Below are 60,948 nucleotides of genomic sequence, written 5' to 3'. Positions count from 1 at the left end.
ATTTCACTTGCTTTGGGAGTAATGTGAGTGTAGTGTTTATTGTCCATTTCACTTGCTTTGGGAGTAATGTGAGTGTAGTGTTTATTATCCATTTCACTTGCTTTGGGAGTAATGTGAGTGTAGTGTTTATTATCCATTTCACTTGCTTTGGGAGTAATGTGAGTGTAGTGTTTATTGTTAATTGTTTATTGTAGGAATCAGGGATCTGTTACACACACACACACACACACACACACACACACACACACACACACAGACATACACAGACATACAGATGACATGAGAATATGAAGGGAGAAGAAACATTGAATTGAATTAGAACAGAGAATCGTGTGTGTGTGTGTGTGTGTGTGTGTGTGTGTATGTGTGTGTGATATTGCTCCTCTTGAGTGATACTGCTGTTGAGCCTCGGGTGATCTGATTTCATTTCACATGTCTAATATTCAACTGTAACCAACACACACACACACACACACACACACACACAGTAACTGACTCATGATAGGAATTCCAGAAGGAACGCGTGAGAAAGGAGCGATAGAGAAGAAAAAGAGCCTCATGACCTGGTTAGTGTGTGTGTGTGTGTGTGTGTGTGTGTGTGTGTGTGTGTGTGTGTGTGTGTGTGTGTGTGTGTGTCTGTGTCTGTGTGTGTGTGTGTGTGTGTGTGTGTGTGTGTGTGTGTGTGTGTGTGTGTGTGCATTGCTGAGTGTCATATGGTTCTTAGTTAATGTCTTTCTTTACGTTCTGGTGGCGGGGGGGGTCTCACCTTGTGGTCAACTAACGGTCAGCTATAATAAACCTCGTGGTCAACTAACGGTCAGCTATAATAAACCTTGTGGTCAACTCACGGTCATCTATAATAAACCTCGTGGTCAACTAACGGTCAGCTATAATAAAACTCGTGGTCAACTCACGGTCAGCTATAATAAACCTCGTGGTCAACTAACGGTCAGCTATAATAAACCTCGTGGTCAACTCACGGTCAGCTATAATAAACCTCGTGGTCAACTAACGGTCAGCTATAATAAACCTCGTGGTCAACTAACGGTCAGCTATAATAAACCTCGTGGTCACGTCTCTCATCTCATCTCAGGCAGGCAGGACGGAAAAATAAACTTTGCTTTGAGCAACTTCCCTCTCTGCCTTGTATAGCAGTCTGCCAACACTAACATTGTTGAGTGGTTTACTATGTGTGTGTGTGTGTGTGTGTGTGTGTGTGTGTGTGTGTGTGTGTGTGTGTGTGTGTGTGTGTGTGTGTGTGTGTGTGTGTGTGTGTGTGAGTGTGTGCGGTTTTACTTTAATGAGCTTCTGTGACAACAGTACACTGAGAAAGGGTCACACTTTGTAAAGGCAGGCGAAGGGTTACACACACACAGAAACACACACACACACACACACACACACACACACACACACACACACACACACACACACACACACACTGAGGTCCGAAGTACCAGTCTCGCCTATTTCGCAAACAAAGCTTTCTTCACTCATGCTGCCAAACATACCCTTGTAAAACTGACTATCCTTGACTTTGGCGATGTCATTTACAAAATAGCCTCCAACACTCTACTCAGCAAATTGGATACAGTCTATCACAGTGCCATCCGTTTTGTCACCAAAGCACCATATTCTACCCACCACTGCGACCTGTATTCTCTCATTGGCTGGCCCTCGCTTCATATTCATCGCCAAACCCACTGGTTCCAGGTCATCTATAAGTCTTTGCTAGGTAAAGCCCCGCCTTATCTCAGCTCACTAGTCACCATAACAACACCCACCCGTAGCACACGCTCCAGCAGGTATATCTCACTGGTCATCCCCAAAGCCAATTCTTCCTTTGGCCGCCTTTCCTTCCAGTTCTCTGCTGCCAATGACTGGAATGAATTGCAAAGGTCACTGAAACAGGAGACTCATATCTCTCTCACAAACTTTAAGTATCAGCTGTCAGAGCAGCTCACAGATCACTGCACCTGTACATAGCCCATCTGTAAATAGCCCACCCAACTACCTCATTCCCATACTGTATTTATTTATTTTGCTCCTTTGCACCCCAGTATCTCTACTTGCACATTCATCTTCTGCACACCTATTACTCCAGTGTTAATTGCTAAATTGTAATTACTTTGCCACTATGGTCTATTTATTGCCTTACCTCCCTTATCTTACCTCATTTGCACACACTGTATACAGATTTTTTCTATTGTATTATTGACTGTACGTTTGTTTATTCTATGTGTAACTCTGTGTTGTTTGTGTCGCACTGCTTTGCTTTATCTTGGCCAGGTCGCAGTTGTAAATGAGAACTTGTTCTCAACTGGCCTACCTTGTTTAATAAAGGTGAAATAAAAATTCAATATATATTGCACATAAATATATTTCACTACAATAGTCATCATGGTCAAGAAACTTAATGTTATTTACCAAACACATTTATTTATATTTCATATATATTTAGTATTTACAATATTTACATTACAGGAAAGGTGTACACACAATGTGCAAAGAGACAATATATAAATATATCTGTATAATACCACATGTAACACATTGTTCAGACAGTTTGTTTCGCTGTCAAGTGGCGACGATGATCTCTTCTTTAGGAGTATTTCATAGACTAAGATTTAAACTGAGATCCCAAATGACACTCTATTCTCTACTGTTCCCCATCCACATGTAGATATAACCTCATTGGGCTCTGGTAACCTGGTAACCTCGTAGGACTCTGGTAACCCTGTAGGACTCTGGTAACCTGGTAACCTCGTAGGACTCTGGTAACCTGGTAACCTCATAGGGCTCTGGTAACCTGGTAACCACATAGAGCTCTGGTAACCTGGTAAACCCACATAGAGCTCTGGTATCCTGGTAACCATATAGGGCTCTGGTAACCTGGTAACCACATAGAGCACTGGTAACCTGGTAACCACATAGAGCTCTGGTAACCTGGTAACCACATAGAGCTCTGGTAACCTGGTAACCACATAGAGCTCTGGTAACCAGGTAACCACATAGAGCTCTGGTAACCTGGTAACCACATAGGGCTCTGGTAACCTGGTAAACCCACATAGGGCTCTGGTAACCTGGTAACCACATAGGGCTCTGGTAACCTGGTAACCACATAGGGCTCTGGTAACCTGGTAAACCCACATAGGGCTCTGGTAACCTCATAGGGCTCTGGTAAGTGAAGTATAGGGAATAGGCTGTGATGTCAGATTGGTCCTCATTGGGTTGCAAAATTCCGGTAACTTTCCCCAAATTCCTAGGTTTTCCATAACTCCTGAAGCAGTGTGGCATACTCCTCCTCCTGCAGTAGGGAGTCCTGATGCAGATCACCAGCCTACCAGTCAGGCATTCCATCAGGAATTATATTACTACCAGGCTACCAATCAGGTCATTCCATCAGGAATTATATTACTACCAGGCTACCAATCAGGTCATTCCATCAGAGATTAGTTCACTTCTGTGGTTCTCTGCATCTGAGTAATGTAGCTGAAGAACATATCAGGATGTCTGTCTGTCTGTCTGTCTGTCTGTCTGTCTGTCTGTCTGTCTGTCTGTCTGTCTGTCTGTCTGTCTGTCTGTCAATCCGTGTGTCTGTCTGTCCGTGTGTCTGTCTGGTTGTCCGTCCGTGTGTCTGTCTATCTGTCCGTGTGTCTGTCTGGTTGTCCGTCCGTGTGTCTGTCTGTCTGTCCGTGTGTCCGCCTGTCTGTCTTTGTCTGTCTGTCAGTCTGTCTGTCTGTCTGTCTGTCTGTCTACAACCACAGCTCAGAGACCACCAACCAAACTCCAACCAAATGTTGTTGTTCTAACCCATGAAGGCATGTCAATGAATACAGAAGCACTCCCGCATAGTGTCATGATATAATCCAAGTGTCGTAAAATAACTTCCACGTGTCGTCATGGTTTTTTGGCAGCTGAACTCGGAGATTGTCCGAATGTAGAATTGAGTAAAGTAGAGTAGAGTAGAGTATGTGTGAGCTTCTATGAACGTCCTAACATAACTAACGTTCCCCATGACACATATAGATAGTACTAGCAGTCTGTCTGTTCATCTTCCAAGGCACTTCTCTCTTTCATGGGCTCTGTTGAGAGAGCGAGACAGAGAGACAGAGACACAGACAGAGAGAGAGAGAGAGACACACATTTAGTGAACTTTGTACTTGGCTGCATGTGGAATTTCTTCCTAGAGAAAGTGGCCTGAGAAGGCTTCAGTGGTATTAATAACATATAGAGACATGACAGACTAATGATATATCTGGAGAGACAGAGAGGGGGAGAGACAAAGAGAGAGAGAGAGAGAGAGAGAGAGAGGGGAGAGACAGAGAGAGAGAGAGAGAGAGAGAGGGGAGAGACAGAGAGAGAGAGAGCGGGGAGAGAGACAGAGAGAGAGAGAGAGGGGAGAGACAGAGAGAGAGAGGGGGGAGAGACAGAGAGAGAGAGTTGGAGAGAGAGAGAGAGAGAGAGAGGGGGGAGAGACAGAGAGAGAGAGAGAGAGGGGAGAGACAGAGAGAGAGAGAGAGAGGGGGGGGGAGAGACAGCGAGAGAGAGTTGGAGAGAGGGGGAGATACAGAGAGAGAGAGTTGGAGAGAGAGGGAGAGACAGAGAGAGAGAGTTGGAGAGAGGGGGAGAGAGGGAGGGAGGGACGGCGGGCGGGCGGGAGAGAGAGAAAGAAAAGAGCAAAACAGTAATAGCGATGACAGTCTGATGATATATTTGACTGTAATATATATACACACATTTATTTTCACTGTTTCACATGGGTAATATCTACAATAAAAAAACATTATTCTGTTTTCTCCATTTTAATGTCTTTCTGGAATTCTTTTGATTTGACGACGCTACCACTAAATCAACGGCTGCAGAATGACACTGGAATTTACAAACCTACGAACTATTTGTTATTGAATTCAACGACTGAATTATACTGCTATGGAGCTCAGCCCTACAGCACACACACACACACACACACACACACACACACACACACACACACACACACACACACACACACACACACACACACACACACACACACACACCGTCAGCCTAGCATATAATTCACTTTTACTAGCGGGAGGAAACGCATGCTGATTTATATGCTATAAAGATACTCATTATATACGCTCTACCGCTTAAACACTGGGAGAAAGAGGTGACAAGGTAGAGAGAGAGGGAAGGATGAAAGGAGAGAGGAAACGTTAGAAAGAGGGAAGGAGGGAGAGAGAGAGGTGAAGCGATAGAGAGAAAGATGGAAGGAGGGAGAGAGAGGAAGACAGAAGGAGGGAGAGAGAGAGAGGTGAAGCGATAGAGAGAAAGAGAAGGAGGGAGAGAGAGAGGTGAAGTAATAGAGAGAAAGAGGGAAGGAGGGAAGGAGGGAGAGAGAGAGGTGAAGTAATAGAGAGAAAGAGGGAAGGAGAGAGGGAAAGAGAGAAGGAGAGAGAGAGGAAGAGAGAGGGAAAGAGAAAAGGAGGGAGCGAGAGAGAGGAAGAGAGAGGGAAAGAAAGAAGGAGAGAGAGAGAGGAAGAGAGAGGGAAAGAGACAAGGAGGGGAGAGAGAGGAAGAGATGGAGGGTGAGAGAGAGGGAAAGAGAGAAGGAGGGAGAGAGAGGGAAAGAGAGAAGAGGGGAGAGAGAGAGAAGAAGAGATGGAGGGAGAGATAGAGGGAAAGAGAAGGAGGGGGGGAGAGAGAGAGGGAGAGATAGAGGGAAATAGAGAAGGAGGGGGTGAGATAGAGGGAGAGATAGAGGGAAAGTGAGAAGGTGGGGGGAGAGAGAGAGGAAGAGAGAGGGAAAGAGAGAAGAAGGGGTAGAGAGAGAGGAAGAGAGAGAAGGGGAAGAGAGAGGGAAAGAGACAAGGAGGGAGAGAGAGAGGAAGAGAGAGGGAAAGAGAGAAGGAGGGAGAGAGAGAGGAAGAGGGAAAGAGAGGAGGGAGAGAGAGAGGAAGAGGGAAAGAGAGGAGGGAGAGAGAGAGGAAGAGAGAGGGAAAGTGAGAAGGTGGGGGGAGAGAGAGAGGAAGAGAGAGGGAAAGAGAGAAGAAGGGGTAGAGAGAGAGGAAGAGAGAGAAGGGGAAGAGAGAGGGAAAGAGACAAGGAGGGAGAGAGAGAGGAAGAGAGAAGGAGGGAGAGAGAGAGGAAGAGGGAAAGAGAGGAAGAGGGAAAGAGAGGAGGGAGAGAGAGAGGAAGAGAGAGGGAAAGAGAGAAGGAGGGAGAGAGAGAGGAAGAGGGAAAGAGAGGAGGGAGAGAGAGAGGAAGAGAGAGGGAAAGAGAAAAGGAGGGAGTGAGTGAGAGAGAGGAAGAGAGGGAAAGAGACAAGGAGGGGAGAGAGAGGAAATAGAGGGAAGGAGGGTGAGAGAGAGGGAAAGAGAAGGAGAGAGAGAGAGGGAAAGAGACAAGGAGGGGGGAGAGAGGAAATAGAGGGAAGGAGGGTGAGAGAGAGGGAAAGAGAGAAGAGGGGAGAGAGAGAGAAGAAGAGATGGAGGAGGGGGAGAGAGAGAGGGGGAGAGATAGAGGGAAAGAGAGAAGGAGGGGGAGGGGGGAGAGAGAGGGAAAGAGAGAAGAAGGGGGAGAGAGAGGAAGAGAGAGGGAACAAGAGAAGAAGGGGGAGAGAGAGAGGAAGAAAGAGGGAAAGAGAGGAGGGAGCGAGAGAGAGGAAGAGAGAGGGAAAGAGAGAAGGAGGGGGAGAGAGAGAGGAAGAGAGAGGAAGAGATAGAGAAAGTGAGATAATCTTCCATAGTCTTACCAGGGTATTCTACCTCTCTGTACACCTCTGACTGCCTGCCAATCTGGTGAGAAGACGGGCACACCTCTTATAGTCTGAAAAACAAAACACACCACAGGTCAGTCTACAAACAACAATGTTTTGAGTAACTCACACATTGTTAGAGTAAGTCGTTATTGCTGGAATGCATCGTTGTTATAATTTAGAATAATGACATATACACTGAGTGTACAAAACATTAGGAACACCTGCTCTTTCCCTGATGTAGACTGACCAGGTGAATCCAGGCTGCTTTCTCGGGAACGGGCCCAAATCCTCGTCATTTGCGTGAAGAAAAGATGGAGAAAAAGGAGTCGGGGGTCGGGCTTCCTTCGGATAATTCTTAGGCGAGTGAGTACACCTCCACTACCATCCGTTTTATTGGCCAACGTCATTGGAAAACAAAATGGATGATATACGATCAAGACTATCCTACCAACGGGACATTAAAAACTGTAATATCTTATGTTTCACTGAGTCGTGACTGAACGACGACACGGATAATATAAAACTGGCGGGATTATCCATGCATCAGCAGGACAGAGAAGCTACATCTGCTAAAACGAGGAGCGGAGGTGTGTGTCTATTTGTCAATAACAGCTGGTGCCTAATATTAAAGATAAACTGTAGACCACACTATCTACCAAGAGACTTTTCAACTATATTTTTTGTAGCCATCTATTTACCACCACAAACCGATTCTGGCACTAAGACTGCACTCAACGAGCTGTATAAGGCCAAAAGGAAACTCATTTGCTCATCCAGAAGCGGCACACCTAGTGGCCGGGGACTGTAATGCAAGAAAACTTAAATCCGTTTTACCTCTTTTCTACCAGCATGTTAAATGTGCAACCAGAGGGGGAAAAAACTCTAGACCACCTTTACTCCACACAGAGACGCATACAAAGCTCTCCCTCGCCATCCATTTGGCAAATCTGACCAGAATTCTATCCTCCTTATTCCTGATTACAAGCAAAAACTAAAGCAGGAAGTACCAGTGACTCGCTCAATACGGAAGTGGTTAGATGACGCGGATGCTACGCTACAGGACTATTTTGCTAGCACAGACTGGAATATGTTCATGGATTCATCCAATGTCATTGAGCATTATAACCCCTCAGTCATCGGCTTTATCAGTAAGTGCATCGACGACGTCGTCCCCACAGTGACCGTACGTACTTATCCCAACCAGAAGCCATGGATTACAGGCAACACCCACATCGAGCTAAAGTGTAGAGCTGACGCGTTCAAGGAGAGGGACATTAACCTCTCACGGTTCACACTATTCAACAGCCAGTGAAAAATCAGAGCGCCAAATTCAAAACCACAAAATGTCATAATTCAAAGTTCTCAAACATAGGACTATTTTACACCATTTTATAGATACACTTCTTCTGAATCGAACCACGTTGTCCAATTTCAAAAAGGCTTTACAGCGAAAGCAAAACATTAGATTATGTTAGGAGAGTACATAGACACAAATAACCACACAGCCATTTTCCAAGCAACTAGATGCATCACAAATACCCCAAACACAGCTAAATGAAGCACTAACCTTTGACGATCTTCATCAGATGATACTCCTAGGACATCATGTTACACAATACATGCATTTTATGTTCGATCAAGTTCATATTTGTATCCATAAACCCCATTTTACATTGGCTCGTGACGTTCAGAAAATATTTTGCCTCCAATACTCCCGGTGGATCAGCACAACAATTTACAAAAATACTTGTCATAAACGTTGATAAAATATTAAACTGTCATTCAAAGAATTATAGATTAACATCTCCTTTATGCTAACGCTGTGACAGATTTCAAAAAAGCTTCAAGAGGAAAGCACACTTTGCAATAATCTGAGTACTGCGCTCAGAAAAATACACTAGGCAATACAGATACCCGCCATTTTGGAGTCATCTAAAATATTAAATAGCATTAGAAATATTCACTTACCTTTGATGATCTTCATCAGAAGGCACTTTCAGGAATTCCAGCTCCCCAATAAATGTTGCTTTGTTCGATGAAGTCCATAATTTATGTCCAAATAGCTCCTTGTTGTTAGCGCGTTCTGTTAGCTACTCCAAGTGTCGGAAAATGTCACGACGAAAAGTAAAAAAAGTTCTATTTACGTTCGTTCAAACATGTCAAACGTTGTATAGCATCAATCTTTAGGGCCTTTATCACTTAGAACTTCAATAACATTCCAACCAGACGATTCCATTGTCTTGAAAAATGTTTTGGAACACAGCTACCACTCACGTGAAAGCGCGCCAATGAACTGATGTCCTTCCCTGGGTCACCAACTTCCCCACCTTCTTGTTCGCTCTCTGTTCATCATAGACGCCTCAAACAACTTTCTAAAGACTGTTGACATCTAGTGGAAGCCTTAGAAAGTGCAAAATGAACCCTAAGTCACTGTGTGTTCGATAGGCAATGACTTGAAAGGACTACAAGCACCAGAATTCTCACTTCCTGGTTAGATTTGTCTCAGGTTTTTGCCTGCCATATAAGTTCTGTTATACTCACAGACATCATTCAAACAGTTTTAGAAACTTCAGAGTGTTTTCTATCCAAATCTACTAATAATATGCATATTCTGTGAAAATACTGCCGTGAAAATACTGCCCCCTACCCTAGAGTGGTTAATCCGTACGCTTATAAGAAACCCCGCTATGCCCTCAGACGAACCATCAAACAGGCAAAGCATCAATACAGGATTAAGACTGAATCCTACTACACCGGCTCTGACGTTCATCGGAAGTGGCAGGGCTTGAAAACTATTATGGACTAAAAAGGGAAACCCAGCCGTGAGCTGCCCAGTGATGCAAGCCTACCAGACGACCTAAATGTCTTTTATGCTCGTTTCGAGGCAAGCAACACTGAAGCATGCATGAGAGCACCAGCTGTTCCAGACAACTGTGTGATAACGCTCTCGGTAGCCGATGTGAGCAAGACCTTTAAACTGGTCAGAAAGCCGCGGGGCCAGACAGATTACCAGGACGTGTACTCAAAGCATGCACAGACCAACTGGCAAGTGTCTTCACTGACATTTTCAACCTCACCTTGACCGAGTCTGTAATACCTTCATGTTTCTAGAAACCACCATAATCCTTGTGCCCAAGGAAGCGAAGGTAACCTGCCTAAATGATTACCGCCCCGTAGCACTCACTCCGGTAGCCATGAAGGGCTGTGAAAGGCTGGCCATGGCTCACATCAACAGCATCATCCCGGATACCCTAGACCCACTCCAATTTGCATACCACCCCAACAGATCCACAGATCTCCACAGATGACGCAACCTCAATCACACTCCACACTACCCTTTCCCACCTGGACAAAAGGAACACCTATGTCAGAATGCTGTTCATTGACTACAGCTCAGCATTCAACACCATCGCGCCCACAAAGCTCATCACTAAGCTAAGGACCCTGGGACTAAACACCTCCCTCTGCAACTGGATCCTGGACTTCTTGACGGGCCGCCCCCAGATGGTAAGGGTAGACAACAACACATCTGCCACGCTGATCCTCAACACTGGGGCCCCTCAGGGTGCATGCTTAGTCCCCTCCTGTACTCCCTGTTCACCCATGACTGTGTGGCCAAACACGACTCCAACACCATCATTACATTTGTGGATGACACGACAGTGGAAGGTCTGATTACCGATAACGATGAGACAGCCTATAGAGATGAGGTCAGAGACCTGGCTGTGTGGTGCCAGAACAACAACCTCTCCCTCAATGTGAGCAAGACAAAGGAGCTAATCGTGGACAACAGGAAAAGGGGGGCCAAACAGGCCCCCATTAACATTTACAGGGCAGTAGTGGAGCGATTTGAGTGTTTCAAGTTCTATTGTGTCCACATCACAAACAAACTATCATGGTCCAAACACACCAAGACAGTTGTGAAGAGGGCACGGCAACACCTTTCCCCCCTCAGGAGACTGAAAAGATTTGGTATGGGTACCCAGATCCTCTGGGTATGGGTACCCAAAAGTTCTACACCTGCACCATCGAGAGCATCCTGACCGGTTGCATCACAGCCTGGTATGGCAACTGCTCGGCATCTGACCGTAAGGCGCTACAGAGGGTGGTGTGTACGGCCCAGTACATCACTGGGGCCAAGCTTCCTGCCATCCAGGACGTATATACTAGGCGGTGTTAGAGGAAAGGACCCCAAAATTGTCAAAGACTCCAGCCACCCCAAGTCATAGACTGTTCTCTCTGCTACCGCACGGAAAGCAGTACTGGAGCCCCAAGTCTAGGACCAAAAGGCTCCTTAACAGCTTCTATCCCCAAGCCATAAGACTGCTGAACAATTAATAAAATGGCTACCTGGACTATTTATATAGACCCCCCTCCCTGTCCCCCATTTGTTTTTACACTGCTGCTACTCGCTGTTTATTATCTACTCATAGTCACTTCACCCCTACCTACATATACAAATTACCTTGACTAACCTGTACCCCCACACATTGACTCAGTACCGGTACCCCCTGTATATAGCCTCGTTGTTGTGATTTTATTGTGTTACTTTTTACAATTTTTTACTTTAGTTTATTTGGTAAGGTCTACTACACCTGTTGTATTCTTCGCATGTGACAAATAAAGTTTGATTTGATTGGAGTCAACATGGTCCAGCATCCGAGTGGAACGCTTTTGACACCTTGTAGTGTCACGCCCTGACCTTAGAGATCCCCTTTATTCTCTATTTGGTTAGGTCAGGGTGTGACTAGGGTGGGCTATCTATGTTTTCTATTTCTTTGTTGGCCTGGTATGGTTCTCAATCAGAGGCAGCTGTCTATCGTTGTCTCTGATTGGGGATCATACTTAGGCAGCCTTTTTCCACTTTTATTTTGTGGGATCTTGTTTATGCCTTGTGCTGTCTAGCCCTGCAGAACGTTACGTTCGGTTTTGTATTTTGTTGGTGTTCATCTAATAAAGAAAGATGTAAGCTTACCACGCTGCACCTTGGTCCAATGTTTACGACGAGCGTAACATGTAGAGTCCATGCCCTGACGAATTGAGGCTGTTCTGAGGGTGGGGCGGGGGGTGGGGTTCAGGAAAGGTGTTCCTAATGTTTTAAAAACTCAGTGTATATACAATACCAGTCAAAAGTTTGGAAACACCTACTCATTCCAGGGCTTTTCTTTATTTTTACTATTTTATACATAAAATAATAGTGAAGACATCAAAACAATGAAAAAAATAGTTGCTAGTTCTGAACATCACATGCTAATGTAAAAAGCTGTTTTTTGATATAAATATGAACTTGATTGAACAAAATATGCATGTATTGTATAACATAATGTCCTAGGAGTGTCATCTGATGAAGATCATCAAAGGTTAGTGCTGCATTTAGCTGTGTTTTTGTTTTTGTGACATATATGCTTGCTTGCTTGCTTGTGTGGTTATTTCTGGCTATGTACTCTCCTAACATAATCTAATGTTTTGCTTTCGCTGTAAAGCCTTTTTGAAATTGGACAATGTGGTTAGATTAATGAGAGTCTTATCTTTCAAATGGTGTAAAATAGTCCTATGTTTGAGAACTTTGAATTATGACATTTTGTGGTTTTACATTTGGCGCTCTGATGTGTCACTGGCTGTTGAATAGTGCGGGACGATTTCGTCCCACCTACCCTAGAGAGGTTAATGCATTTGAGCCAATCAGATGTGTTGTGACAAGGTAGGGGGGGTGGAGGGTATACAGAAGACAGCCCTATTGGGTAAAATACCAAGTCCATATTATGGCAAGAACAGCTCAAATAAGCAAAGAGAAACGATAGTCCATCATTTCTTTGAGACATGAAGGTCAGTCAATATGGAAAATGAAGAAACTTTAAAAGTTCTTGACAAGTGCAGTCGCAAAAACCATCAAGCGCTATGATGAAACTGGCTCTCATGAGGACCGCCACAGGAATGGAAGAACCAGAGTTACCTTTGCTGCAGAGGATGAGTTCATTAGAGTTACCAGCCTCAGAAATTGCAGCCCAAATAAATGCATCATGGAGTTCAAGTAACAGTCACATCTCAACATCTGCATGAATCAGGCCTTCATGGTCGAATTGCTGCAAAGAAACCACTACTAAAGGACACTAATAAGAAGAACAGACTTGTTTGGGCCAAGAAACATGAGCAATGGACATTAGACCGGTGGAAATCTGATTTTTGGTTCCAACCGCCGTGTCTTTGTGAGACGCAGAGTAGGTGAACGGATGATCTCAGCATGTGTTGTTCCCACCGTGAAGCATGGAGGAGGAGGTGTGATGGTGTGGGGGAGCTTTGTTGGTGACACTGTTAGTGATTTATTTAGAATTCAAGACATACTTAACCAGCATGGCTGCCACAGCATTCTGCAGTGATAAGCCATCCCATCTGGTTTGCGCTTAGTGGGACTATCATTTGTTTTTCAACAGGACAATGACCCAACACACCTCCAGGCTGTGTAAGGGCTATTTGACCGAGAAGGAGAGTGATGGAGTGCTGCATCAGATGACCTGGCCTCCACAATCACCCAATCTCAACCCAATTGAGATGGTTTATAATGAGTTGGACCGCAGAGTGAAGGAAACGCAGACAACTAGTGCTCAGCATATGTGGAAACTCCTTCCAAACTGTTGGAAAAACATTACAAGTGAAGCTGGACGAGATAATGCCAAGAGTGTTCAAAGCTGTCATCAAGGCAAAGGGTGGCTACTTAGAAAAAATCTATAAATCTAAAATACATTTTGATTTGTTTAACACTTTTTTTTGGTTACTACATGAATCCATATGTGTTATTTCATAGTTCTGATGTCTTTCACTATTATTCTGCAATGCAGAACATTTTTTAAATAAAGAAAACCCTTGAATGCGTAGCTGTGTCCAAACCTTGGACTGGTACTGTATATAGTTGCCATTCTGATATCTGTTTAGTCAATGGGCAGACACAAGACATGTCAGAAGATGATATCAGTTGTACAATTCTGGTAACTTTTCAAAAATTCCCAAGTTTTCCAGAAATCCTGGTGGATGGATTCCGGATTTCCTGCTTTTTTCAGGAACCAGGATTTCAAGAAAAAGTTATTTTGCAACTCTATATCAGAAGTATATGAGTGTAATGAAAGAGGCAATACGCTTGGCTGTAGATAAACATCTGGCTTCCCCTTCCTTCTTCCGTGTGTGCGTGTGCGTGTGCGTGTGCGTGTGTGTGTGTGTGTGTGTGTGTGTGTGTGTGTGTGTGTGTGTGTGTGTGTGTGTGTGTGTGTGTGTGTGTGTGTGTGTGGGGATATTTCCACCATTAATACTCACAGGCAGGGATGGTACAGTCTCTGGTGTTGTGGTATAGTCTATAGAAATGTTTCCTACACTTTGGGTTAAAGTATAGTGGACCTGAAACACACACAGAGACACAGACAGAAGTTACACTGGTGAACACACACACATACTCATACTCTTACTCTCACCAACTCACTCTCACACACTCACTCACACTCACACACACACACACACACACACACACACACACACACACACACACACACACACACACACACACACACACACACACACACACACACACACACACACACACACACACACACACACACACACACACACACCGAGACACAGACAGAAGTTACACTGGTGAACACAGACACATACTCATACTCGTACTCTCACCAATACTCTCACACATACTCACACATACTCACACATACTCACACATACTCTCACACACACACACACACACACACACACACACACACACGCACACACACACACACACACACACACACACACACACACACACACACACACACACACACACACACACACACACACACACACACACACACACAGAGACACAGACAGAAGTTACACTGGTGAACACAGACACATACTCATACTCGTACTCTCACCAATACTCTCACACATACTCACACATACTCACACATACTCACACATACTCTCACACACACACACACACACACACACACACACACACACACACACACACACACACACACACACACACACACACACACACACACACGAGACACAGACAGAAGTTACACTGGTGAACACACACACATACTCATACTCGTACTCTCACCAATACTCTCACACACACACACACACACACACACACACACACACACACACACACACACACACACACACACACACACACACACACACACACACACACACACACACACACACACGACAGACAGAGAGAGAGAGAGAAGCAGTAGTGTCTGACCTGTTAGGTGTTTGAGGAACTTCTCCTTTTGCCTCAGGTCTCTGGGGAACACCTCTGCGAGTACAGGAAATAAACACCATTTTGACCACATGAAAGGTGGACTGACGGACAACTTGTGGAAAAAAGTGTGTTTTTGATTGGGTGTTTTTACCAGTGTCAGTCAAACGAGATAGCAGTCACGTGATTACCACATCAAACAAGAGATAGCAGTTACGCTATTACCACATCGAACAAGAGATAGCAGCAACGTGATTACCACATCAACAAAACATGAGCAAGAAGGGGGGGATTGACACAGAAGTTCAATATACAACAATTGAGAGGGAAAATTATACGTATTTATTATTTTTAAAGGGTCAATAGTAGCAGGAATCCAGCTCAACTATAATGTTGTCTCCATGGTGAGATGTGTTACTAATGGTGAATGACTGACCTATGATGTTGTCTCCATGGTGAGATGTGTTACTAATGGTTAATGACTGACCTATGATGTTGTCTCCATGGTGAGATGTGTTACTAATGGTGAATGACTGACCTATAATGTTGTCTCCATGGTGAGATGTGTTACTAATGGTGAATGACTGACCTATGATGTTGTCTCCATGGTGAGATGTGTTACTAATGGTGAATGACTGACCTATGATGTTGTCTCCATGGTGAGATGTGTTACTAATGGTGAATGACTGACCTATGATGTTGTCTCCATGGTGAGATGTGTTACTAATGGTGAATGACTGACCTATGATGTGTTCTCCATGGTGAGACTTGTTCACTTCATTCCTCTCCTTGGTCTCCAAGGTGAACTCCTGTTTTTTGGCGGGGTAGCGCACGTGTACCTCGTCCTGCTGCTGCCGCGTCAGACGCACCTTGTCCATGATGAGCTCCAGGAGGTTGCGTCCGTCTGTGCCCGCCCCTGTGGTCGCCCCCGGGCTCACGTGCACAGAGCTCTGTTTGCAGAATCCAGCGGTCAGCAGGAGGACCAGCAGCGCCAGTAGGACGGGGACACGCAGCGAACTCATCGCTCCTACCCCTGGGACCACGCCTTCCCCGCGTTGAGGCTCCTCACACTACCCTATAAACAAACACAGGCTCAACATTTAGTATAAAGACAAGCTAGTTTGGTGTTACTCCATGAAAAACAGTTCACTTCAGATATCAGAGTTACAGACAGATTTTCTCCTACCTAACACTGTCTCCTACTACCTAACACTGTCCCCTCCTACCTAACACGGTCCCCTCCTACCTAACACTGTCTCCTCCTACCTAACACTGCCTCCTCCTACCTAACACTGTATCCTCCTACCTAACACTGCCTCCTCCTACTTAACAATGTATCCTCCTACCTAACACTGTCCCCTCCTACCTAACACTGCCTCCTCCTACCTAACACTGTCTCCTCCTACCTAACACTGTCTCCTCCTACCTAACACTGTCCCCTCCTACCTAACACTATCTCCTCCTACCTAACACTGTACCTAACACTGCCTCCTCCTACCTAACACTGGCTCCTCCTACCTAACATTGTATCCTCCTACCTAACACAATTTCCTCCTACCTAATATTGTACCTAACACTGCATCCTCCTACCTAACACCGCATCCTCCTACCTAACACTGTCTCCTCCTACCTAACACTGTCTCCTACCTAATATTGTACCTAACACTGTCTCCTCCTACCTAACACTGTCTCCTCCTACCTAACACTGCCTCCTCCTACCTAACACTGCCTCCTCCTACCTAACACTGCCTCCTCCTACCTAACACTGAATCCTCCTACCTAACACTGCATCCTCCTACTTAACACTGTATCCTCCTACCTGACACTGCCTCCTCCTACTTAACAATGTATCCTCCTATCTAACACTGTCCCCTCCTACCTAACACTGCATCCTCCTACCTAAAACTGTATCCTCCTACCTAACACTGCCTCCTCCTACCTAACACTGTACCAAACACTGTCTCCTCCTACCGAACACTGTACCTAACACTGTCTCCTCCTACCTAACACTGTCTCCTCCTACCTAACACTGTCTCCTCCTACCTAACACTGTCCCCTCCTACCTAACACTATCTCCTCCTACCTAACACTGTACCTAACACTGCCTCCTCCTACCTAACACTGGCTCCTCCTACCTAACATTGTATCCTCCTACCTAACACAATTTCATCCTACCTAATATTGTACCTAACACTGCATCCTCCTACCTAACACCGCATCCTCCTACCTAACACTGTCTCCTCCTACCTAACACTGTCTCCTACCTAATATTGTACCTAACACTGTCTCCTCCTACCTAACACTGTCTCCTCCTACCTAAGACTGTCCCCTCCTACCTAACACTATCTCCTCCTACCTTACACTGTACCTAACACTGTCTCCTCCTACCTAACACTGTCCCCTCCTACCTAACACTGTCCCCTCCTACCTAACACTGTACCTAACACTGTCTCCTCCTACCTAACACTGTCCCCTCCTACCTAACACTGTCCCCTCCTATCTAACACTGTCTCCTCCTACCTAGCACTGTACCTAACACTGTCTCCTCCTACCTAACACTGTCCCCTCCTACCTAACACTATCTCCTCCTACCTAACACTGTACCTAACACTGCCTCCTCCTACCTAACACTGGCTCCTCCTACCTAACATTGTATCCTCCTACCTAACACAATTTCCTCCTACCTAATATTGTACCTAACACTGCATCCTCCTACCTAACACCGCATCCTCCTACCTAACACTGTCTCCTCCTACCTAACACTGTCTCCTACCTAATATTGTACCTAACACTGTCTCCTCCTACCTAACACTGTCTCCTCCTACCTAACACTGCCTCCTCCTACCTAACACTGCCTCCTCCTACCTAACACTGAATCCTCCTACCTAACACTGTACCTAACACTGCCTCCTCCTACCTAACACTGGCTCCTCCTACCTAACATTGTATCCTCCTACCTAACACAATTTCCTCCTACCTAATATTGTACCTAACACTGCATCCTCCTACCTAACACCGCATCCTCCTACCTAACACTGTCTCCTCCTACCTAACACTGTCTCCTACCTAATATTGTACCTAACACTGTCTCCTCCTACCTAACACTGTCTCCTCCTACCTAACACTGCCTCCTCCTACCTAACACTGCCTCCTCCTACCTAACACTGCCTCCTCCTACCTAACACTGTATCCTCCTACCTGACACTGCCTCCTCCTACTTAACAATGTATCCTCCTATCTAACACTGTCCCCTCCTACCTAACACTGCATCCTCCTACCTAACATTGTATCCTCCTACCTAACACAATTTCCTCCTACCTAATATTGTACCTAACACTGCATCTTCCTACCTAACACTGGCTCCTCCTACCTAACATTGTATCCTCCTACCTAACACAATTTCCTCCTACCTAATATTGTACCTAACACTGCATCCTCCTACCTAACACCGCATCCTCCTACCTAACACTGTCTCCTCCTACCTAACACTGTCTCCTACCTAATATTGTACCTAACACTGTCTCCTCCTACCTAACACTGTCTCCTCCTACCTAAGACTGTCCCCTCCTACCTAATACTATCTCCTCCTACCTTACACTGTACCTAACACTGTCTCCTCCTACCTAACACTGTCTCCTCCTACCTAACACTGTCCCCTCCTACCTAACACTGTCCCCTCCTACCTAACACTGTACCTAACACTGTCTCCTCCTACCTAACACTGTCCCCTCCTACCTAACACTGTCCCCTCCTACCTAACACTGTCCCCTCCTACCTAACACTGTCTCCTCCTACCTAGCACTGTACCTAACACTGTCTCCTCCTACCTAACACCGTCCCCTCCTACCTAACACTATCTCCTCCTACCTAACACTGTACCTAACACTGCCTCCTCCTACCTAACATTGTATCCTCCTACCTAACACAATTTCCTCCTACTTAATATTGTACCTAACACTGCATCCTCCTACCTAACACCGCATCCTCCTACCTAACACTGTCTCCTCCTACCTAACACTGTCTCCTACCTAATATTGTACCTAACACTGTCTCCTCCTACCTAATACTGTCTCCTCCTACCTAACACTGCCTCCTCCTACCTAACACTGCCTCCTCCTACCTAACACTGCCTCCTCCTACCTAACACTGAATCCTCCTACCTAACACTGCATCCTCCTACCTAACACTGTATCCTCCTACCTGACACTGCCTCCTCCTACTTAACAATGTATCCTCCTATCTAACACTGTCCCCTCCTACCTAACACTGCATCCTCCTACCTAAAACTGTATCCTCCTACCTAACACTGCCTCCTCCTACCTAACACTGTACCAAACACTGTCTCCTCCTACCGAACACTGTACCTAACACTGTCTCCTCCTACCTAACACTGCCTCCTCCTACCTAACACTGCCTCCTCCTACCTAACACTGAATCCTCCTACCTAACACTGTACCTAACACTGTCTCCTCCTACCTAACACTGGCTCCTCCTACCTAACATTGTATCCTCCTACCTAACACAATTTCCTCCTACCTAATATTGTACCTAACACTGCATCCTCCTACCTAACACTGCATCCTCCTACCTAACACCGCATCCTCCTACCTAACACTGTCTCCTCCTACCTAACACTGTCTCCTACCTAATATTGTACCTAACACTGTCTCCTCCTACCTAACACTGTCTCCTCCTACCTAACACTGCCTCCTCCTACCTAACACTGCCTCCTCCTACCTAACACTGCCTCCTCCTACCTAACACTGAATCCTCCTACCTAACACTGCATCCTCCTACCTAACACTGTATCCTCCTACCTGACACTGCCTCCTCCTACTTAACAATGTATCCTCCTATCTAACACTGTCCCCTCCTACCTAACACTGCATCCTCCTACCTAACATTGTATCCTCCTACTTAACACAATTTCCTCCTACCTAATATTGTACCTAACACTGCATCCTCCTACCTAACACTGTCTCCTACCTAATATTGTACCTAACACTGTCTCCTCCTACCTAACACTGTCTCCTCCTACCTAAGACTGTCCCCTCCTACCTAATACTATCTCCTCCTACCTTACACTGTACCTAACACTGTCTCCTCCTACCTAACACTGTCCCCTCCTACCTAACACTGTCCCCTCCTACCTAACACTGTACCTAACACTGTCTCCTCCTACCTAACACTGTCCCCTCCTACCTAACACTGTCCCCTACTACCTAACACTGTCCCCTCCTATCTAACACTGTCTCCTCTTACCTAGCACTGTCTCCTCCTACCTAGCACTGTACCTAACACTGTCTCCTCCTACCTAACACTGTCCCCTCCTACCTAACACTATCTCCTCCTACCTAACACTGTACCTAACACTGCCTCCTCCTACCTAACACTGGCTCCTCCTACCTAACATTGTATCCTCCTACCTAACACAATTTCCTCCTACCTAATATTGTACCTAACACTGTCCCCTCCTACCTAACACGGTCCCCTCCTACCTAACACTGTCTCCTCCTACCTAACACTGCCTCCTCCTACCTAACACTGTATCCTCCTACCTAACACTGCCTCCTCCTACTTAACAATGTATCCTCCTACCTAACACTGTCCCCTCCTACCTAACACTGCCTCCTCCTACCTAACACTGTCTCCTCCTACCTAACACTGTCTCCTCCTACCTAACACTGTCCCCTCCTACCTAACACTATCTCCTCCTACCTAACACTGTACCTAACACTGCCTCCTCCTACCTAACACTGGCTCCTCCTACCTAACATTGTATCCTCCTACCTAACACAATTTCCTCCTACCTAATATTGTACCTAACACTGCATCCTCCTACCTAACACTGCATCCTCCTACCTAACACCGCATCCTCCTACCTAACACTGTCTCCTCCTACCTAACACTGTCTCCTACCTAATATTGTACCTAACACTGTCTCCTCCTACCTAACACTGTCTCCTCCTACCTAACACTGCCTCCTCCTACCTAACACTGCCTCCTCCTACCTAACACTGCCTCCTCCTACCTAACACTGAATCCTCCTACCTAACACTGCATCCTCCTACCTAACACTGTATCCTCCTACCTGACACTGCCTCCTCCTACTTAACAATGTATCCTCCTATCTAACACTGTCCCCTCCTACCTAACACTGCATCCTCCTACCTAAAACTGTATCCTCCTACCTAACACTGCCTCCTCCTACCTAACACTGTACCAAACACTGTCTCCTCCTACCGAACACTGTACCTAACACTGTCTCCTCCTACCTAACACTGTCTCCTCCTACCTAACACTGTCTCCTCCTACCTAACACTGTCCCCTCCTACCTAACACTATCTCCTCCTACCTAACACTGTACCTAACACTGCCTCCTCCTACCTAACACTGGCTCCTCCTACCTAACATTGTATCCTCCTACCTAACACAATTTCATCCTACCTAATATTGTACCTAACACTGCATCCTCCTACCTAACACCGCATCCTCCTACCTAACACTGTCTCCTCCTACCTAACACTGTCTCCTACCTAATATTGTACCTAACACTGTCTCCTCCTACCTAACACTGTCTCCTCCTACCTAAGACTGTCCCCTCCTACCTAACACTATCTCCTCCTACCTTACACTGTACCTAACACTGTCTCCTCCTACCTAACACTGTCCCCTCCTACCTAACACTGTCCCCTCCTACCTAACACTGTACCTAACACTGTCTCCTCCTACCTAACACTGTCCCCTCCTACCTAACACTGTCCCCTCCTATCTAACACTGTCTCCTCCTACCTAGCACTGTACCTAACACTGTCTCCTCCTACCTAACACTGTCCCCTCCTACCTAACACTATCTCCTCCTACCTAACACTGTACCTAACACTGCCTCCTCCTACCTAACACTGGCTCCTCCTACCTAACATTGTATCCTCCTACCTAACACAATTTCCTCCTACCTAATATTGTACCTAACACTGCATCCTCCTACCTAACACCGCATCCTCCTACCTAACACTGTCTCCTCCTACCTAACACTGTCTCCTACCTAATATTGTACCTAACACTGTCTCCTCCTACCTAACACTGTCTCCTCCTACCTAACACTGCCTCCTCCTACCTAACACTGCCTCCTCCTACCTAACACTGAATCCTCCTACCTAACACTGTACCTAACACTGCCTCCTCCTACCTAACACTGGCTCCTCCTACCTAACATTGTATCCTCCTACCTAACACAATTTCCTCCTACCTAATATTGTACCTAACACTGCATCCTCCTACCTAACACCGCATCCTCCTACCTAACACTGTCTCCTCCTACCTAACACTGTCTCCTACCTAATATTGTACCTAACACTGTCTCCTCCTACCTAACACTGTCTCCTCCTACCTAACACTGCCTCCTCCTACCTAACACTGCCTCCTCCTACCTAACACTGCCTCCTCCTACCTAACACTGAAACCTCCTACCTAACACTGCCTCCTCCTACCTAACACTGAATCCTCCTACCTAACACTGCATCCTCCTACCTAACACTGTATCCTCCTACCTGACACTGCCTCCTCCTACTTAACAATGTATCCTCCTATCTAACACTGTCCCCTCCTACCTAACACTGCATCCTCCTACCTAACATTGTATCCTCCTACCTAACACAATTTCCTCCTACCTAATATTGTACCTAACACTGCATCTTCCTACCTAACACTGGCTCCTCCTACCTAACATTGTATCCTCCTACCTAACACAATTTCCTCCTACCTAATATTGTACCTAACACTGTCTCCTCCTACCTAACACTGTCTCCTCCTACCTAAGACTGTCCCCTCCTACCTAATACTATCTCCTCCTACCTTACACTGTACCTAACACTGTCTCCTCCTACCTAACACTGTCTCCTCCTACCTAACACTGTCCCCTCCTACCTAACACTGTCCCCTCCTACCTAACACTGTACCTAACACTGTCTCCTCCTACCTAACACTGTCCCCTCCTACCTAACACTGTCCCCTCCTACCTAACACTGTCCCCTCCTACCTAACACTGTCTCCTCCTACCTAGCACTGTACCTAACACTGTCTCCTCCTACCTAACACTGTCCCCTCCTACCTAACACTATCTCCTCCTACCTAACACTGTACCTAACACTGCCTCCTCCTACCTAACACTGGCTCCTCCTACCTAACATTGTATCCTCCTACCTAACACAATTTCCTCCTACCTAATATTGTACCTAACACTGTCCCCTACTACCTAACACTGTCCCCTCCTATCTAACACTGTCTCCTCTTACCTAGCACTGTCTCCTCCTACCTAGCACTGTACCTAACACTGTCTCCTCCTACCTAACACTGTCCCCTCCTACCTAACACTATCTCCTCCTACCTAACACTGTACCTAACACTGCCTCCTCCTACCTAACACTGGCTCCTCCTACCTAACATTGTATCCTCCTACCTAACACAATTTCCTCCTACCTAATATTGTACCTAACACTGCATCCTCCTACCTAACACCGCATCCTCCTACCTAACACTGTCTCCTCCTACCTAACACTGTCTCCTACCTAATATTGTACCTAACACTGTCTCCTCCTACCTAACACTGTCTCCTCCTACCTAACACTGCCTCCTCCTACCTAACACTGCCTCCTCCTACCTAACACTGCCTCCTCCTACCTAACACTGAATCCTCCTACCTAACACTGCATCCTCCTACCTAACACTGTATCCTCCTACCTGACACTGCCTCCTCCTACTTAACAATGTATCCTCCTATCTAACACTGTCCCCTCCTACCTAACACTGCATCCTCCTACCTAACATTGTATCCTCCTACTTAACACAATTTCCTCCTACCTAATATTGTACCTAACACTGTCTCCTCCTACCTAACACTGTCTCCTCCTACCTAAGACTGTCCCCTCCTACCTAATACTATCTCCTCCTACCTTACACTGTACCTAACACTGTCTCCTCCTACCTAACACTGTCCCCTCCTACCTAACACTGTCCCCTCCTACCTAACACTGTACCTAACACTGTCTCCTCCTACCTAACACTGTCCCCTCCTACCTAACACTGTCCCCTACTACCTAACACTGTCCCCTCCTATCTAACACTGTCTCCTCTTACCTAGCACTGTCTCCTCCTACCTAGCACTGTACCTAACACTGTCTCCTCCTACCTAACACTGTCCCCTCCTACCTAACACTATCTCCTCCTACCTAACACTGTACCTAACACTGCCTCCTCCTACCTAACACTGGCTCCTCCTACCTAACATTGTATCCTCCTACCTAACACAATTTCCTCCTACCTAATATTGTACCTAACACTGTCCCCTACTACCTAACACTGTCCCCTCCTATCTAACACTGTCTCCTCTTACCTAGCACTGTCTCCTCCTACCTAGCACTGTACCTAACACTGTCTCCTCCTACCTAACACTGTCCCCTCCTACCTAACACTATCTCCTCCTACCTAACACTGTACCTAACACTGCCTCCTCCTACCTAACACTGGCTCCTCCTACCTAACATTGTATCCTCCTACCTAACACAATTTCCTCCTACCTAATATTGTACCTAACACTGCATCCTCCTACCTAACACCGCATCCTCCTACCTAACACTGTCTCCTCCTACCTAACACTGTCTCCTACCTAATATTGTACCTAACACTGTCTTCTCCTACCTAACACTGTCTCCTCCTACCTAACACTGCCTCCTCCTACCTAACACTGCCTCCTCCTACCTAACACTGCCTCCTCCTACCTAACACTGAATCCTCCTACCTAACACTGCATCCTCCTACCTAACACTGTATCCTCCTACCTGACACTGCCTCCTCCTACTTAACAATGTATCCTCCTATCTAACACTGTCCCCTCCTACCTAACACTGCATCCTCCTACCTAACATTGTATCCTCCTACCTAACACAATTTCCTCCTAGCTAATATTGTACCTAACACTGCATCCTCCTACCTAACACTGGCTCCTCCTACCTAACATTGTATCCTCCTACCTAACACAATTTCCTCCTACCTAATATTGTACCTAACACTGCATCCTCCTACCTAACACCGCATCCTCCTACCTAACACTGTCTCCTCCTACCTAACACTGTCTCCTACCTAATATTGTACCTAACACTGTCTCCTCCTACCTAACACTGTCTCCTCCTACCTAAGACTGTCCCCTCCTACCTAATACTATCTCCTCCTACCTTACACTGTACCTAACACTGTCTCCTCCTACCTAACACTGTCCCCTCCTACCTAACACTGTCCCCTCCTACCTAACACTGTCCCCTCCTACCTAACACTGTACCTAACACTGTCTCCTCCTACCTAACACTGTCCCCTCCTACCTAACACTGTCCCCTCCTACCTAACACTGTCCCCTCCTATCTAACACTGTCTCCTACTACCTAGCACTGTACCTAACACTGTCTCCTCCTACCTAACACTGTCCCCTCCTACCTAACACTATCTCCTCCTACCTAACACTGTACCTAACACTGCCTCCTCCTACCTAACACTGGCTCCTCCTACCTAACATTGTATCCTCCTACCTAACACAATTTCCTCCTACCTAATATTGTACCTAACACTGCATCCTCCTACCTAACACCGCATCCTCCTACCTAACACTGTCTCCTCCTACCTAACACTGTCTCCTACCTAATATTGTACCTAACACTGTCTCCTCCTACCTAACACTGCCTCCTCCTACCTAACACTGCCTCCTCCTACCTAACACTGCCTCCTCCTACCTAACACTGAATCCTCCTACCTAACACTGCATCCTCCTACCTAACACTGTATCCTCCTACCTGACACTGCCTCCTCCTACTTAACAATGTATCCTCCTATCTAACACTGTCCCCTCCTACCTAACACTGCATCCTCCTACCTAAAACTGTATCCTCCTACCTAACACTGCCTCCTCCTACCTAACACTGTACCAAACACTGTCTCCTCCTACCGAACACTGTACCTAACACTGTCTCCTCCTACCTAACACTGTCTACCTAACACTGCCTCCTCCTACCTAACACTGGCTCCTCCTACCTAACATTGTATCCTCCTACCTAACACAATTTCCTCCTACCTAATATTGTACCTAACACTGCATCCTCCTACCTAACACCGCATCCTCCTACCTAACACTGTCTCCTCCTACCTAACACTGTCTCCTCCCCAATATTGTACTTAACACTGTCTCCTCCTACCTAACACTGTCTCCTCCTACCTAAGACTGTCCCCTCCTACCTAACACTATCTCTTCCTACCTTACACTGTACCTAACACTGTCTCCTCCTACCTAACACTGTCCCCTCCTACCTAACACTGTCCCCTCCTACCTAACACTGTCCCCTCCTACCTAACACTGTACCTAACACTGTCTCCTCCTACCTAACACTGTCCCCTCCTACCTAACACTGTCCCCTCCTACCTAACACTGTCCCCTCCTATCTAACACTGTCTCCTCCTACCTAGCACTGTACCTAACACTGTCTCCTCCTACCTAACACTGTCCCCTCCTACCTAACACTGTCCCCTACTACCCATAAAAACAGCACCACCTTTCCACTGATGAATCATGGTACGAATCATATCTGTTTGAGATAGCTCTGTGAGTAACCATCCATTGTAGAGCAGCTGTACACTTCTCAATGGGAGGTTTGTACAGGAACTGGCAGCATCCTCTCAGGGTAGAGTCAGTTACTAAACCACTCGACCACCTCGTAGACTTCAGTCCCTGCATAGATGTAGCATCTTCCTGCTGAGTGTACGAAAACGCTCCTGCTCTGTAGAGGATCAAGTCTTATTGGGGACAGTTTCCTCAGTGTCTGATGACAACCGTCCCGTTGTAGGTGATAAACCGGAGGAGACTGCAGTCTCATCCTACACTCCAGTAGCTACTTGAAAGAGCCCAGCAGTGCAGCAACGACCCCCTTTAGAACCCAACGCAGCACCCGGGAAGACATGATAGAGGACACTACTGTTATGACACACGATGAATTCCACCCAACCTCACTCAAATCACCAAGTTTGTGAATCCAGCCCTAATCCAGAGTGAGAAAGAGAGAGAGAGAAAGAGACAGAGAGAGGCAGAGAGACAGAGAGAGAGAGCGACAGAGAGAGAGAGAGAGAGAGAGAGAGAGAGACAGAGAGAGAGAGAATGTGAAGTCCTTTCCTTGGTAGTATCGCATAATTCACATTGCAAGGGTCCTATAACCTAACATACCCTCCTGATGACTATACAGTGCCTTGGAAAAGCATTCATCCCCCTTGGCGTTTTTCCTATTTTGTTGCATTACAACCTGTAATTTAAATTGATTTTTATTTGGATTTCATGCAATGGTCATACACAAAATAGTCCAAATTGGTGAAGTGAAATGAAAGGAATAACTTGTTTAAAAAAATTCAAAACAATCAAAAACAGAAAAGTGGTGCGTGCATATGTATTCACTCCCTTTGCTATGAAGTCCCTCAATAAGATCTGGTGCAACCAATTACCTTCAGAAGTCACATAATTACTTAAATAAGGTCCACCTGTGTGCAGTCTAAGTGTCACATGATCTCAGTATATATACACCTGTTCTGAAAGGCCACCGAGTCTGCAACACCACTAAGCAAGGGGCACCACCAAGCAAGCGACACCATGAAGACCAAGGAGCTCTCCAATCAGGTCAGGGACAAAGTTGTGGAGAAGTACAGATTAGGGTTGGGTTATAAAAAATATACCTGTAACTTTAACATCCCACAGAGCACCATTAAATCCATTATTCAAAAATGGAAAGAATATGGCACCACAACAAACCTGCCAAGAGAGGGCCGCCCACCAAAACTCACGGACCAGGCAAGGAGGGCATTAATCAGAGAGGAAACAAAAAGACCAAAGATAACCCTGAAGGAGCTGCAAAGCTCCACAGTGGAGATTGGAGTATCTGTCCATAGGACCACTTTAAGCCGTACACTCCACAGAGCTGGGCTTACGGAAGAGTGCCTAGAAAGAAATTGCTTAATATAAGCACACATGTTTGGTGTTCACCAAAAGGCATGTGGGAGACTCCCCAAACATATGGAAGAAGGTACTCTGGTCAAATGAGACTAAAATTTAGCTTTTTGGCAATAAAGGAAAATGCAAACCCAACACCTCTCATCACCCCGAGAACACCATCCCCACAGTGAAGCATGGTGGTGGCAGCATCATGCTGTGGGGATGTTTTTCATTGGCAGGGACTGGGAAACTGGTCAGAATTGAAGGAATGATGGATGGCGCTAAATACAGGGAAATTCTTGAGGGAAACCTGTTTCAGACAGAGGTTCACCTTCCAGCAGGACAATGACCCTAAGCATACTGCTGAAGCAACAGTCGAGTGGTTTAAGGGGAAACATTTAAATGTCTTGGAATGGCCTAGTCAAAGCCAAGACCTCAATCCAATTGAGAATCTGTGGTATGACTTAAAGATTGCAGTACACCAGTGGAACCCATTCAACTTGAAGGAGCTGGAGCAGTTTTGCCTTGAAGAATGGGCAAAAATCCTAGTTGCTAGATGTGCCAAACTTATAGAGACATACCCCAACAGACTTGCAGCTGTAATTACTGCAAAAGGTGCCTCTACAAAGTATTGACTTTGGGGGGGTGAATAGTTATGCACGCTCAAGTTTTCTGTGTTTGTCTTATTTCTTGTTTATTTCACAATAAAAAAATATGTTGCATCTTCAAAGGCATGTTGTGTAAATCAAATTATACAAACCCCCGAAAAATCTATTTTAATTCTAGGATAGAAGGCAACAAAATAGGAAGTATATAAGCCACTGTAACCTAACAGTTAGACCCTCCTGATGACCTATAACCTAACAGACCCTCCTGATGACCTATAACCAAACAGTTAGACCCTCCTGATGCCCTATAACCTAACAGTTAGACCTTCCCGATGACCTATAACCTAACAGACCCTCCTGATGCCCTATAACCAAACAGTTAGACCCTCCTGATGCCCTATAACCTAACAGTTAGACCCTCCTGATGACCTATAACCTAACAGTTAGACCCTACTGATAACCTATAACCTAACAGTTAGACCCTACTGATGACCTATAACCTAACAGTTAGACCCTCCTGATGCCCTATAACCTAACAGTTAGACCCTCCTGATGACCTATAACCTAACAGTTAGACCCTCCTGATGACCTATAACCTAACAGTTAGACCCTACTGATGACCTATAACCTAACAGTTAGACCCTCCTGATGACCTATAACCTAACAGACACTACTGATAACCTATAACCTAATCCAGGCACTTGTCATCTCCCGTCTGGATTACTGCAACTCCCTGTTGGCGGGGCTCCCTGCCTGTGCCATTAAACCCCTACAACTCATCCAGAATGCCACAGCCCGTCTGGTGTTCAACCCTCCCAAGTTCTCTCACGTCACCCCGCTCCTCCACACACTCCACTGGCTTCCAGTTGAAGCTCGCATCTGCTACAAGACCATGGTGCTTGCCTACGGAGCTGTGAGGGGAACGGCACCTCCGTACCTTCAGGCTCTGATCAGTCCCTACACCCAAACAAGGGCACTGCGTTCATCCACCTCTGGCCTGCTCGCCTCCCTACCTCTGCGGAAGCACAGTTCCCGCTCAGCCCAGTCAAAACTGTTCGCTGCTCTGGCACCCCAATGGTGGAACAAGCTCCCTCACGACGCCAGGACAGCGGAGTCAATCACCACCTTCCGGAGACACCTGAAACCCCACCTCTTTAAGGAATACCTAGGATAGGATAAAGTAATCCTTCTAACCCCCCCCCAAAAAAAAATATATAGATGTACTATTGTAAAGTGGTTGTTCCACTGGATATCATAAGGTGAATGCACCAATTTGTAAGTCGCTCTGGATAAGAGCGTCTGCTAAATGACATAAATGTAAATGTCTAACAGACACTCCTGATGCCCTATAACCTAACAGTTAGACCCTCCTGATGCCCTATAACCTAACAGTTAGCCCCTCCTGATGCCCTATAACCTAACAGTTAGACCCTCCTGATGCCCTATAACCTAACAGTTAGACCCTCCTGATGACCTATAACCTAACAGTTAGACCCTCCTGATGCCCTATAACCTAACAGACCCTCCTGATGCCCTATAACCTAACAGACCCTCCTGATGAACTATAACCTAACAGTTAGACCCTCCTGATAACCTATAACCTAACAGTTAGACATCAGACCTGATTGATCCTTTAATAACCAACAAAATAAAGGAAACACTGAAATAAACTGTCTTAAAACCTGTTGGGGATAGGGGGCAGTATTTACACAGCCGGATAAAAAACGTACCCGATTTAATCTGGTTACTACTCCTGCCCAGTAACTAGAATATGCATATAATTATTGGCTTTGGATAGAAAACACCCTAAAGTTTCTAAAACTGTTTGAATGGTGTCTGTGAGTATAACAGAACTCATATGGCAGGCCAAAACCTGAGAAGATTCCATGCAGGAAGTGGCCTGTCTGACAAATTGTGTTTCATCTTGGCTCTTTTTATTGAAGACTGAGGATCTTTGCAATAACGTGACACTTCCTACGGCTCCCATAGGCTCTCAGAGCCCGGGAAAAAGCTGAACGATATCGAGGCAGGCTCTGGCTGAAACACATTATCGCATTTGGCTTGTGGCCGATAATAGTACTATGGGCTTAGGCGCGTGCCCGAGTCGACCGAATGCTTTATTTTCTTTCGTCTGTTTACCTAAACGCAGATTCCCGGTCAGAATATTATCGCTTTTTTTGAGAAAAATGGCATAAAAATTGATTTTAAACAGCGGTTGACATGCTTCGAAGTACGGTAATGGAATATTTAGAATTTTTTTGTCACGAATTGCGCCATGCTCGTCACCCTTATTTACCCTTTCGGATAGTGTCTTGAACGCACGAACAAAACGCCGCTGTTTGGATATAACTATGGATTATTTTGAACCAAACCAACATTTGTTATTGAAGTAGAAGTCCTGGGAGTGCATTCTGACGAAGACAGCAAAGGTAATAACATTTTTCTTATAGTAAATCTGACTTTGATGAGTGCTAAACTTGCTGGGTGTCTAAATAGCTAGCCCTGTGATGCTGGGCTATCTACTGAGAATATTGCAAAATGTGCTTTCACCGAAAAGCTATTTTAAAATCGGACATATCGAGTGCATAGAGGAGTTCTGTATCTATAATTCTTAAAATAATTGTTATGCTTTTTGTGAACGTTTGACGTGAGTAATTTAGTAAATTCACCGGCAGTGTTCGGTGGGAATGCTAGTCACATGCTAGTCACATGCTAATGTAAAAAGCTGGTTTTTGATATAAATATGAACTTGATTGAACAAAACATGCATGTATTGTATAACATAATGTCCTAGGGTTGTCATCTGATGAAGATCATCAAAGGTTAGTGCTACATTTAGCTGTGGTTTGGGTTCATGTGACATTATATGCTAGCTTGAAAAATGGGTGTCTGATTATTTCTGTCTGGGTACTCTGCTGACATAATCTAATGTTTTGCTTTCGTTGTAAAGCCTTTTTGAAATCGGACAGTGTGGTTAGATTAACGAGAGTCTTATCTTTAAAATGGTGTAAAATAGTCATATGTTTGAAAAATTGAAGTTTTTGCATTCTTGAATAACGCGCCACGGGATTACACTGGCTGTTGAGTAGGTGGGACGAGGTTAATAGGAAGTTGGACCACCACGAGCAGCAGGTTACCATGAGCAGCCAGATCAACATTTTAGTAGACGCTCTTATCCAGAGCGACTTACAGTAGTGAATGCATACATTTCATACATTTTCCGTACTGGTCCTCCGTGGGAATTGAACCCACAACCCTGGCGTTGCAAACACCATGCTCTACCAACTGAGCCACACAGGACCATGTTGTTCCCCTGCTCAACAGGGTGTTGGGTCACTATGAGCAGCCAGAACAGCAGGGCGTTGGGTCACTATGAGCAGCCAGAACAGCAGGGTGTTGGGTCACTAAGAGCAGCCAGAACAGCAGGGCGTTGGGTCACTATGAGCAGCCAGAACAGCAGGGTGTTGGGTCACTATGAGCAGCCAGAACAGCAGGGCGTTGGGTCACTAAGAGCAGCCAGAACAGCAGGGCGTTGGGTCACCACGAGCAGCCAGAACAGCAGGGCGTTGGGTCACTATGAGCAGCCAGAACAGCAGGGCGTTGGGTCACCATGAGCAGCCAGAACAGCAGGGCGTTGGGTCACCACGAGCAGCCAGAACAGCAGGGCGTTGGGTCACTATGAGCAGCCAGAACAGCAGGGCGTTGGGTCACTATGAGCAGCCAGAACAGCAGGGCGTTGGGTCACTATGAGCAGCCAGAACAGCAGGGCGTTGGGTCACTATGAGCAGCCAGAACAGCAGGGCGTTGGGTCACCACGAGCAGCCAGAACAGCTTTAATGTGCTTTAGCATAGATTCTTGGCATAGAAGTGTCTGGAACTTTATTGGAGGGATGGGACACCATTAATTTCTTAATTAACTCGGGAACCACACAGAAACAACTTGCTTTCAATATTCTTTGTATCCCTCATTTAATCAAGTGTTTCATTTATTTTGGCAGTTACCCCCCCCCCCCCCCGTCTCTCTCTCTCTCTCAATTTCAATAAAATTTCAATGTAAGGGGCTTTATTAGCATGGGAAACACATGTTTACATTGCCAAAGCAAGTGAAATAGTATAAAGACATTTCAAATGTCACATTATGTCTATATACAGTATTGTAATGATGTGCAAATATTTAAAGTACAAAAGGGAAAATAAATAAACATAAATATAGGTTGTATTTACAATGGTTTTTTTTTCTTCACTGGTTGCCCTTTTCTTGTGGCAACAGGTCACAAATCTTGTTGCTGTGATGGCACACTGTGGTATTTCACCCAGTAGATATGGGAGTTTATCAAAATTTGACTTGTTTTCAAATTCTTTATATGGTCATAAATTTGTCAGGTCAGGAAGCACAGCTCAGTTTCCACCTCAGGAGGTTACATGGACCATTGCATACTGGCTACAATGGTTCACTGTACTGATTAGAATCTCAGTTACACATGCTAAATCAACAATTTTGTTGTGTGTGTGTGTGTGTGTGTGTGTGTGTGTGTGTGTGTGTGTGTGTGTGTGTGTGTGTGTGTGTGTGTGTGTGTGTGTGTGTGTGTGTGTGTGTGTGTGTGTTTGTGTGTGTGTGTGTGTGTGTGTGTGTGAAATGTCAGAGGTTAATAGCCTAAAGGGTTAAACTGAAAAGAGACTTGTTGAATTCTGGACCACAACAGTTTCACAGTGGAGCTCCATGCTCACTGTGACTTCATTCACATACTATTATAATTACTATTCTATTAGTCAGTTAGTCATTAAGACACCATATTAGTCATGCAATCATAATGCAGTCTCTCTTAAACACAGCCACGTACCAAATACATATTTTGAAGCACTTTGAGCTACGTTTATTGATGAGAAGTGCATAAGACACACACACACACACACACACACACACACACACACACACTACAGTCTGAACAGTAGGCATTCATGGTGTGTCCAATACTGTCTGTGATGTAGCTCAGTTATCTGTCTGTCTCTATAGTCTCATCAGTTATCTGTCTCCTCTATAGTCTCATCAGTTGTCTGTCTCCTCTATAGTCTCATCAGTTATCTGTCTCCTCTATAGTCTCATCAGTTATCTGTCTCCTCTATAGTCTCATCAGTTATCTGTCTCCTCTATAGTCTCATCAGTTATCTGTCTCCTCTATAGTCTCATCAGTTATCTGTCTCCTCTATAGTCTCATCAGTTGTCTGTCTCCTCTATAGTCTCATCAGTTATCTGTCTCCTCTATAGTCTCATCAGTTATCTGTCTCCTCTATAGTCTCATCAGTTATCTGTCTCCTCTATAGTCTCATCAGTTATCTGTCTCCTCTATAGTCATCAGTTATCTGTCTCCTCTATAGTCTCATCAGTTGTCTGTCTCCTCTATAGTCTCATCAGTTGTCTGTCTCCTCTATAGTCTCATCAGTTGTCTGTCTCCTCTATAGTCATCAGTTATCTGTCTCCTCTATAGTCTCATCAGTTATCTGTCTCCTCTATAGTCTCATCAGTTATCTGTCTCCTCTATAGTCTCATCAGTTATCTGTCTCCTCTATAGTCTCATCAGTTGTCTGTCTCCTCTATAGTCTCATCAGTTATCTGTCTCCTCTATAGTCTCATCAGTTATCTGTCTCCTCTATAGTCTCATCAGTTATCTGTCTCCTCTATAGTCTCATCAGTTATCTGTCTCTATAGTCTCATCAGTTATCTGTCTCCTCTATAGTCATCAGTTATCTGTCTCCTCTATAGTCATCAGTTGTCTGTCTCCTCTATAGTCTCATCAGTTATCTGTCTCTATAGTCTCATCAGTTATCTGTCTCCTCTATAGTCTCATCAGTTATCTGTCTCCTCTATAGTCTCATCAGTTATCTGTCTCCTCTATAGTCTCATCAGTTATCTGTCTCCTCTATAGTCTCATCAGTTATCTGTCTCCTCTATAGTCTCATCAGTTATCTGTCTCCTCTATAGTCATCAGTTGTCTGTCTCCTCTATAGTCTCATCAGTTATCTGTCTCCTCTATAGTCTCATCAGTTATCTGTCTCTATAGTCTCATCAGTTATCTGTCTCCTCTATAGTCATCAGTTGTCTGTCTCCTCTGTTGTCATCAGGACATAGGAAACTTCCAAACAGACAGGAATCAATAGAAAGTAGTATGTGGTTCCCTGCCTGAACTACCTGATCAAAGGTCTCTCTCTCTCTGTCATTGAAACACACACACACACCGACACACACCGACACACACACACACACACACACACACACACACACACACACACACACACACACACACACACACACACACACACACACACACACACACACACACACACACACACACACACACACAAAATAATGAAAGGGAGAGAGAGAAGGAGAGAGAGGGAACGTTATTCCAATGTCCCCGTGTCCCTGTCTGATCCGTGGTACTGACACCAGACTACTGCTATGACCCGTGAGGGCTACCAACAGTTGGCCACTTGGGTAACTAACGCTGCTGCGTAAAAGGACAGCCCCGTTTGAGACACGATGACTTCGACTTATGTTCAAACTATGAACAACAGTTAAGTGGCAGACACTCAGGGTTGGAATAGGAACAGGACCGGTAATATAATAGGTTTATAGTTACCTGAGTTGTGTTGTCTCGCGGGTACCAGGTGAACAGAAGCCAACCTGCTGGTGCTGCGTGTTCCGGGATTAAACACCTTTTAATCGCTTCAACTACACACAAGACACACACACACACACACTCCAATACACACTCCTAACTACACGCACAGCTTGTCTTCGCCGTGCCGTGCGTCCTTTGCCTCACTCCAAATACGTATCCCCTAGCTCGGGTGCTCCACGCAACTTTTGTCCGGACAGGCGTGCGCCGTGTGTCCTAAATTCAGTAGTTGTAGTTCCCAGTCCCGTACGCTGTTTTATATCTGGTGCTCCTCTGTTGAAGGTGGCGACGGAGCCGCCGTAGTAGAGTGGGTGGATAAATTAACGACTGATGCAACTTTTTTAATAACTCTAGACCTCATCTCCTGCTGATGAATTCGGCTGCCCGGTGTGTCGCGAGCTCCTCCGCTACATGCTGGCTGGTTCACCGTGCGCGCCACTGCCGCGCACTTTGTGTGTGTGTGTGTGTGTGTGTGTGTGTGTGTGTGTGTGTGTGTGTGTGTGTGTGTGTGTGTGTGTGTGTGTGTGGTGAAGTCCCCGGAGTATTTATCTATTATCCCGGGTTGTCTTCGATCAGAACAGCGTTCAAGACGGGAGCATAACCGAACACAGACGTCATATTTACACCGGATCGATATCGAGCCCTAGCCCCGGTTGCCCCATGCAGCTCTCTCAGTGCTCTCGGTTTGGAGAAGAAAAAAAAACGTTATATTCCTCTCCTATTTTTCTCCTCTCAGTCTACAGAGCGGGGGAATGATTGTTAGTAATATAGTAAGGTAGAAACTTTCTCCCGTTCAATCATTCTGGAACACGAGCAGCGCGAGGGTTAACACTAGAACGTTGAATAAATCCTGCTCCCGCGATGTTCCTCCTCGATCGATTTCCGTTTAATCACATATTGTCCGCCAGAGGACAGGAAATCCCCGACATTAATTTGATTACTGAAGCAGGGTGGTTTGCGTATTTCTGGAGACACACACACACACGAGCGCTCCAAATGCGCTCTGCTGACAACCTGACCTCGGAGCGCGGGAATGTAGGACTCTCCTCTGCGCCCAATATTGCTTTCGTTTACTTAATCTGAACACCACTCCCCTAATGCATAAGAAAACATCTCTCTCCTCCTCCTCTCTTCGCCCTGAGTCAGGGGTTGTGTGTGTGGTTGTGTGGTTGTGTACTCCTCCTCTCTTCGCCCTGAGTCAGGGGTTGTGTGTGTGGTTGTGTGGTTGTGTGGGCCCTAAGCAATATTTGGTGGGAAGGGGGTGGAAGGGACATTTCCTGCAATTCTACCCATTTTGTAATGATTTATGCCATGTTAATATGATATCTGAGTGAGAATGAAAAACAAAACCTATGGGGGCCCCAGGAGGTCAGAGCCCCTGGGCACATTCCCTGTTTGCCCTGGTATTCTTCCATGATTACTTCAAGTTTAGATAGCTGGCTAGACCAACTACCAATCAAAACATTGTTAGCTGACATGGCTAATTGAGTGGCTGTCAGTGACTGACATAAGAGAAAAAACACTATTGCTTATGCCTGGAACATGCCCTGTGTATGTGTGTGTGTGTGTGTGTGTGTGTGTGTGTGTGTGTGTGTGTGTGTGTGTGTGTGTGTGTGTGTGTGTGTGTGTGTGTGTGTGTGTGTGTGTGTGTGTGTGTGTGCTCATGTGGTTTTGGCTATATTTTCCAGGCTTGTCTTCCTTAGCTACCTGAGGGGTTAATGTTAATTAGCATTATGTCTTGCTCCAGCTGTAACTTGTACAGATTAATCAGGATGATCACGAGGGACAGATTAATTAGGATGATCACGAGGGAAAGATTATTCAGGATGATCACGAGGGACAGATTAATTAGGATGATCACGAGGGACAGATTATTCAGGATGATCACGAGGGACAGATTATTCAGGATGATCACGAGGGACAGATTATTCAGGATGATCACGAGGGACAGATTAATTAGGATGATCACGAGGGACAGATTAATCATGATGATCACGAGGGACAGATTAATCATGATGATCACGAGGGACAGATTATTCAGGATGATCACGAGGGACAGATTAATTAGGATGATCACGAGGGACAGATTAATTAGGATGATCACGAGGGACAGATTATTCAGGATGATCACGAGGGACAGATTAATCTGGATGATCACGAGGGACAGATTAATCTGGATGATCACGAGGGACAGATTAATCAGGATGATCACGAGGGGCAGATTAATCAGGATGATCACGAGGGACAGATTAATCAGGATGATCACGAGGGGCAGTGATGAGGGGCAGATCATGATGATCACGAGGGACAGATAAATCATGATGATCACGAGGGGACAGATTAATCAGGATGATCACGAGGGATAGTTAACAGATCTCTCACCTCTCCCTCAGCTCAACACTGGACTCAACACTGGAGTCAACACTGGAGTCAACACTGCCACTTAGTGAATTACACTCATATTATCGCGTAGGCCTCTCTCGCTCTCTCTCTCTCTCTGCATATCCCTCTCTCCCTCTCTCTCTATCCCCCTCTCCCTCTCTCTCTGTCTCTCTCTCTCTCTCTCTCTCTCTATCCCCCTCTCTCCCTCTCTCTCTCCCTCTCGTTCTCCACCTCTCTCTCTCCCTCTATCTCTCTCTTCCTCTATCTCTCTCTCTGTCTCGCTGTCTCTCACATTCATTCATTCTTTCTGAACGTAGGGCTACATTACAATGGAACACAGATCATCTGGCCCAACGCTGAGTGGCCAATGTGTGATCTGTCTGGAGCCAGTGCTGAAGGACAGTATCAGTCCAGAGTAGCCTAGATGAAGTTAAGACTTCTTGTCCATTCAAACTACTCGTATTTATAAATCAACCAGTAAGTCACTACTGACCCCAAACGTTGGTGTCAATCAAGAGTGTATGTGTAAGGTGATTGGGTGGTTGGATTGGAGCGTTGAGTCAAGCACATCTTAGTTATTGTAGCTGATGATGAATAATGTCAACTATTTCCAGTCAATTAACTTTGTCTTCCTTAGCTGACAATAATTAGAGCCAGCCATGTCCACACTCTGCATGCATCCTATGATAATCAGCCACACACACACATGCACGCACGCACGCATGCACACACACACACTAAGTTTGACAATGTTTATAGGTGTGTGTGTGTGTGTGTGTGTGTGTGTGTGTGTGTGTGTGTGTGTGTGTGTGTGTGTGTGTGTGTGTGTGTGTGTGTGTGTGTGTGTGTGTGTGTGTGAATTAGGTTTGACAGTGAATCCTCTGTAAGCTGTGGCTTTAGTCTGCTCCTCAGGACACACACACACACACACACACACACACACACACACACACACACACACACACACACACACACACACACAATCCTCAATCCCCTGTCTTATCTCGTTAATCTTGTCTCGTACCACTTCTTTAGTCAGCCTGACCTAATATCACGGACTGACTGGTTCTGATACTAATATCACTGACTGGTTCTGATACTAATATCACTGACTGACTGGTTCTGATACTAATATCACTGACTGACTGGTTCTGATACTAATATCACTGACTGACTGGTTCTGATACTAATATCACTGACTGACTGGTTCTGATTCTAATATCACTGACTGACTGGTTCTGACACTAATATCACTGACTGACTGGTTCTGATACTAATATCACTGACTGACTGACTGGTTCTGATACTAATATCACTGACTGACTGACTGCTTCTGATACTAATATCACTGACTGACTGGTTCTGATACTAATATCACTGACTGACTGGTTCTGATACTAATATCACTGACTGACTGGTTCTGATACTAATATCATTGACTGACTGACTGGTTCTGATACTAATATCACTGACTGACTGGTTCTGATTCTAATATCACTGACTGACTGACTGGTTCTGATACTAATATTACTGACTGACTGGTTCTGATACTAATATCACTGACTGACTGACTGGTTCTGATACTAATATCACTGACTGACTGGTTCTGATTTGTCATAATACGGTGCAGAGCGTTGGATTTGGCTGCGGACAGGCAAGGAGACCCACAGCTCCACTAAAACCATTGACAACTGCATGCCGTTTTCAAGGGATTGTTAAATAAATGTAAACTTTTTGGTTGTAATATCGTCACTTCTTGATGACCATAGTCAAAGCAACAAATGTCAGATTGTTCCACACAAAACAGTTGTGCACATTTAGCTTTATCATCAGAGTTATACAGGAAGTAGCTGCATGCTTTCCATGGTCAGTAAACATCAACTGATCATGTATTTTCAGATACGTGAGGGTACCCTCAAGATATCTCTCAATATTGACCGCCATTCATTAGATATTTGAATGATATATAATTAAAGTGAAATATACACGACAGGTAGTGGTTTAGGTTCATTTACCATCCTTAGTAGGCTCTGCCTGTCAAACAACAGAAGGGTGCATTTGCCGATGTAACGTTACTGTTAGCTGATCATGTTTACTTTGTAAGCTACAGGTAGAAACTTTGTAAAGTTGGCTAAACATTGTGGTAAGTAGACATAGTGTACTGTTTTCTCCAACCAACGTAGGCCTACCTAGCGAAGTTAGCTAACATTATCCCCTTTTCAACATTGTTTTTAATAGGGTTTAATCACGATTGCTGTTGACAAACATGGTAGGCTACATTGATTGATGGACCGTGTCAAATTGGCAAGCTAACATTTATCAAATCAAATCAGGTAGCAGGCTACATTTAGATTTTAGTCATTTAGCAGATGCTCTTATCCAGAGTGACTTAGAGTAGTGAGTGCATACATTTTCATACTAGTAACAGTGACTAAGTTCAGGGCAGGGTACTGGGAGGAGGCCGGCTAGTGGTGACTATTTAGGTCTGATGGCCTTGAGGTAGAAGCACTTTTTCAGTCTCTCAGTCCCAGCTATGATGCACCTGTACTTACCTCGCCTTCTGGATGGTAGTGGAGTGAACAGGCCGTGGCATGGGTGGCTGAGGTCCTTGATGAGATTCTTGGCCTTCCTGTGACACCGGGGGCTGTAGATGTCCTGGAGGGCAGGTGATGAGTTGGGCAGACCGCACCACCCTCTGGAATGCTTTGCAGTTGCGGACGGTGCAGTTGCCGTACCAGGCGGTGATACAGCCTGACAGGATGCTCTCAATGGTGCATCTGTAAAAGTTTGTAATGGTCTTAGGGGTCAAGCCGAATTTCTTCAGCCTCCTGAGGTTGAAGAAGCGCTGTTGTGCCTTCTTCACCACTCTGTCAGTGTTGGTGGACCATTTCAGATTGTCAGTGATGTGTATGCCGAGGCATTATACGTTCCGTTTTCTAAATGGTAACATATCCTTTTCAACTAACAACTGAAAAGGTAATGCCACAATGGAGTGATTATTTGAAGACTCAAACCACTCATGCCTTAAGAAATGGAGGCGCCGACTGCTAGCCTCTAAAGGATCCGCCTCTTTTTAAAAATGTTCGCCTAAAATGACATACCCAAAACTAACTGCCTGTAGTTCAGGCCCTGAAGCAAGGATATGCATATTCTTGGTACCATTTGAAAGGAAACACTTTGAAGTTTGTGGAAATGTGAAAGGAATGTAGGAGAATATAACACAATAGATTTTGTAAAAGAGAATACAAAAAAAAACTGTTCTCTAGCATTGTTTAAGTACCATTAGCATTGAAAAGCAAGAGAAAGGCCATAATGTATTTTTCTAGCCCAGGTGCTATTTAGATTTTGGCCACTCGATGGCAGCAGTGTTTGTGCAAAGTGTTAGACTGATCCAATGAACCATTGCATTTCTGTTTGAAATCTTGTATCAAGACTACCCAAATTTGTAATTTTTTTTTATTAATAACTTTTCATATTCAAAATTGTGCACTCTCCTCTAACAATAGCATAGTATTATTTCACTCTAATAGCTACTGTAAATTGGACAGTGCAGTTAGATTTCAACTGATCTGTTTCACCTGTCTTTGTGATGCAATTAGGCAGGGCTGGGCTGTCGCCAGCGGAACAGCAACACTGGATCAGCACAAGGAGCTGTCTGTATTGCGGGACTTTTGGTCATTTTGTGTCCTCGTGCCCGGTAAAAGACTAGGCTTACCGGTATGAGTGAGTACTCTGGTGGGCCATATGGGGAACTTTTCTGCTTCCCTTACTCGCACCCCTTTTCATGTCATTCTGCTTTGGGGAAACCAGTCCAAATCTCTCCGGGTCCTCATTGACTCTGGGGCCGATGAGAGCTTTTTGGACGCAACACTAGCTTCCGAGCTGAACATCCCCACTCAGCCCCTCTCCATTCCCGTGGATGTTAGAGCGTTGGACGGGCGCTCTATCGGTCGGGTTACCCATAACACCACTCCCATCAACCTACAGGTATCAGGGAATCACAGCGAGACCATTCAGTTCCTGCTCATCAAGTCCCCCAGATCCCCCTGGTTTTGGGATTCTCCTGGCTCCAGCGACACAGCCCACTCATCAACAGGTATATGGGTGCCATCACAGGCTGGAGTCTGTTCTGCCACGCCCATTATCTGAAGTCAGCGCAACCTGCCCCGGGACGTCTTCCTGGGTCCTCGGAGGTGGTTCCGGATCTCTCCGCCATCCCAGCGGACTACCAGGATCTCCGGGAGGTGTTCATCAAGTCCTGGGCCACTTCCCTTCCACCGCACCGCCCCTATGACTGCGGGATTGACCTTCTCCCTAGCACCACGCCGCCCCGGGAGCGTCTGTAACTGCTGTCGGGACCTGAAACTAAGGCAATGCAGGGCTACATTGGGGACTCCATAGTTACAGGATTTATCCATCCCGATTTCTCTCCCGCTGGCGTGCATTGACTACCGGGGACTCAATGACATCCCTGTTAATAGGGGGCAGTATTTTCCCTTTTGGATGAAAAGCGTGCCCAGAGTAAATGGCCTAATACTCGGGCCCAGAGTCAAATATTTGCAAATTATTAGTAGATTTGGATAGAAAACACTCTAAAGTTTCCAAAACTGTTTGAATGATGTCTGTGAGTATAACAGAACTCATATGGCAGGCAAAAATCGGAGAAAAATACAACCAGGAAATGAAAATCTGGTGCCTGTAGTTTTTTCAAGTCCTTGCCTTTCTAACACACAGTGAGTTAGGGTTCATTTTGCACTTCCTAAGGCTTCCACTAGATGTCAACAGTCTTTAGAAAGTTGTTTGAGGAATACGCCGGCAACACCCTTCCCTGCTCTGCCATGGGCCTATCACTGTTTGAGTGTTCCCTGGGGTATCAGCCCCCGCTCTTTCCTGAGCAGGAAGAGGAGGTCGGCATACCTTCTGCCCAGATGTTTGTCCGCTGTTGTCGTCGTACCTGGAGGAGATCCCGGTCAACACTCCTCAAGACCACCTCCAGGTATCGACGACAAGTGGATCACCATTGGACCCCGGCTCCCTGGTATCATCTCGGGCAGAAGTTATGGCGATAAACCGGGGGGAGTGTTTGCAGGATTCCACCCGGAGGGGCAGATCCCGGGTGGAATCCTGCAAACTCTCCCCCCGGTTTATCGGCCCGTTCCCCATCTCCAAGATCATTAGCCCTTCTGCTGTTCGTCTTCTGTTTCCCCGTACCCTTCATATACATCCCACCTTTCATGGGTCCAGAGATAAACCGATGTCTCACAGCCCTTTGTCTCCCGAGTTCTCTCACACAAGCAAGCTGGCTATTTTAGATGCTGACCTGAAGGGGCTACTTACTAGCTAGCTTTTCTAGCTAACCTAGGAAGCTATGTAGATACCTATATAGCAAACAAAAGGGCTAATGTTGACCCACTGAATGAAATATCCTAGCTAAGCTAGCTACTTTGAAGATAGCCCAAGATGTACTCTTAACCTAATGTCACTCCTTAAAGGAAAATTCCACTCCAAAACTATATTTAGGTGTTTGTTCAATTAGTCCATTGTTGATATAGTCCCAAAATCTTTTACGTGTCAGCAATCAAATTTTCAAGATATACACTACCAATCCCGAAATTTGGAACACACCTACTCATTCAAGGGTTTTTCTTTATTTTTTAATCTGGTTACTACTCCTGCCCAGAAACTAGAATATGCATATAATTAGTAGATTTGGATAGAAAACACTCTAAAATTTCTAAAACTGTTTGAATGGTGTCTGTGAGTATAACAGAACTCATAAGGCAGGCCAAAACCTGAGAACATTCTATACAGGAAGTGCCCTGTCTGACCATTTCTTGTCCTTCTAGGGCATCTCTATCAAAAATACAGCATCTCTGCTGTAACTTGACATTTTCTAAGGCTTTCATTGGCTCTAGGAAGGCGCTGGAATGAGAGCTCTCCAGTCTCTGGGCGAAAAACAGCAGGGATTTTTGTGAGTGGTCTTTCTGGGAACAATGACACTGAGGCGCGCGTGCACGAGACGACTCCATTTTGTTCTTTCAGTGTTCAAACATATGACTATTTCACAGCATTTTAAAGATAAGACTCTCCTTTATCTAACCACACTGTCCGATTTCAAAAAGGCTTTACAACGAAAGCAAAACATTAGATTATGTCAGCAGAGTACCAAGCCAGAAATAATCAGACACCCATTTTTCAAGCTAGCATATAATGTCACAAAAACCTAGAAGACAGCTAAATGCAACACTAACCTTTGATGATCTTCATCAGATGACAACCCTAGGACATTATGTTATACAATACATGCATGTTTTGTTCAATCAAGTTCATATTTATATCAAAAACCAGCTTTTTACATTAGCATGTGACTAGCATGTGACTAGCATTCCCACCGAACACTGCCGGTGAATTTACTAAATTACTCACGATAAACGTTCACAAAAAGCACAACAATTATTTTAAGAATTATAGATACAGAACTCCTCTATGCACTCGATATGTCCGATTTTAAAATAGCTTTTCGGTGAAAGCACATTTTGCAATATTCTCAGTAGATAGCCCGGCATCACAGGGCTAGCTATTTAGACACCCAGCAAGTTTAGCACTCATCAAAGTCAGATTTACTATAAGAAAAAGGTTATTACCTTTTGTTGTCTTCGTCAGAATGCACACCCAGGACTGCTACTTCAATAACAAATGTTGGTTTGGTCCAAAATAATCCATCGTTATATCCGAATAGCGGCGTTTTGTTCGTGCGTTCCAGACACTATCCGCCTATAGGGAGGAGGTCAGAGACCTGGCTGGGTGGTGCCAGAATAACAACCTATCCCTCAACGTAATCAAGACTAAGGATATGATTGTGGACTACAGGAAAAGGAGCACCGAGCACGCCCCCATTCTCATCAACGGGGCTGTAGTGGAGCAGGTTGAGAGCTTCAAGTTCCTAGGTGTCCACATCAACAACAAACTAGAATGGTTCAAACACACCAAGACAGTCATGAAGAGGGCACGACAAAGCCTATTCCCCCTCAGGAAACTAAAAAGATTTGGCATGGGTCCTGAGATCCTCAAAAGGTTCTACAGCTGCAAAATCGAGAGCATTCTGACCGGTTGCATCACTGCCTGGTACGGCAATTGCTCGGCCTCCGACCGCAAGGCACACAGAGGGTAGTGCGTACGGCCCAGTACATCACTGGGGCAAAGCTGCCTGCCATCCAGGACCTCTACACCAGGCGGTGTCATTGGAAGGCCCTAAAAATTGTCAAAGACCCCAGCCACCCCAATCATAGGCTGTTCTCTCTACTACCGCACGGCAAGCGGTACCGGAGTGCCAAGTCTAGGACAAAAAGGCTTCTCAACAGTTTTTACTCCCAAGCCATAAGACTTCTGAACAGGTAACCAAATGGTTACCCAGCCTATTTGTATTGTGTGCCCCCAACCCCTTTTTTACGCTGCTGCTACTCTCTGTTTATCATGTATGCATAGTCACTTTAACTATACATTCATGCACATGCTACCTCAATTGCCCCGACCAACCAGTGCTCCCGCACATTGGCTAACCAGGCTATCTGCATTGTGTCCCACCACCCGCCAACCCCTCTTTTTACGCTACTGCTACTCTCTGTTCATCATATATGCATAGTCACTTTAACCATATCTACATGTACATACTACCTCAATAAGCCTGACTAACCGGTGTCTGTATATAGCCTTGCTACTGTTATTTTCAAATGTCTTTTTACTGTTGTTTTATTTCTTTACTTACCTACACACACACACCTTTTTTTCGCACTATTGGTTAGAGCCTGTAAGTAAGCATTTCACTGTAAGGTCTACTACACCTGTTGTATTCGGCGCACGTGACAAATAAACTTTGATTTGATTTGATTAGACTGATCCTGAACTTTAAGACTCTACCATTTTCAATCTGCTTGTTGATGAAGGTCGTTCTGAGCTAGGCACTGCCCAGATGTCTTTGTATGACACGGACCACTTCACGCCCAGTTGTTTGGAAGTTGACGTGTTTTGTAGATTAAAAACCCAAGTCTTCTCTCTTGAACAAGCACACTGTCTACTCTATGGGGGTATGCTCTTCTACGAGCATCTTTCAGAATATTGCAGCTAGAAATGTAGTACATAGAATAACTTATACGATGCCACCCTATTGATTAATAGATGGTTTGTCCACGTTGTACATTCTCTTTTCAATCTGCATTCTGCATGTTGTTTCACTTAACATGCCCCAACTTTCTTTCATTCTCCTGGGAAGCTTTTAGTCAGTTGTCTTCTTTCAATGAGCTGGAAAAAAGTAATTTGATATACTGAAAACAATTAATTTGTACTCTGTAAATATTTGTGTACTTGTTCTGCTGAACCATACTATCAGATAGTAATCAGTCTTACATACAAGATGGTTCTAAAGGGGCCTCATCTCTTTCATGATTATCATACACTAAATATCTGCTCAGAGCACATGGCATACAGCAACCTTTAACCTGTCTGGGCTAGGGGGCAGTATTTTCACGGCCGGATGAAAAACGTACCCAATTTAAACAGGTTACTACTCTGGCCCAGAAACTAGAATATGCATATTATTAGTAGATTTGGATAGAAAACTCTGAAGTTTCTAAAACTGTTTGAATGGTGTCTGTGAGTATAACAGAACTCATATGGCAGGCAGAAACCTGAGAAAAAGTCAACCAGGAAGTGGAGGATCTGAGAATTGTAGTTCTTCTTTCTAGTCCCTTTCAAAACTGCAGTATCTGTGGGGTTACGTTGCACTTCGTAAGGCTTCCATTGGCTGTCAACAGCCTTCAGACAGTGGTTTGAGCATTCTCCTGTCACTGGGCAGATAATAGCAGTTACTGAGTGGACTGCCTGGCAACAAAGGGATTGGATATGCTCGATCCCGTGAGCACGCCGTTCCTTCTTTTTCTCCTTCAATGAAAACGCTATTGTCCGGTTGGAATATTATCGCATTTTTACGTTAAAAATACCATAAATATTGATTTTAAACAGCGTTTGACATGCTTCTAAGTACGGTAATGGAACATTTTGACTTTTCGTCTCTGGTACTGCGCTCGCGCGTTATGCCTTTGGATAGGGCTCTGAATGCACGAACAAAATGGAGGTATTTGAACATAAATATGGATTATTTCGAACAAAAACAACATTTCTTGTGGAAATAGCAGTCCTGGGAGTGCATTCTGATGAAGATCAGCAAAGGTAATACAATATTTCTAATACTAATTCTGAGTTTAGGTGGCCCCGAATTTGGCGGGTGTCTGTATAGCTTGCTGTGATGGCTGAGCTATGTACTCAGAATATTGAAAAATGTGCTTTCTCTGTAAAGCTATTTTAAAATCTGACACAGCGGTTGCATCCAGGAGTAGTCTATCTACAATTCTTTAAATAATTGTTATATATTTTGTCAACGTTTATGATGAGTATTTTTGTAAATTGATGTGCACATTCACTGGACGTTTTGGTGGGAATACATTTTCTGAAAATCACGCTGTTTTTGGATATAAATATGAACTTTATCCTCTATGGGCTAGGTGGGACGCTTCCTATTACTTCAATTTCTCAAACATATGACTATTTTACAGCCATTTAAAGACAAGACTCTCGTTAATCTAACCACACTGTCCGATTTCAAAAAGGCTTTACAACGAAAGCAAAACATTAGATTATGTCAGCAGAGTACCAAGCCAGAAATAATCAGACACCCATTTTTCAAGCCAGCATATAATGTCACCAAAACCCAGAAGACAGCTAAATGCAGCACTCACCTTTGATGATCTTCATCAGATGACAACCCTAGGACATTATGTTATACAATACATGCATGTTTTGTTCAATCAAGTTCATATTTATATCAAAAAACAGCTTTTTACATTAGCATGTGACGTTCAGAACTAGCATACCCCCCGCAAACTTCCGGGGAATTCGCTAACATTTTACTAAATTACTCACGATAAACGTTCACAAAAAGCATAACAATTATTTTAAGAATTATAGATACAGACCTCCTCTATACACTCGATATGTCCGATTTTAAAATAGCTTTTTGGTGAAAGCACATTTTGCAATATTCTAAGTACATAGCCCAGGCATCACGGGCTCGCTATTTAGACACCCGGCAAGTTTAGCACTCACCATAATCATATTTACTATTATAAAAGTTTGATTACCTTTTGTTGTCTTCGTCAGAATGCACACCCAGGACTGCTACTTCAATAACAAATGTTGGTTTGGTCCAAAATAATCCATCGTTATATCCGAATAGCGGCGTTTTGTTCGTGCGTTCCAGACACTATCCGAAATAGTAAAGAAGTGTCGCGCGCATGGCGCAATTCGTGACAATAAAATTCTAAATATTCCATTACCGTACTTCGAAGCATGTGAACCGCTGTTTAAAATAAATTTTTACGACATTTTTCTCGTAGAAAAGCGATAATATTCCGACAGGGAATCTCCTTTTCGGCAAACAGAGGAAAAAATCCCAAAGGCGGGGGCGGTCGGGGTCACGCGCATAAGCCCAGTGTCCCTTGATCGGCCACTTGAGAAAGGCGATAATGTGTTTCAGCCTGGGGCTGGAATGACGACATTCTGTTTTTTCCCGGGCTCTGAGCGCCTATGGACGACGTGGGAAGTGTCACGTTAGAGCAGAGATCCTTAGTAAATGATAGAGATGGAAAAGAAGTTCAAGAAATGGTCAGACAGGCCACTTCCTGTAAAGGAATCTCTCAGGTTTTGACCTGCCATTTGAGTTCTGTTATACTCACAGACACCATTCAAACAGTTTTAGAAAATGTAGGGTGTTTTCTATCCATATGTAATAAGTATATGCATATTCTAGTTACTGGGTAGGAGTGGTAACCAGATTAAATCGGGTATGTTTTTTATCCAGCCGTGTCAATACTGCCCCCTAGCCCTAACAGGTTATCGAACAAAACATACATGTATTGTGTAACATAATGTCCTAGGAGTGTCATCTGATGAAGATCGTCAAAGGTTAGTGCTTCATTTAGCTGTGTTTTGGGTTTTATTGACACATGTCCTTGCTTGGAAAATGGCTGTGTGATTATTTTTGTCTATGTGCTCTCCTAACATAATCTAATTGTAACGCTTGTCGTCTGTAGAAGAAGGGGACCAAAGTGCAGCGTGGTGAGTGTTCATATTAACGATTTAATAATAAGAAACACTTCAAACAAAACAAGAAAATGAACGACAGCCAACAGTTCTGTCAGGTCACAAAATGTACAAAACAGAAAATAACTATCCACAAACCCCAAAGGAAAACAGGCTGCCTAAGTATGACTCCCAATCAGCAACAACGATGTACAGCTGTCCCTGATTGAGAGCCATACCAGGCCAAAACAAAGAAATACAAACCATAGAAAAAGGACATAGAATGCCCACCCAAATCACACCCTGACCAAACCTAAATAGAGACATAAAAAAGGCTCTCTCAGGTCAGGGCATGGCACTAATGTTTTGCTTTAGCTGTAAAGCCTTTTTGAAATCGGACAATGTGGTTACATCAAGGAGAAGTGTATCTTTAAAATGGTGTAAAATAGTTGTATGTTTGAGAAAGTTGAATTATGACATTTTGACATTTTGTGGCTCAGTTGGTAGAGCATGGTGTTTGCAACGCCAGTATGGTGTGTGCAACGCCAGGGTTGTGGGTTCGATTCCCACGGGGGGCGATTACAAAAAAAAATGCGTGAAATGAAAATGAAATGTATATATTCACTACTGTAAGTCGCTCTGGATAAGAGCGTCTGCTAATTTACAAATATGTAAAAATATTGTTTTTGAATTTGCCGCCCTGATATTTCACTGGCTGTGTCCCGCAGGTGGGACGCTAGCGTCCCACGTAGCCCATAGAAGTTAAATAAAATACCGCTTGGGACCAGATGATGACATTTAGAAGCATGGCGATGTCCCATGCTACACTAAAAACAACTGAATGTACACTACTCACCATACATACGGACACCCCTCACCCCTAATTGAACATCCAGGCTGTATCACATCCGGCCGTGATTGAGAGTCCCATAGGGAAGCGCACAATTGCCCAAGCGTCGTCTGGGTTTGGCCGGGGTAGGTCGTCATTGTAAAGTCTTAACTGACTTGCCTAGTTAAAGGCACACACCTGTCTATATAAGGTTCCACAGTTGACAGTGCATGTCAGGGAAAAAACCAAGCCATGAGGTCGAAGGAATTGTCCATAGAGCTCCGAGACAGGATTGTGTCGAGACACAGATCTGGGAAAGGGTACCAAAACATGCAGCATTGAAGGTCCCCAAGAACACAGTGCCCTTCATCATTCTTAAATGGAAGAAGTTTGGAACCACCAAGACTCTTCCTAGAGCTGGCCGCCCAGCCAAACTGAGCAATCGGGGGAGAAGGGCCTTGGTCAGGGTGGTGACTAAGAACCTGATGGTCACTCTGACAGAGCTCCAGAGTTCATCTGTGGAGATGGGATAACCTTCTGGAAGGACAACCATCTCTGCAGCACTTCACCAATCAGGCCTTTATGGTAGAGTGGCCAGACGGAAGACCACTCCTCAGTAAAAGGCACGACAGCCCGCTTGGAGTTTGCCAAAAGGCACCTAAAGACTCTCAGACCATGAGAAACAAGATTCTCTGATCTGATGAAACCAAGATTTAACACTTTGTCCTGAATGCCAAGCATCACGTCTTGAGGAAACCTGGCACCATCCCTATGGTGAAGCATGGTGGTGGCAGCATCATTCTGTGTGTATGTTTTTCAAATGCAGGGACTGGGAGACTAGTCAGGATCGAGGGAAAGATGAACGGGGCAAAATAAAGAGATATCTTCAATAAAATGTTACTTTTGAACTCGGGGAAAACAGAGATGCTAGTTCTAGGTCCCAAGAAACAAAGAGATCTTCTGATGGATCTGACAATTCATCTTGATGGTTGTACAGTCATCTCAAATAAAACTGTGAAGGACCTCGGCGTTACTCTGAACCCTGATCTTTCTTTTGATGAACATATCAAGTATATTTCAAGGAGAGCTTTATTCTATTTTCGTAACATTGCAAAAATCCGAAACTTCCTGTCCAAAATTGATGCAGAACAATTTATACATGCTTTTGTCACTTCTAGATTAGACTACTGCAATGCTCTACTTTCTGGCTACCCGGGTAAAGCAGTAAATACACTTCAGTTAGTGCTAAACACGGCTGCTAGAATCTTGACTAGAACCAAACAATTTGACATATTACTCCAGTGCCTCTCTACACTGGCTTCCTGTTAAAGGCTAGGGCTGATTTCAAGGTTTAACTGCTAACCTACAAAGCATTACATGGGCTTGCTCCTACCTATCTTTCCAATTTGGTCCTGCCATACATACCTACACGTACGCTACGGTCACAAGACGCAGGCCCTATTATTGTCCCTAGAATTTCTAAGGAAAGAGCTGGAGACAGGGCTTTCTCTTGTAGAGCTCCATTTTTATGGAATGGTCTGCCTATCCATATGAGAGACGCAGACTCGGTCTCGACTTTTAACCTCTATGGGCTAGGTGGGACGTTAACGTCCCACTCTATTCAACAGCCAGTGGAATCGCGTGGCGTGAAATACAAATACCTAAAAAATGCTACAACTTCAATTTCTCAAACATATGACTATTTTACACCATTTGAAAGATAAGTCTCTCGTTAATCTAACCACATTGTCCAATTTCAAAAGGGCTTTACAGCGAAAGCAAAACATTAGATTATGTTAGGAGAGTACATAGCCACAAACAATCACACAGCCATTTTCAAAGCAAGCATATATGTCACCAAAACCACAGCTAAATGCAGCACTAACCTTTGATGATCTTCATCAGATGACACTCCTTGGACATTATGTTATACAATACATGCATGTTTTGTTCAATCAAGTTCATATTTATATCAAAAAACAGCTTTTTACATTAGCATGTGATGTTCAGAACTAGCATACCCACCGAAAACTTCCGGTGAATTTACTAAATTACTCATCATAAACGTTGACAAAATACATAACAATTATTTTAAGAATTAGAGATACAGAACTCCTTTATGCAATCGCTATGTCAGATTTTAAAATAGCTTTTCGGCGAAAGCACATTTTGCAATATTCTGAGTACATAGCTCGGCCATCACAGGCTAGCTGTGTATGTATGTATGTATGTATGTATGTATGTATGTATGTATGTATGTATGTATGTATGTATGTATGTATGTATGTATGTATGTATGTATGTATGTATGTATGTATGTATGATGATGTATGTATGTATGTATGTATATATATATATATATATGTATGTCTCCTCTGTAGTGATATATGTGTATATATTTTAAATGTATGGTATATATATACACACACATGTATATATTTTAAATGTATGGTATATATATACACACATGTATATATATACATATATATATATATACATATATATACATATATACATATACATATACATATGTGTATATATTTTAAATGTATGGTATATATATACACACATACATATACATATACATACATACATACATACATACATACATACATACATACATACATACATATACATACATATATATACATACATACATACATATATACATACATATACATACATATATATATATATACATATATATATATATATATATACATACATATATATATATACATATATACATATACACATATATATATACATATATATACATACATATACATATATATACATACATATACATACATACACACATACATATATATATATATGTCTCCTTTGTAGTGATATATGTGTATGTATTTTAAATGTATGGTAAAAAGAAATGTTGCTAGCCATATTCACGCTCTGCTCTGTATAAACTAATATAAAGTAACATCTGCTCTAATGTGTAGTTGGTGTCCAGCATCTTGTCTAAAAGAGAGGATACCTACCCTCTGATTCTTCTCTGTTCTAATTGCCCCCCCTATATCCACCCTGCCTCGTCCCGACTGGGGCGCTGCAGGCTGCCAAAGTTGAACTCCACACGAGAAGTGATGTCATTGGAGAAGTGTCTGTTTTCTTCCTTCACAGACACTGCCTTTGTGTTCTATTGGAAGAAATGCCAAATATAAACAACAATATAAACACATCAACTTTAACACGAATAGATGTCAAATTGTTTATCCATTTATGGGTCAAAGGTCAAGCTCCGTAGCTCTAATCTGAAGGGGTCGGTCACTTCAATGCGTTTGGATTTGTATATGACCGTGGCCTTCGACGGCATCTTGCTGTCCAGCATACGGAGGTTAAACTCCGCCTTGTGGCGACTCAGCTCCTGCAAGACCTTCCACTCGTCCAGAGACATCTCCATGGCAACCTGGACCACCACCTCCCCCTCCACCTCTGATGGTCTGCGATGAATGGGAGAGAAATACCGTATAATACACTACTAAAACTATAATTACACACCTGTTGCACTGTCCATCTTCCCAGAATGAATCAATGTTATTACCTCCAAAAGTTGTTGAGTTGTGGTTTGTACACGTGTTGTAATTACTGGTCCCCCCCATCTATCTCCTGTGTGTGTGTGTGTGTGTGTGTGTGTGTGTGTGTGTGTGTGTGTGTGTGTGTGTGTGTGTGTGTGTGTGTGTGTGTGTGTGTGTGTGTGTGTGTGTGTGTGTGTGTGTGTGTGTGTGTGTGTGTGTGTGTGTGTGTGTGTGTGTGTGATGACTGATTGTCCATATCCACTGGCTGTTGGCCGCCCTCAGGTTGAATGCCTCCTGCATCAAGCATCACGTCCATCCCTACATCACTACAGAGGAGACAGTAACCATGGTAAACCATCCTCACCTACAGAGGAGACAGTAACCATGTTAAACCATCCCTACATCACTACAGAGGAGACAGTAACCATGGTAAACCATCCCTACATCACTACAGAGGAGACAGTAACCATGTTAAACCATCCCTACATCACTACAGAGACAGTAACCATGTTAAACCATCCCTACATCACTACAGAGAAAGTAACCATGTTAAACCATCCCTACATCACTACAGAGACAGTAACCAATGTTAAACCATCCCTACATCACTACAGAGACAGTAACCATGTTAAACCATCACTACAGAGGAGACAGTAACCATGGTAAACCATCCCTACATCACTACAGAGACAGTAACCATGGTAAACCATCCCTACATCACTACAGAGGAGACAGTAACCATGGTAAACCATCCCTACATCACTACAGAGGAGACAGTAACCATGGTACACCATCCCTACATCACTACAGAGGAGACAGTAACCATGGTAAACCATCCCTACATCACTACAGAGGAGACAGTAACCATGGTAAACCATCCCTACATCACTACAGAGGAGACAGCAACCATGGTAAACCATCCCTACATCCCTACAGAGACAGTAACCATGGTAAACCATCCCTACATAACTACAGAGGAGACAGTAACCATGGTAAACCATCCCTACATCACTACAGAGACAGTAACCATGGTAAACCATCCCTACATCAATACAGAGACAGTAACCATGGTAAACCATCCCTACATCACTACAGAGCTCAACCATGGTAAACCATCCCTACATCCCTACAGAGACAGTAACCATGGTAAACCATCCCTACATCACTACAGAGGAGACAGTAACCATGGTAAACCATCCCTACATCACTACAGAGACAGTAACCATGGTAAACCATCCTATATCACTACAGAGACAGTAACCATGGTAAACCATCCCTACATCAATACAGAGACAGTAACCATGCTAAACCATCCCTACATCACTACAGAGGAGACAGTAACCATGGTAAACCATCCCTACATACTACAGAGGAGACAGTAACCATGGTACACCATCCCTACATCACTACAGAGGAGACAGTAACCATGGTACACCATCCCTACATCACTACAGAGGAGACGGTAACCATGGTAAACCATCCCTACATCACTACAGAGGAGACAGTAACCATGTTAAACCATCCCTACAGAGGAGACAGTAACCATGGTAAACCATCCATACATCACTCCAGAGGAGATAGTAACCATGGTAAACCATCCCTACATCACTCCAGAGGAGACAGTAACCATGGTAAACCATCCCTACATCACTCCAGAGGAGACAGTAACCATGGTAAACCATCCCTACATAACTACAGAGACAGTTACCATGGTAAACCATCCCTACATCACTACAGAGGAGACAGTAACCATGGTAAACCATCCCTACATCAATACAGAGGAGACAGTAACCATGGTACACCATCCCTACATCACTACAGAGGAGACAGTAACCATGGTACACCATCCTTACATCACTACAGAGGAGACAGTAACCATGGTAAACCATCCCTACATCACTACAGAGGAGACAGCAACCATGGTAAACCATCCCTACATCCCTACAGAGACAGTAGCCATGGTAAACCATCCCTACATCACTACAGAGGAGACAGTAACCATGGTAAACCATCCCTACATCACTACAGAGACAGTAACCATGGTAAACCATCCCTACATCAATACAGAGACAGTAACCATGGTAAACCGTCCCTACATCACTACAGAGGAGTCAGTAACCATGGTAAACCATCCCTACATCACTACAGAGGAGACAGTAACCATGGTAAACCATCCCTACATCACTACAGAGGAGACAGTAACCATGGTAAACCATCCCTACATCACTACAGAGGAGACAGTAACCATGGTAAACCATCCCTACATCACTACAGAGACAGTAACCATGGTAAACCATCCCTACATCACTACAGAGACAGTAACCATGGTAAACCATCCCTACATCACTACAGAGGAGACAGTAACCATGTTAAACCATCCCTACATCACTACAGAGACAGTAACCATGGTAAACCATCCCTACATCACTACAGAGATAGTAACCATGGTAAACCATCCCTACATAACTACAGAGACAGTAACCATGCTAAACCATCCCTTCATCACTACAGAGACAGTAACCATGGTAATCCATCCCTACAGAGGAGACAGTAACCATGGTAAACCATCCCTACATCACTCCAGAGGAGATAGTAACCATGGTAAACCATCCCTACATCACTACAGAGACAGTAACCATAGTAAACCATCTCTACATTCCTACAGAGGAGACAGTAACCATGGTAAACCATCCCTACATCACTCCAGAGGAGACAGTAACCATGGTAAACCATCCCTACATAACTCCAGAGGAGACAGTAACCATGGTAAACCATCCCTACATCAATACAGAGGAGACAGTAACCATGGTAAACCATCCCAACATCACTACAGAGACAGTAACCATGGTAAACCATCCCTACATCACTACAGAGACAGTAACCATGCTAAACCATCCCTTCATCACTACAGAGACAGTAACCATGGTAAACCATCCCTACATCACTACAGAGGAGATAGTAACCATGCTAAACCATCCCTACATCACTACAGAGACAGTAACCATGGTAAACCATCCCTACATCACTACAGAGACAGTAACCATGGTAAACCATCCCTAAATCACTACAGAGGAGACAGTAACCATGGTAAACCATCCCTACAGAGGAGACAGTAACCATGGTAAACCATCCCTACATCACTACAGAGACAGTAACCATGCTAAACCATCCCTTCATCACTACAGAGACAGTAACCATGGTAAACCATCCCTACAGAGGAGACAGTAACCATGGTAAACCATCCCTACAGAGGAGACAGTAACCATGGTAAACCATCCCTACATCACTCCAGAGGAGATAGTAACCATGGTACACCATCCCTACATCACTACAGAGACAGTAACCATGGTAAACCATCTCTACATTCCTACAGAGGAGACAGTAACCATGGTAAACCATCCCTACATCACTCCAGAGGAGACAGTAACCATGGTAAACCATCCCTACATCACTCCAGAGGAGACAGTAACCATGGTAAACCATCCCTACATCACTACAGAGACAGTAACCATGGTAAACCATCCCTACATCACTACAGAGACAGTAACCATGGTAAACCATCCCTACATCACTACAGAGACAGTAACCATGGTAAACCATCCCTACATCACTACAGAGGAGACAGTAACCATGGTAAACCATCCCTACATCACTCCAGAGGAGACAGTAACCATGGTAAACCATCCCTACATCACTACAGAGACAGTAACCATGGTAAACCATCCCTACATCACTACAGAGATAGTAACCATGGTAAACCATCCCTACATCACTACAGAGACAGTAACCATGGTAAACCATCCCTAAATCACTAAAGAGGAGACAGTAACCATGGTAAACCATCCTACAGAAGAGACAGTAACCATGGTAAACCATCCCTACATCACTACAGAGACAGTAACCATGGTAAACCATCCCTACATCACTACAGAGACAGTAACCATGCTAAACCATCCCTTCATCACTACAGAGACAGTAACCATGGTAAACCATCCCTACATCACTACAGAGGAGATAGTAACCATGCTAAACCATCCCTACATCACTACAGAGACAGTAACCATGGTAAACCATCCCTACATCACTACAGAGACAGTAACCATGGTAAACCATCCCTAAATCACTACAGAGGAGACAGTAACCATGGTAAACCATCCCTACAGAGGAGACAGTAACCATGGTAAACCATCCCTACATCACTACAGAGACAGTAACCATGCTAAACCATCCCTTCATCACTACAGAGACAGTAACCATGGTAAACCATCCCTACAGAGGAGACAGTAACCATGGTAAACCATCCCTACAGAGGAGACAGTAACCATGGTAAACCATCCCTACATCACTCCAGAGGAGACAGTAACCATGGTAAACCATCCCTACATCACTACAGAGACAGTAACCATGGTAAACCATCTCTACATTCCTACAGAGGAGACAGTAACCATGGTAAACCATCCCTACATCACTCCAGAGGAGACAGTAACCATGGTAAACCATCCCTACATCACTCCAGAGGAGACAGTAACCATGGTAAACCATCCCTACATCACTACAGAGACAGTAACCATGGTAAACCATCCCTACATCACTACAGAGACAGTAACCATGGTAAACCATCCCTACATCACTACAGAGACAGTAACCATGGTAAACCATCCCTACATCACTACAGAGGAGACAGTAACCATGGTAAACCATCCCTACATCACTCCAGAGGAGACAGTAACCATGGTAAACCATCCCTACATCACTACAGAGACAGTAACCATGGTAAACCATCCCTACATCACTACAGAGGAGACAGTAACCATGGTAAACCATCCCTACATCACTACAGAGACAGTAACCATGGTAAACCATCCCTACATCACTACAGAGACAGTAACCATGGTAAACCATCCCTACATCACTACAGAGGAGACAGTAACCATGGTAAACCATCCCTACATCACTACAGAGGAGACAGTAACCATGGTAAACCATCCCTACATCACTACAGAGACAGTAACCATGGTAAACCATCCCTACATCACTACAGAGGAGACAGTAACCATGGTAAACCATCCCTACATCACTACAGAGGAGACAGTAACCATGGTAAACCATCCCTACATCACTACAGAGACAGTAACCATGGTAAACCATCCCTACATCACTACAGAGGAGACAGTAACCATGGTAAACCATCCCTACATCACTACAGAGGAGACAGTAACCATGGTAAACCATCCCTACATCACTACAGAGACAGTAACCATGGTAAACCATCCCTACATCACTACAGAGACAGTAACCATGGTAAACCATCCCTACATCACTACAGAAGACAGTAACCATGGTAAACCATCCCTACATCACTCAGAGGAGACAGTAACCATGGTAAACCATCCCTACATCACTACAGAGACAGTAACCATGGTAAACCATCCCTACATCACTACAGAGACAGTAACCATGGTAAACCATCCCTACATCACTACGAGGAGACAGTAACCATGGTAAACCATCCCTACAGAGGAGACAGTAACCATGGTAAACCATCCCTACATCACTCCAGAGGAGACAGTAACCATGGTACACCATCCCTACATCACTACAGAGACAGTAACCATGGTAAACCATCTCTACATTCCTACAGAGGAGACAGTAACCATGGTAAACCATCCCTACATCACTCCAGAGGAGACAGTAACCATGGTAAACCATCCCTACATCACTCCAGAGGAGACAGTAACCATGGTAAACCATCCCTACATCACTACAGAGGAGACAGTAACAATGGTAAACCATCCCTACATCACTACAGAGACAGTAACCATGGTAAACCATCCCTACATCACTACAGAGATAGTAACCATGGTAAACCATCCCTACATCACTACAGAGACAGTAACCATGGTAAACCATCCCTACATCACTACAGAGGAGACAGTAACCATGGTAAACCATCCCTACATCACTCCAGAGGAGACAGTAACCATGGTAAACCATCCCTACATCACTACAGAGACAGTAACCATGGTAAACCATCCCTACATCACTACAGAGACAGTAACCATGGTAAACCATCCCTACATCACTACAGAGACAGTAACCATGGTAAACCATCCCTACATCACTACAGAGGAGACAGTAACCATGGTAAACCATCCCTACATCACTCCAGAGGAGACAGTAACCATGGTAAACCATCCCTACATCACTACAGAGACAGTAACCATGGTAAACCATCCCTACATCACTACAGAGGAGACAGTAACCATGGTAAACCATCCCTACATCACTACAGAGGAGACAGTAACCATGCTAAACCATCCCTACATCAATACAGAGGAGACAGTAACCATGGTACACCATCCCTACATCACTACAGAGACAGTAACCATGGTAAACCATCTCTACATTCCTACAGAGGAGACAGTAACCATGGTAAACCATCCCTACATCACTCCAGAGGAGACAGTAACCATGGTAAACCATCCCTACATCACTCCAGAGGAGACAGTAACCATGGTAAACCATCCCTACATCACTACAGAGACAGTAACCATGGTAAACCATCCCTACATCACTACAGAGACAGTAACCATGGTAAACCATCCCTACATCACTACAGAGACAGTAACCATGGTAAACCATCCCTACATCACTACAGAGGAGACAGTAACCATGGTAAACCATCCCTACATCACTCCAGAGGAGACAGTAACCATGGTAAACCATCCCTACATCACTACAGAGACAGTAACCATGGTAAACCATCCCTACATCACTACAGAGATAGTAACCATGGTAAACCATCCCTACATCACTACAGAGACAGTAACCATGGTAAACCATCCCTACATCACTACAGAGACAGTAACCATGGTAAACCATCCCTACATCACTACAGAGGAGACAGTAACCATGGTAAACCATCCCTACATCACTCCAGAGGAGACAGTAACCATGGTAAACCATCCCTACATCACTACAGAGACAGTAACCATGGTAAACCATCCCTACATCACTACAGAGGAGACAGTAACCATGGTAAACCATCCCTACATCACTACAGAGACAGTAACCATGGTAAACCATCCCTACATCAATACAGAGACAGTAACCATGGTAAACCATCCCTACATCACTACAGAGGAGACAGTAACCATGGTAAACCATCCCTACATCACTACAGAGGAGACAGTAACCATGCTAAACCATCCCTACATCACTACAGAGACAGTAACCATGGTAAACCATCCCTACATCACTACAGAGACAGTAACCATGGTAAACCATCCCTACATCACTACAGAATAGACAGTAACCATGGTAAACCATCCCTACAGAGGAGACAGTAACCATGGTAAACCATCCCTACATCACTACAGAGACAGTAACCATGGTAAACCATCCCTACATCACTACAGAGACAGTAACCATGCTAAACCATCCCTTCATCACTACAGAGACAGTAACCATGGTAAACCATCCCTACAGAGGAGACAGTAACCATGGTAAACCATCCCTACATCACTCCAGAGGAGATAGTAACCATGGTACACCATCCCTACATCACTACAGAGACAGTAACCATGGTAAAGCATCTCTACATTCCTACAGAAGAGACAGTAACCATGGTAAACCATCCCTACATCACTCCAGAGGAGACAGTAACCATGGTAAACCATCCCTACATCACTCCAGAGGAGACAGTAACCATGGTAAACCATCCCTACATCACTACAGAGGAGACAGTAACCATGGTAAACCATCCCTACATC

General features: G+C 44.5%; 1 protein-coding gene across 4 annotated transcripts; it reads right to left on the bottom strand.

Moving 5' to 3' along the window:
• Positions 1 to 2,417: 2,417 nt before the first annotated feature.
• Positions 2,418 to 36,356, bottom strand: alkal2b (ALK and LTK ligand 2b). 4 transcript variants are annotated; one of them, XM_045710566.2, is made up of 6 exons: positions 35,261 to 36,356; positions 15,745 to 16,077; positions 15,006 to 15,059; positions 14,051 to 14,131; positions 6,740 to 6,813; positions 2,418 to 4,085 (listed from the first exon to the last, which is right to left on the bottom strand). In XM_045710566.2, the coding sequence occupies exons 2-5, from the start codon at positions 16,022 to 16,024 to the stop codon at positions 6,749 to 6,751; spliced, it is 480 nt and encodes a 159-aa protein (XP_045566522.1). In that variant the 5' UTR covers positions 16,025 to 16,077; positions 35,261 to 36,356; the 3' UTR covers positions 2,418 to 4,085; positions 6,740 to 6,748. The 4 variants fall into 4 exon arrangements, with proteins under 4 accessions (XP_045566522.1, XP_082817479.1, XP_082817501.1 ...); XM_082961353.1 differs by lacking the exon at positions 35,261 to 36,356 and adding an exon at positions 23,237 to 30,863 and having other exon boundaries at positions 15,745 to 23,112; XM_082961375.1 differs by lacking the exon at positions 35,261 to 36,356 and adding an exon at positions 24,334 to 30,863 and having other exon boundaries at positions 15,745 to 24,209.
• Between the last annotated feature and the right edge of the window lie 24,592 nt (positions 36,357 to 60,948).

The sequence above is a fragment of the Salmo salar genome, chromosome 01, assembly GCF_965601325.2.
Source record: "Salmo salar chromosome 01, fSalSal1, whole genome shotgun sequence".
Lineage (NCBI taxonomy): Eukaryota > Metazoa > Chordata > Actinopteri > Salmoniformes > Salmonidae > Salmo > Salmo salar.
Note: the sequence above shows the minus strand (reverse complement) of the source record. Positions and strands in the feature narration are given on the sequence as shown.

Coding starts and splice junctions, on each gene's coding strand:
- alkal2b (XM_045710566.2), bottom strand. CDS start 16,024: ATGAGTTCGCTGCGTGTCCCCGTCCTACTGGCGCTGCTGGTCCTCCTG. Junction 15,060..15,744: donor CCATGGAGAACACATCATAG/GTCAGTCATTCA, acceptor CTGTACTCGCAG/AGGTGTTCCCCAGAGACCTG. Junction 6,814..14,050: donor AGACTGTACCATCCCTGCCT/GTGAGTATTAAT, acceptor TTTGTTTTTCAG/ACTATAAGAGGTGTGCCCGT.